At 33.9% G+C, this 57,325-nt stretch overlaps 1 protein-coding gene across 1 annotated transcript; it reads left to right on the top strand.

Moving 5' to 3' along the window:
* The first annotated feature begins 25,012 nt into the window (after positions 1-25,012).
* LOC110452409 (homeobox protein CDX-1-like) lies at positions 25,013-32,516 on the top strand. The gene is made up of 2 exons (XM_021500911.1): positions 25,013-25,793; positions 31,476-32,516. Exons 1-2 carry the CDS (start codon positions 25,289-25,291, stop codon positions 31,949-31,951), a joined length of 981 nt encoding a protein of 326 aa, XP_021356586.1. The 5' UTR covers positions 25,013-25,288; the 3' UTR covers positions 31,952-32,516.
* Positions 32,517-57,325: the final 24,809 nt, after the last annotated feature.

Raw genomic sequence — 57,325 nt, 5'->3', positions numbered from 1 at the left:
GATGATGATGATGATGATGATGATGATGATGATGATGATGATGATGATGATGATGATGATGATGATGTATTAAATGGTAGAATAACAGAAGAAGAAATTAAAAAAGCATTAAAACAGCTTAAAAATGGTAAGGCTCCTGGAATGGACAAAATATTAAATGAATATTTAAAATATTCTCCACCAGAGATGATAACTATTTATTGTACCTTGTTTAATGTTATATTAGATACTGGTATTATACCAGAAAACTGGACTATTGTTTTAATTAAAACCGATGTACAAAAATAAAGGAAATCCAGAAGATCCTGACAATTATAGGGCCATCACGCTCATAAGTTGTTTGGGTAAGTTATTTACATCTATGATAAACAATCGCTTGAACCACTTTGAAAAACAGAAGAACTTGATATCTAGGAATCAAGCGGGGTTCCGAAAGGGACACTCGACTGCTGATAATGTTTTTATTTTACTTATATTAATTTCACTCTATCTTAATAGTGGTAAAAAAACTTTACTGTACTTTTATCGATTTTCGCAAAGCGTTTGACACCGTGTGGAGAGCTGGGTTGTGGCAAAATCTTTCACCGTTCCCTTTCTCTTTGTTCCTAAACGATTTAGAAACGTTTTTTTAGTCCCTTGAATGTGTTCCGCTAGAAATGGCGAAAGAAAAAATATCTGATGAATTGCATATTTTAATTAAATTTTTTGTCTTGCTATATGCAGACGATACACTTCTTTTTTCGGAAACTCCAGAAGGATTACAAAATGCATTGAATATTTTTCAAGAATATTGCGATATATGGAAATTGAAAGTAAATACTGATAAAACTAAAATTCTGATATTCTGCAAGCGGAAAAGTAACGTAAATCATGTCTTCTTTCTCGGAGACGTAATACTTGAGACTGTTGAATGTTTTACATACTTAGGTATTATATTTAACTATAATGGAAATTTCGCTAAAGCGCGAAAAAAACTGATTGATCAAGCTCAAAAATCATTATTTGCACTTTACAAAAAAAATCGGAATCATGCGCTTCCGATGGACATGCAAATTAAGCTTTTTGATTCTGTTGTAGAGCCAATATTACTTTACGGCTCAGAAGTGTGGGGTTTTGAAAACTAAAAAAACACTAGAGCAGACGCACCTGAAATTCTGTAAGAGAATTTTAAAAATCAGATCTAGCACTCCTACTTTTATGGTATATGGAGAAATCGGTCGGTTCCCAATGGAAATAAATATTAAACTTAGAATGGCACGTTTCTGGAATAATTTAATCGATACGCGTAATGAAAGTAAACTCAGCAGTATATTGTTGAGATTGGCACTTAATTTACACGACACTGAATCATATTCTTTTAAATGGGTTAGTAAAGTTAAAAGTATTTTTGATGAATCAGGTTTTTCATACATTTTTGAAAATAAGATATGTATGAATAATATGTTCTTTAAAAATCACCTTAAACAAAGACTTCGAGATCAATTTATACAAAACTGGTTTTCCGAAGTTCATAATTCGTCGAGAGGAGAATTCTACTCAATGTTCAAGTGTGAATTCGGTTTTGAAAAATATTTGATAAAATTGTCAGAAAATAATAGATTACCTATTACCAAACTACGTACGTGTAATTTGAAATTTCCCATTGAAACTGGGAGGTGGCAGAATATTCCAAAAGTAGATAGGATATGTAACCTTTGCCTTGAAAATATTGGAAATGAATTTCATTATCTTTTTACTTGTAGTAATGTGGAAGTGAAAAATTTACAAAGAAAATACGTTCCAAATTACTATCGTACAAATCCAAATGAAAATAAAATGAAAGGTCTTTTGTCAATATGTCACGAACAAATTCTGAAAGGATTATCAATTTTCCTAAAGAAATTGATTCCTTTACTTTAAGCTAAAACATAAACATTATACATATTCTATTACTTGTTGCTTCTATAGGTCCATATATATTGAAGCACATTATGGGTCTATATCACCGATATGTACAAATCAATATGTAAAGTAGGTGACTATGTGAGTATTTTGGATACGGAAATGTATGCATATGTGCGTGTGTGTGTATACGTATCTGGGATGTAGTCATATGTTTGTGAAGATATGTGTGTATGCGCGTATATACGTAGGCGTCTGTTTGTTGGTATGCATTGTATGTGTATGGATGTGCATATATATGTATATGCAAAGGTCTGGATATATGCGTGGCTATCTACATATATGTATGCATTGCTGTGTCTAATTACGAAATAGTTCATTCGTACAACATGTTATCATGCATATATATATATATATATATCAGTATCTTCATATACATGCATGCACCTGTCCATCCTGTCATAATTTAAATATATGAATTCATGTACATGTACCTCATGTTACACATTTGCATGTGTCTGAGTGTTGGAAATAAAATCTGAAATCTGAAAAAAAAAATCAAAATGTTTACTATACCTTCATGTTCGATGTCCGAAATATTGTTTCTTTCTAGTGTTTTTTTGAAGATGCGTATGTCTCAGTAAAGCAGATGAAATATATTTGAATCAAATATCTTCTTCTAATTTTTATTCAGACCTATTCATTGATTGCAAAATATTGAAACGAAAAAAATCACCGGTTTATTCAAGAGACAATATTGATCTTTTATAACATGATATTACAGTATAGTGCGCGCAATGTTTAATATAATCTAATTCCGTGGTTAATGCTACTTAAATAAAAACTTTTTGTGAATGCAAATACATGTATGATATTAAGACAGATTTATAGGTAAAACTATAGATACAAAGAAGAAATGGAGATTTAGTGTATACATATTACATCAGATAATATCAGACAAAGCTAACATCACGGACTTATCTTATTCCGTGCTAACATTAACATTGTCATATAAAATAGTTTGTTTCCATGTACCAAAATCCTGTCGATTTTATTCCAGCATTTATAAACATAAAGAATAAAAATCTGAATTAAATTGAATTATGTCCATTATAAGATCCATTATTACTGCCGGATTAAAAAAAAAATATCTAAATTGAATTAGGCCCATTCTTATTGCAGCATCTAAAGGAAATAAAAAAAAATCGTAAATCAAACCAAATCAGGAAGGTATTCTACTCGTAATTTTTTGATACGTCACTGCCCAATCCGTTATGAACTTGTTTGCAAATATATTCAGATTATTGTGAAACAATTGTATGCAGCGCTACACTTCCTTGTTTGAGTTTTTGGTTACCAATCACTGATTTAGGGCATACTTGATATTGTAAACAAATATGTACATAAATTCATTAATCCAGTATGGACCTGTAGCTGTCTTTTAACATTTTCAAATACACTTTGCGCTTGGACCTTGGGATATCAATTGTTCATATATAACGTATAAATTAAGTAAAACATAACTGATATATTATTTCTTTGTATTGTGTCATTTATTGTTATTATAAGTCCGAACGACAAATAATCTGCTGAAAATTTCTGACTCACACGCGTCACAACTCGGAGGATTCCATACCGATGAAAGGTACCGGAATAAGCCGAGGCTACTCGACTGTATCCCACTCCAATCGCAACCTCTCGGCCAATTCCGGAATTGGCCGAGAAGTTGCGATTGTATCCCGTCACAACTCGGCAGATTCCGTACCAATGTTAGGTACCGGAATAAACCGAGGTTAGTCGACTGTATCCCACAGTAGACAAAACACGGGATAATATCGAATATAGAAGAATCTTCCCTTATTATCGTTTCATACCTGTAGAGCAATATCATCGTCCAGGCAGCTCAATTGGTCAGAGCGACGGTATATTGATCGGATGCTTTTAGGGTTCGAATCCAAGTTCTCTGGTATTTTCACCCAAATTCAATGCTGTTGAATTTTTTTTCAGCGTTTAAGATTTTTCTTCAAAAATTCCACAAAGTATACATTGTTATGTTCATTCCTCTTAAATTTGTATTTTCGCATCGTTCCCGTTTACTGATATGTCGCGTGAAAATATCAGTAAACGGGAGCAATGCGAAGGTATGATTTTAATTAGATTGGGTGCTAATTATACAGCTACGTGATGCAATATATAGGCATAAATTTATGTAAGAGTTACCTCCCATATATATATTTTTTATGAAAATAACATAATATTTAATAATTTTCAAAGCGTTATCATATTAATTTTGTGTACCTTTCGCTTTTTTTTCTTTGATAAATTTCAAGGAAGATAATGTCTATTGTTATAATTTGTACGTGAGGAAGATAATGTCTATTGTTATAATTTGTACGTGAACGTCTCTTTGGAGGAAACGCATATCAAATAATTTCCAAATAATTATCCAGTGCTATTGGCAGGGAGGGAACAAAACTATTGACAATGAAGCTGCGATATTATCATTTAGGGTTTAGTTACAGAGAGAAATACTGTACGCGATATCACACACATAATTTCCTTAAGAATATATGACAATAAAGTGCCTATGGAATTGGCGCCAGATGAATGTAAGAGATCGCTGCTAGAAATATAGTGATATAAGCAAGTTGCCGACGCAATATTATTAAGTGGCGGCTGCCAGATATAATAAACACCTGCAGACTTCCCTATGTTAGGGAGTGGGCATTTTGGTGCATTTTTATTTATCATCAAGGTAAAATTATACCCCTTGGTGGGAAATATAAAAATGATGTTTAATGTATCGTGTATATGATCGGGGTGTAATATATGAGGGGAGGGGGTGTAATAAATGTCATGACTAATTAACACTTCAACAGGTAAGTGAGGCCCCTTATGTCTAATTTAGGGGCTGTCACCTGTTGTCTTCTTCCTGGGGTTACTGATGACAGGTAAGGCTCATTTACATAACGGTAGCTAATATACAGGCTAAACAACAGGCACGGGTTAATGACAACTTGTCACCATAGTTTCGTAGAAAGGGACGTCAATATTTCAATAATCATCAACCTCATTCACAAGTACCCAATATGTTCTCTCAAAAGATATCCTCTGATGCGCATGTATGTCTGTTAGTTTCTAATAATTCGGGAACAGAATGCACACTCAAAAACAAAGTCTTATCGGCTACTTTTCTTCAAGGGACACAACTCTCGCATACACAGTCGAACCCGGTTATATTGAAATGAGTAGAACATTTTTTCAGTATAACCGGTATGCTTTAAGTATAGTGACCCAGAAATATACCCGTAAATCTATAGGACAAAATATATAGTAAATTCTGATTTAACATATTTATTGCCCCCAAATTTGAGCAGAGGATTAGGCACAAGTTATATCAACTTATCAACGCCTTTCCCTCTAATACAGTACATATTGGTATTTACATGATAGCATTTAACAAGGCACACAAACTATATTATACAATTATTATATATTTAATTAAGCTTAATACAAATAATAGGAAAATCATGTGTAAATTTCGTTCTTCCAATATGCCCGTAGAAAAAAGGAAGATAGTTAGGTATTCCTCGTCAAGAAAGAATCTGTACATTATGTAATTCCGACATTGGAGATGAATTTCATTCCTTATTTAAATGTGAAAGTGATTATCCAAGTCAAACAAAAATGCAAGGATTGTTTAATATATTTAATGTAAAAATTTACACAAAAAGTTTGTAGACGATTCCTAGTAAAGCTTGACAAAATATTAACTTAATTTCTGTGCAAGGTTGTCCTCCTTCTCTATGTAACTGTGCTTTAGTCAATTATCATTATTTGCAGGAAATGTTGTCTAAGGTCCGTGGCTTGGAGTTGTTTTTTGTAAATTGGAAAAGGGAACTTAATCGCCCTCCGGGAGCCAAAAATTGTATTCTGGAGGTAACAAACTATGTACGTACAGATTATTTAAGTTTAATTATGAGGTAGAAATTTATAATATGTTAGTAATGCCTACATCACATCGTGGTGCGCTAGCTAAGTTTAGGTGTGGGGTTGCACCGATACGCATCGAAACAGGTCGGTATGAGAGAATATCTTTGAGTGAAAGATAGTGTTTCGCGTGTAAAAGCGTGGTAGAAACAGAGAGTCATGTTTTAATAGAATGTAACTTGTATGATGATCTCCGATAGGGTCTATTACAGGAAGCTGGTAAAATCACAAGTGATTTTTACAATATGAGTAAAGAGGAAAAGTTAGTTGTATTTCTAAGCAACCCTTACTTGGCGAGCTCCTGTGACAAAACCTGTGTTAATATTCTTAATCGACGTCGCAACTTGATCTACAATTAAGCAGTAATGTGTCTGTTAATGTCAATTATTTTTATAGTTTTATATTGGCATTTTTTTAAATTCATAATTATGAACATATATGTAATACTTTTACAGTCTTACTCTAGAATGATAGGGGAAGAGTGAGTGTCTCGTAAGTCTAATATAGACTGGATGTAAGGATGGGTGAGTAGACATATTTTAGATATTGTAATACTTGTACCTTTTACATATGACACTATAATAAACTAATTTGAATTGAATTGAATTTGTAATTTTGTACTAATCATCACACGCCATGTATCATATTTACTATATGTATGTGACCTTTTGTTGAGTGAATGAATAAAACTTGAAAAAAACCTTGAAAACTTGTATTGGTGTCTACGGACAGATTTTCATTCCCAAATAAAAATGAGCCTAAATTTACTGGATATAATTATATTCAACGAGTTTATGTTTTAAAAAATAGCGTAATTCGTGCTGTATCAAAAATTTACATTCTAAGAAAAAATGACCAACATCACAGGAATGTCCACAAGCGCATGATGGATTATCAAGAATCTGACACGGAACAAATCATTTTTCAAAGATGCGTATGTAATATATTTAAATTGTGTCCGCTGAAATTGCACCACTAGATATAGCAGATTTAAAAGTAGTCAAAGATGGTAATGTTCTTATTGTATTGTCTAACGAATTCCAAAGACGTAAACTCGATGGTAGAAAAGAAGAGTTGCTTGAGGCGAGTCTGAAAGAAGGAATATTGTAATCATATTTATTCCGTAAATTGTACCGATTGTTGTTACCCACTGTGTTTGGCAAAAGGGCCGATAAATAGCTGGGGGTTAAATAGTTATTGATTTGATATCAAATATTCAATTTTCGCCTTTTTCTCCTCTCTGATAATGTTTCTAAACCCGTTTCAAAATATAATGAATCATTACTTGTTTAAGAAGGCAGACCTGTTTTAACTCGAGCCAGCTCTCTTTGTGCTTTCTCTAATTTCTCGGATTCAAAAGCAGTGCAACCATCCCATAATTCACAGGCATATTCAAAAACTGGTAAAATTAAAGATTTATATAATTTTAAAAATGAATCTCTTTTCAACAAGTATTTGAGTTTTCGTAAAACCTTAATCTTTTTCATAACCGAAATATAAACTGCCTCAACATGACTCCCCCATTTGCCATTTGAATTGAAAATTACTCCAATCGTCAATATCGTTTGTATTTGAAATAAAACGAACGTCCGTTTGTTTGAGGATTAAAAGAAACCAACCAACGTTAAGCCCACGTTAAGCGTTTTACTGTAAGATTCTAGGTCCTTGTTGGGAACAGTCTGTATTTCATAGCATGAAAAAGCCGAATAAAGTAAGAATGCATCAGAAAGTGACATGTTAAAAAGGATTTCAAGTGGTTTGCAGATAGAGTTAGCTGTGATGACTAATGATTAGTTATAGCACAGAAAGTTTATTAGACACACAGAAGTTATCTATAAATCCTTTTTAATATTCTAGACTAATATATTTTACAAACAGGTATCATCACCAAAATTGACCTATTTTATAGGTCTCTGCTACAACAAATGACCATACAAATTTTCTTTGGGACAATATTGAACGCTAGCCCTTGACAAATTATCCGTCATTCTGGACTGTATATATGGCTGCTTTGGTCAATACGTTTACAGGCTTTGTTGATAGGCGGATATGAATACAAATGATTTTCTGTTTAAACATTTATCAAATTGTCTTATTTAACTGTTAAATTAACAACATGGAATCAGCAGTACTGTTGTCTTTGCATAAATACATCGTTTTTATTTTTCATAACCTGTATATATTTTTCATTTTGTTTTCATGCCAGTGTGTCATTTTGTGAAAATTAGCATCAGATGCTTGAAAAAATATGAAATACTTCACGTATTATTAAAATATTACAACGACAAAAATGTAGTTTCTCCTCTTGGCAGAAAATGAAAATATGGCAATTTAATGTGCAGATATTTATAAGAAGTTGTACATTTCGTACATGAAGTCAGAGATGTATATACTACATATTTATATGACTCTGATGAAGTGAATTGAATGTATATTGAACGAAGTCGAGTTAAGAAAAAGGCCTCAAAATATCCGAGCTGATAATTGATTAAATGATTGATTGATTGGTTTCACGTCCGCTTTACTACCGAGCTGATCAGACTCAGTACTCTAATATATCCAGGTGTGTATTTGGCTGTGGACATGCTGATAGGGATGTAACACCCGCTACTATCAGCGACAGCCCCTTCACCTGACATCTTTTGTATTTTACTTACCTGTGACGCTACCTTAATTAACTCACCTGTGAGAACGGTATCAAATATACGCTTGCTACCTGCCGTACCTGTGAGTTCGTTTGAAACTTGTTAAGTGTCAGGGATGTCAGCATCTTCTCGGTAAACAATCAATACCTGACATAATTACTTCTGGGTTTTGTTTTTATGTTAAAGGTTATATTTTACTTGACTTTAAATTGAAAATATTTTGTAAAAATCACTTAATTTTAGTAACATCTGACACAGGGATATAGTCTGTACTTCAAGGAACCTATTTTTGAAATTTTACGGTTCATTTTATTTCAATGAATCGTAATTTGTAAATTTGACTTTTGCATTGATATGTGACACTCTTATAATTTGAATAAATTTCATCGTTTGAAAATGTGAAAATTTCGCAGAATTATCCAATCAGTTTCCGATGAGCAAGTCTCTGCTAATTAAACTGCATAGCAATGCAATCAAATACCAATTTGTTTTTGTTTTTCTTTGATCATTTGGTTGCGTAACTTCTAAATTACTACTCTTATGAAAGATGTACATTTAAACGTTTTCTTATCAGGTCTTTCCGTCATAAAACTTAGTAATTAGGACCAATGAAGTCGTGACGTCAGATACAAAACTTTGACGGAAGTTCCCGAATGGTTTTTTGACCGATGTTTGTCGTCGGATGTGCTGTAATAAGGAAATTCACGAAAAACAGAGTTTCTGTTTCCGAGAAAATGGTCGTTTCGCCAATTGACGAAACAATCTATTTAGCACGAACCAAAAGAAATAATACAAAAAGATAAAATAGAACTGTATTTGTTGTTTACAATAAAAATACATAAAAATTGAAAAGCATTTGTTTTTGAATTCTTATGATGATACAGAACACCGTTACAATTGGAACATGTTTACATGTAAACAAAACTATATGCTTTATGTTATCATAAATAACAAAAGAAAATCTATAAATCCATCAGAAGATAGAAAATGTTTATAATTCTCAAAAGGTCAGAAAAATCACTGGAATTACATTATGAAACATATTCAAGAATGTCCAAATATCACATGAAATATTTCCCGAGGATTATCGAATTGAATGCTTACGGATTATCAATAATCTATGCATGTAGCAGTATGTACCGTTCAGCAGAGATCACAGAAGCCCGCCCCCTCGGGACGGTAGATCCCGGGGGTCGGGATCAGTATGGGTTATATCTCCACGATCTAATCACTACATGCGTTTTACTGTTAGTTTTCCAATTTACATGTCTGGTGACGGGTCAGGTTTATCATAGTATAACCATTCTTGCTGATAAATTAAGCTTAATTTTGTTCTTAAATACACATCCATAATATATAAAACAGCTGTATTTAAAAATATAAATATATCTATTTATAACGTAGACATACAATACAATACTTGTATAGGTTTCTGATATAGGAATTACATGGAGAAAACAAAATGTGATTTATCAATGTCCGGTGGCAGGCGAGGCTACGCATTTTATTAGTCTTCCCTGTCACAAAGCTATAGGGTAAAATATGACCCTTAAAAGCACATTTAGATAAAGCATTCCCCTTAAACTTAAAAATGGATAAGCAGTATTTTGACAAGGTGAATGTTGAAAATAAGGAAGGAAAATGAGGAAACGAAGAAAACTCACGGATGAAAACAAATTATGTTTTATATATGATTTTTAGATATGATATATAGTTTTAGTTACTAGATGATCATGTTTGATAACGGTCGACCCTGTGAGGTGGGATGAAGGGTTGAGGGGTGAGGGGGGTCAATTAATGTCAACATCCTATCATCAATAGTTGACAGGCACCGTTGGCTTATTTTGAAATATACATCGTGAATATTTGATATAATATTTAATTGTTTATCATTTTATTTGTCGTTTACTTCAATAATATACGATTGAACGGGATATGACATATATTCGTTTAAAATCTTGCTTAATAATAAATAAAATGCTACACATAAAAACTTTTTTTATTACATTTAAGAATTTGATAAATGATTCAAGAGTTGTTTCATTGATATTTGCCGACACAAATTATCAAGATATATACAATTGATTATATTAATCACAGCTAAGATTTTCCATCAGTGTTTTGTATCAAAACTTTATCCGAGGAATATCGAATTGAAAGCATACGGATTATCGATAATCGATGACTATAGACATATGTACCGTGATACACAGATCACAGAGGCCCGCCCCCCCCCGGCGGGAGAGCCCGGGGGGGGGGGGGGGGGGGGGGGGTCGGAATCAGTATGGGTTATATCTCCACGATCTCATCACTACACGCGTATTACTGTTCTACACTAATTTACAAAAAGAAATCAAAAAGAATATCACATCAAACATCTAGCAAGAAAGAAAAATGATTAAAACACAAATCAACAGAACAAAGGCAATACGTGTAGAAAGAAATATAATAGACTTTGTTTTTCATCAATACCCTAGTCGGGTGACGGGTGAGATTCGGTATTTTATTGACCTCCTCTTTGACAAGTTTAGGTGAAATATGACCACTATAAACAAATATAAGAACGAAACGTAAATAAAAGCATTGCCTGCGTGCAAAAAAAAAACAACAGAAAAAAGGAAATTATATTGAAAATGAAATTTTCCTAGGCATATAGTATACGTGTTTGAGGTCAACTTTACGTGTCAAGTGACGTCATCTTGATAAAAACATGTAAGGTACGCTTAATATGAACTTTATTTCATTCCACATTAAGTTGCATGACACCACATAACATACAAAGTATACAGAGGAATGGGATCCGGAAACAAGTTGAAACGAAAATAATGAGTTTGAAATATGTAGCATAAATTACAGTTTGGTTTCAAATTGTAAATACCCTGCAAAAACGACAACAAATAACAAAAATTAAATTAAATTTTATTGCTAAAAATATTTACGACAATGAAAAAATATGTAAAACTTCTATTTTTGATATTAACAAGCTGCTATATTTTCGAAAGAAATATGGAAACAGTCAGCACTAAAAATATTATTTGTAGATTTGTTTAACACATATATGTCCAGTTAAGGTTTTATGTTTTATTGCCGTCTTCTGTGACAAAGTAAATATGATCTTAACAAAAATCAGAATGAACGGCTGATGAAGAATTCCCCCCGGAACACAAAAATGCCAAGATGGTATTGAAAATAGAATGTCCTTGTGGTAAATTTCACATGTGACGTCACTTTAATTAACTCACCTGTGAGATAACTTGATACCTGTCGTACCTACGAGTTTGTATGATAAGTAAGAGAGGCAAGCAAAGTGTCAGAGATGTCAGCATCACACCGTCTAGTAGTTGACAGGAAAAAATAAAAAATCTAGACTGATTTTTTTATTTTTCTTTATAATTTTCATTTCCCCATTATCTATAGTTTAGTCTTGATTTTAATTTTATTCAGAACCGAAAACCAAATTATAGAGCATTGTTTTATTTTTACAATCCCTTGTTTCTGGCCGTTACCAATTTTTCTAACTTGCCTTCCATGACAATTCAACCTTTCGCAAAATCTCGTATAAAATACATAAGGAGACTTTTTTCATTTTCATCGCAAATCAATTCTTTTATTTTGGAAAGTTGTTTCTTTGTTTTTTGCCGACACAAAATATCAATAAATATGGGTAATTATATTAATTACAAATAAGATTTTCCATCATTGTTTTGAATGATAAAATATATCCACGGATTATCGATTTGAAAGCATACGGATTATCGATAATCGATGACTATAGACATATGTACCGTGATACACAGATCACAGAGGCCCGCCCCCTCGGGACGGTAGATCCCGGGGGGTCGGAATCAGTATGGGTTATATCTCCACGATCTCATCACTACACGCGTATTACTGTTCTTCACTAATTTACATGTCTGGTGACGGGCGAGTTGTTCTTTCTTCATGTTCAATAAAGTTCTTTTCTCTTCTCTTTTTTCTTCGTGAAAATTCTTAATAATTTTGCCTCTAAAAATGAGAAATCAAACAGAATATCACATCAAACATCTAGCAAGAAAGAAAAATGATTAAAAAACAAATCAACAGAACAAAGGCAAAACGTGTAAAAAGAAATATAATATACTTATTTTAATAATCAATACCCTAGTCGGGTGACGGGTGAGATTCGGTATTTTATTGACCTCCTCTTTGACAAGTTTAGGTGAAATATGACCACTATAAACAAATATAAGAACGAAACGTAAATAAAAGCATTGCCTGCGTGCAAAAAAAAAACAGAAAAAAGGAAATTATATTGAAAATGAAATTTTCCTAGGCATATAGTATACGTGTTTGAGGTCAACTTTACGTGTCAAGTGACGTCATCTTGATTAAAACATGTAAGGTACGCTTAATATGAACTTTATTTCATTCCACATTAAGTTGCATGACACCACATAACATACAAAGTATACAGAGGAATGGGATCCGGAAACAAGTTGAAACGAAAATAATGAGTTTGAAATATGTAGCATAAATTACAGTTTGGTTTCAAATTGTAAATACCCTGCAAAAACGACAACAAATAACAAAAATTAAATTAAATTTTATTGCTAAAAATATTTACGACAATGAAAAAATATGTAAAACTTCTATTTTTGATATTAACAAGCTGCTATATTTTCGAAAGAAATATGGAAACAGTCAGCACTAAAAATATTATTTGTAGATTTGTTTAACACATATATGTCCAGTTAAGGTTTTATGTTTTATTGCCGTCTTCTGTGACAAAGTAAATATGATCTTAACAAAAATCAGAATGAACGGCTGATGAAGAATTCCCCCCGGAACACAAAAATGCCAAGATGGTATTGAAAATAGAATGTCCTTGTGGTAAATTTCACATGTGACGTCACTATAATTAACTCACCTGTGAGATAACTTGATACCTGTCGTACCTACGAGTTTGTATGATAAGTAAGAGAGGCAAGCAAAGTGTCAGAGATGTCAGCATCATACCGTCTAATAGTTGACAGGAAAAAATCTAGACTGATTTTTTTATTTTTCTTAATAATTTTCATTTCCACATTATCTATAGTTTAGTCTTGATTTTAATTTTATTCAGAACCGAAAACCAAATTATAGAGCATTGTTTTATTTTTACAATCCCTTGTTTCTGGCCGTTACCAATTTTTCTAACTTGCCTTCCATGACAATTCAACCTTTCGCAAAATCTCGTATAAAATACATAAGGAGACTTTTTTCATTTTCATTGCAAATCAATTCTTTTATTTTGGAAAGTTGTTTCTTTGTTTTTTGCCGACACAAAATATCAATAAATATGGGTAATTATATTAATTACAAATAAGATTTTCCATCAGTGTTTTGAATGATAAAATATATCCACGGATTATCGAATTGAAAGCATATGGATTATCGATAATCGATGACTGCGGACATATGTACCGTGATACACAGATCACAGAGGCCCGCCCCCTCGGGACGGTAGATCCCGGGGGTCGGGATCAGTATGGGTTATATCTCCACGATCTAAGCACTACACGCGTTTTACTGTTTTTTGGCTAATTTACATGTCTGGTGACGAGTCAGTATTTCTTATGATATAGCCATTCCTGCTGAAAAATCAAATAGTTTTTATCTTAAAAACAAAATGATATGTTAATACACATTTATAATATATAAAATCGCTGTATTTTGAAGGAAAATAAATCAAATATTTTCAACATGCATTGACATGCATTACAATACACATTTTTCATATGTTTCTGGTATAGGAGTTAGATGAAGAAAACTATAGTTTTATTATTTGTTATAACAGTGATAAAATGTTCGGTGACAGGCTAGGTTCTGTATTTTATTGGTCTTCTCAGTGACGAAACTATAGCGTAAAATATGACTCTTAAAAACAAATTTAGATAAAGGATTCCACTCGAATATAAAATTGAAAGACGGTATTTTGACAGAGTGGATATTGGAAATATGGAAGGAAAAGAGGAAACGGAGAAAAATAACGAATGAAAACAAATTATGTTTTACATGTAAATTATTGTTTGTCTTTGTGGTAAATTTTACACGTGACGTTACTTTATTAGCTCACTTGTGAGATACCCTTGATACCTGTCTTACCTGTGAGTTGGGAGGAGGGTTACAGCGACAGGTAAAGTGTCAAAGATGTCAGCATCATACCGTCAAACAGCTGACAGGTAAATTTAAAGGTATCTTTTCTTTTTTCTGCATTATTTTTCTTTTTCTTTTATATTTATTTTAGTAAATGATTTGACTTTTTTTTCTGAAACGGAACCAAATTTTAGAGTACTGTTGTACTTCTACAACCCCTTGTTCAGCTCCGTTACAAATTTTCTAACTCGAATACATGAACATTCAATCTTTCGTAAAATCTCGTATAAAATACGTAAGGAAACTTTTTCATTTAAATTGAAAATCAAGATTTGTTTTTGAAAAGTTGTTTCTTTTGTTATTGCCGACACAAAACATCTGTATATACGGGTAATTAAACTAATTACATCTTAGTTCTTCCATCAGTGTTTTGTATAATAATTTTTTTTCGAGGATTATCGATTTGAAGGCATATGGATTATCGATAATCGATGACTTCGAACAGATGTAAAATTACATATAGATCACAGAAACCCGCTCCCTCGGGACAGTAGATCCCGGGGGTCGGGATCAGTATGGGTTATATCTCCACGATCTAATCACTACACGCGTTTTACTGTTGTGGACTAATTTACATGTCTGGTGACGGGTCAGGGTTTTTATGACCCAATTTTGCATGAAAATTTAATTCAATTTTACCGTTAAAACATTTTCGCAATGGATAACAGATACGTTTTAAACCTCGATACAAGATACACGATACAAGAAACTTTATTTAAAGACACAAAATACAAGACATTATATTTAACGTTGCATACGGGTAAACAAGGAACATTAGCTCTTGAGAGCTATTATTGCGACGAAAACTTAAAATAAAACACCGAAATACTCTTTAGCAATACACGGTGAATAAATACATTTTAAGATCAGTTTACTTCCATGTCCATTTCAGATTACACTTGGGGTTATGTATTATATTGCCCACTTATCTGAAAAGTAAAATATAATCGTTATAAACAAATATCAGAATGAAATGTCAATGAAGAATTCCCGTAGGTACGAAAAAATAGTGGTATTGAAAAGAGATTTTCTTTTCGTCATTTCTGATGTGGTAATGTCGTTTACGTCTTGTAGTAAAATTAACACGTGATGTAATCTTAATTAATTTACCTGTATAATATACTTGGTGCTTACCTGTACCTGTGAGTTGGAATGTATACAGACAGGTAAATATTTAGAGATGTCGGTATTATAGTAACAAGTAGGCAACAGGCAAAATAAAGGTGTTTTTGTTCTTAAAAATGTGATTGATTTTTAATTCACTATTATAATTTTTCTTATTTCTGATATTTACATCTTGGAATCTAGATAAATCTTGTGTTCATGTATCACTGTAGGCTGTAGTTTTGTTTATATTATGTAATGAAATCATATCAACGAGCGTTTTTCTACAGTCTTTTTCTTCTGTTTTGTCATCAATAAGTTGTAATCGCAGCCATATACGTCAGTCAAACTTTAAAACAAATCTCACTTACAATAAAATTAAAATCTATAAATTTATATATTTTTTTAAATTGAAAGTTATTAAATCTTAAAATAATGGGTTCGTTTGATTTAATGCCGAAACAATTATAAAGATATACGAGTAATTATATTAATTACAAAGAAGATTTTCCATCAGTGATTCGTATGTAAAATACATCCGAGGATTATCGATTTGAAAGCATATGGATTATCGAAAATCGATGACTGAGGACACATGTACCATTCTACAGAGATCACAGAGGCCCGCCCCCTCGGGACGGTAGATCCCGGGGGTCGGGATCAGTATGGGCTATATCTCTACGATCTAAGCACTACACGCGTTTTACTGTTTTTGGCTAATTTACATGTCTGGTGACGGGTCAGGATTTCTTATGGTATAGCTTTTCCTGCTGGAAAATCAAATCTAGTTTTTCTCTTAAAAACAGAGCGAGATGTAAATACACATTTGTAATATATGAAATCGCTGTATTTTGAAGGGAAAACAAATCAAATATTTTTAACATAGACATGCAATGCAATACACATTTTTCATAGGTTTATGGCATAGGAGTTAGATGAAGAAAACTATAGTTTTGTCATTTGTTATAACATTGATAAAATGTTCGGTGACAGGCTAGGTTCTGTATTTTATCTGTCCTCTCAGTGACGAAACTATAGCATAAAAATTACCCTTAAAACGAATTAAGATAAAGGATTCCATTCGAATATAAAATTGAAAGACGGTATTTTGACAGTGTAAATATTGAAAAAAGGGAAGGAAAAGAGGAAACGAAACAAAATACGAATGAAAACAAATAATGTTTTAAATGATTCTTTGTCTTTATGGTAAATTTTACACGTGATGTCACTTTATTAGCTCACTTGTGAGATACCCTTGATACCTGTCTTACCTTTGAGTTGGGAGGAGGGTTACAGCGACAGGTAATGTGTCAGAGATGTCAGCTTCATATCGACAAACAGCTGACAGGTAAATTTAAAGGTATAACTTCCTTTTTCTGAATAACTTTTTATTCTTCTTTTAAAATGATTAAGTCGGTGATTTTTTTTCCGAACCGAAACCAAATTTTGAAGCATTGTTGTATTTCTACAATCCCTTGCTCTGCTCCGTTACAGATTTTTCTAACTTGTCGTATATACATGAACATTCAATCTTTCGTAAAATCTCGTATAAAATACGCAAGGAAACCTCTTCATTTGTATTGAAAATCAAGATTTTTTGTTTTGAAAAGTTGTTTCTTATGATTATTGCCGAAACAAAACATCTGTATACACGGTTAATTCAATTAATTACATCTTAGCTCTTCCATCAGTGTTTTGTATGGTAAAATTTATCCGAGGATTATCGAAATGAAAGCATATGGATTATCGATAATCGATGACTGCGGACATATGTACCGTGATACACAGATCACAGAGGCCCGGCCCCTCGGGACGGTAGATCCCGGGGGGTCGGGATCAACATGGGTTATATCTCCACGATCTTAGCACTACATGCGTTTAACTGTTTTTGGCTAATTTACATGTCTGGTGACGGGTCAGGATTTCTAATGATATAGCCATTCCTGCTGGAAAATCAAATCTAGTTTTCTCTTAAAAATAGAATGATATGTTAATACAAATTGATAATATATGAAATCGCTGTATTTTGAAGGGAAACAAATAAAATATTTATAACATAGACATGCAATACAATACACATTTTTCATAGGTTTCTGGTATAGGAGTTAGATGAAGAAAACTATAGTTTTATTATTTGTTATAACAGTGATAAAATGTTCGGTGACAGGCTAGGTTCTGTATTTTATTGGTCTTCTCAGTGACGAAACTATAGCGTAAAATATGACTCTTAAAAACAAATTTAGATAAAGGATTCCACTCGAATATAAAATTGAAAGACGGTATTTTGACAGAGTGGATATTGGAAATATGGAAGGAAAAGAGGAAACGGAGAAAAATAACGAATGAAAACAAATTATGTTTTACATGTAAATTATTGTTTGTCTTTGTGGTAAATTTTACACGTGACGTTACTTTATTAGCTCACTTGTGAGATACCCTTGATACCTGTCTTACCTGTGAGTTGGGAGGAGGGTTACAGCGACAGGTAAAGTGTCAAAGATGTCAGCATCATACCGTCAAACAGCTGACAGGTAAATTTAAAGGTATCTTTTCTTTTTTCTGCATTATTTTTCTTTTTCTTTTATATTTATTTTAGTAAATGATTTGACTTTTTTTTCTGAAACGGAACCAAATTTTAGAGTACTGTTGTACTTCTACAACCCCTTGTTCAGCTCCGTTACAAATTTTCTAACTCGAATAAATGAACATTCAATCTTTCGTAAAATCTCGTATAAAATACGTAAGGAAACTTTTTCATTTGAATTGAAAATCAAGATTTGTTTTTGAAAAGTTGTTTCTTTTGATTATTGCCGACACAAAACACCTGTATATACGGGTAATTAAATTAATTACATCTTAGTTCTTCCATCAGTGTTTTGTATGATATTTTTTTTCGAGGATTATCGATTTGAAAGCATATGGATTATCGATATTCGGTGACTGCTAACATATTTAAAATTACATATAGATCACAGAAGCCCGCCCCCTCGGGACGGTAGATCCCGGGGGTCGGGATCAGTATGGGTTATATCTCCACGATCTAATCACTACACGCGTTTTACTGTTGTGGACTAATTTACATGTCTGGTGACGGGTCGGGGTTTTTATGACCCAATTTTGCATGAAAATTTAATTCAATTATACCGTTAAAACATTTTCGCAATGGATAACAGATACGTTTTAAACCTCGATACAAGATACACGATACAAGAAACTTTATTTAAAGATACAAAATACAAGACATTATATTTAACGTTGCATACAGGTAAACAAGGAACATTAGTTCTTGAGAGCTATTATTGCGACGAAAACTTAAAATAAAAAATCGAAATACTCTTTAGCAATACACGGTGAATAAATACATTTTAAGATCAGTTTACTTCCATGTCCATTTCAGATTACACTTGGGGTTCTGTATTATATTGCCCACTTATCTGAAAAGTAAAATATAATCGTTATAAACAAATATCAGAATGAAATGTCAATGAAGAATTCCCCTAGGTACGAAAAATTAGTGGTATTGGAAACAGATTTTCTTTTTGTCCTTTCTGATGTGGTAATGTCATTTACGTCTTGTGGTAAAAATTAACATGTGATGTCATCTTAATTAACTTACCTGTATACTATACTTGGTGCTTACCGTACCTGTCAGTTGGAATGTATAGAGACAGGTAAATATTTAGAGATGTCGGTATTATAGTAACAAGTAGGCAACATGCAAAGTAAAGGGATTATTTTTCTTAAAAATGTGAATTTTAATTCACTATTATAATTTTTTCTTATTTCTGATATTTACATCTTGGAATCTAGATAAATCTTGTGTACATGTATCACTGAAGGCTGTAATTTTGTTGATATTATGTAATAAAATCATATCATGTCTTTTTCTTCTGTCTTGTCATCAATAAGTTGTAAGTTGCCATATACAATTGTCAAACTTTAAAACAAATCTCGTTTACAATAAATGAAAATTTATAAATTTATATACTTTTTAAAATTGAAAGTTATTAAATCTTGAAATAATGGGTTCGTTTGATATGATGCCGACACAATTATAAAGACATACGAGTCATTATTTTAAATACAAAGAAGATTTTCCATCAGTGATTCGTACGTAAAATCATCCGAGGATTATCGAATTGAAAGCATATGGATTATCGATAATCGATGACTGAGGACATATGTACCGTTCTACAGAGATCACAGAGGCCCGCCCCCTCGGGACGGTAGATCCCGGGGGGTCGGGACAGTATTGGTTATATCTCCACGATCTAATCACCACACGCGTTTTACATTTTTTTTTACTAATTTACATGTCTGGTGACGGGCGAAATTATTGATGGTAAAGTTTTTCTACTCGAAAAATATATTTCTAGGGTTGTTAAAAAAATATCACAATACACATGTACGACAACTCGCATAAAGAGTTATAATAATTTTGAAAAGAAAGAACGAAATAAATGATTGGAAAGAAATGCATCACAATCTGTTTTGCCCTCCAATGTCACAATGCTAGTGTAAATATGATACTAAAAATATCGGAATGAAAAACAGAAAAAAGCACATTCCCCTCGAACATGAAAATAGATAAGTCGCGATAAATAACAAAATACTATCAAACCCATGATATATATATATAAATAATCATATATATACAGAAATGTTAACGCATGTTTTATACGTCTTTGGGGGTAAATTTAACATGTGACGTCACTGTAATTAACTCACCTGTGAGATACCTGTCGCATCTGTTAGTTGGGAAGATAAGTAGGAGAGACGGGTAAAGTGTCAGAGATGTCAGCATCCTAATAAATAGGTGATATAAGCATTCTAGGGTTCTTTAGTATCTTCACAATAGGATATAAGTAATAAAAGTTCTGAAACGTGCATCATAGAATTTCGTTTGCTTGTGTTAAGTTTCATATAAGTGTATGTTCTGTTAAGAAAAAAAGAAAAAAAAGGTTTACAAACCTTTGTTTAGTAAGTCACTAATAAAATTATGATCACGTTAATTTATTATAAGGCAATTGGTAAAATCTTGCTTAAAATAATTATACAAAAAAACTATATATTAGACATTTGAATTCGAATTTAAAATTGCATCAATCTTGGAAGAATTCATTCTTTTGATCTGATGCCGACACAAATTAAGAATATATACGGGTAATTATATTAATTAATCTAAGCTTTTCCATCAGTGATTCGTATGAAAATTTTATCAGAGGATTATCGAATTGAAAGCATATGGATTATCGATAATTGATGACTACGGACATATGTACCGTGATACACAGATCACAGAGGCCCGCCCCCTCGGGACGGGAGATCCCGGGGGTCGGGATCAGTATTGGTTATATCTCAACGATCTAATCACTACACGCGTTTTACTGTTTTTGGCTAATTTACATGTCTGGTGACGGGCGAACTTTTTAAAAAATAGTTGAAGCTATTTTTCCTTCAATAAAACAAAAGTTTTACTAAATATTTGTATTTATGATAACATGGAATAACATGTTATAAATGAGGAAAACCTCTCCGCCAGGAAGATATTTAATAATTTCGTACATTAGCAATTTTTTAACGAAGAAAGATGCATTGTCGATTTATGAATTTATATAATTGTTTGATGTAATTTATATATTTTAGAAATTGATGATGATGATTAGGAATCAAATCACACAACTTCACTTATAAGCTAATTCATATAGATGTATCTACATTTAGATATTGTACTTATAGTTGCCCTAATAAAGAATACGGTAGAGAATGTTTCCGAGATGTATTGTTTTAGGATAATACTAATGTTTTCAATCTCTAGTATTCCCGTTAATACCAATACAAAAAAAATAAATTTCGCAATTATTACAACAATTTTATTGTCAGCCGCTGTTTATATTTCTACTACATTCCACCATCAAGTCTATGTATTTATGATCACATTTTATACTTTCAAATTATATTGAATTGTTTCATAAAAATATGCACATTTGTATTTCGAAGTTAATGTAATACATAATAAAGTCATATGTTCTGCCTGTGCGCTGCCGATTTTCAAAGTACTTATTGCTTTCTTAACCATTTTTTTTCATAAAATCTCATTGCTCGAATTTAAAATAAAATAACATTTTATTTAAATTCCGTTCTGTTTTATGAAATTGAATTTGCAGTCCATAATGCACTAACAAAACACCATTATCATTTTTAATGATGATACAAAAATATCATTTGATAAAGTTAAATGTCCGAATAATAATAATTGAAGGTTAAAGTTCCAATGTATAACAAACATTTAAAAACCATTATACTGATTTAAATTACTGCCTCCTTAAAAATACAGACAATATCACAATAACGTAGATCGTCTGGCCTTGAAGTATCTCTTTAGAATTTACTCATACCGGATTTATATCTCCTTAACATTCTCTACTTATCACCATTTTTCGGTTCCCGACTGTTGTTTTGGAGTTGAAACAATTCACTTGTACACTTACATCGCGCAAAATATACAGATCCTTGATCAATTTCCCGTCAAAAGAGATCATAAAATTTCCGTAAACGGTTGACCGAATCCTTGTTTCTTCTTGTTGACCTCATAAAGTATCCTTTTTTTTAATTACCGCGCATTCATTGAATTATAAACCACACACGTGTAAACAAAAACACTATATTTTTTTTGTTAACTCTGTGTAAATGGTCTTAAACACTTCACTGACGGTATAGGGGCCTGGATTTTTGTATAGGAATTTCCACAAGTGCCCTCTCCTTCCAGAAATCCTAGACCACCACTAACTTAAACCTTTTTATTTCGAAGACTTGATATTTGGTATTAGCTTCTGAAGGTTTAAGCAACAAACGTTAAAGTTCAAATACATTATACTCTTTCTAGTAGTTCCCGATTGAACGAAAAGCGTAAAATTAAACAATCCTTCATTTCTATATTGAAACTGAAATTATTTGATGTTCCCACATCAAAAGTCAGTCCGACCATGTGTCATACCAACTTGTAGGGAAAACAAAGGGCTTTTTCTGGAGACCTGTAATTATTATCTTATTTATGGGGAATTTTTATTGAACTTTCAAAGTGCTTGTCGGTGTAGGTATCAGATGTCCCTATCTACAAGGAGGGGCATGTATCGATATCTCCAGGGAGGGGCGGGCACATGTGAGAACAACGTTGTTTGAAAAGTAACGAAAGTAAAATGGAGATTATCTGCACATTTTGTTTCCAAGCGCCTTATCTACACTGAAGTAAGGTTACCTGACATGGATCATACGGAACGTTTGATCTGAATGACGAATCATTGCTAAATTAAATATAGGTTTGTTTCATCTTCGTCTCTATTAGAATGAAAAGTCAGTAAATATTTGAGTTCAAATCAATAATAAATTGACTTGAAAAAATGATGACGTAATTTAATTTTAATCATTTATATCATTTCTAAGATGTATTAGAGTCAACTTCCTGCTTCTTAATGTTTCAAGACATATCCCCATATTTATTTAAATCTAACACACAAGCAAGCGATAACTCGCTAACCACAAAGTCCCGAAAAAGGGAACTGGACCATCTATTCCCAAAACAATATACCAAAGAACTTGAACAGTAAAGCGTTGTCTCTTCAGACTAGGTTTGGAATTTGATGCTCCTGAAATAAAATAAAATATATCAATTTTCCCCCTTAATCTCTATATATAGTCTTCCCGGCAATAACGTTATATCACTGTTGATACAGTTTCAACTGTTTTAGAGGATTTAATTAATATTCAGCTTTCTTTTCGATAGAATAGTCGGAGATAGTCTTTATGTTTTGCTAAATGGGTTGTACCCACTTACGATATAGTAATATTATTAAAAGTATTAGTTTTGCAATGGAACAATGACATCAGTACACACAAAGACCAACTTTTTATTAAGCTGCAGTATTGTGCTGAAAACCAGGGCCCGTATTCATGAAACTGTTATTATTCCACAAGCATTGGATTCTGTGCTCAAACCGACTTTTTTTGTAACTCACTTCAATCATGGAAAACAATCAAAAAGTCAAATGTAAACATCGAAAACAGACTTCGGCTTTAAGTATCTTCATATTTTACCAAAACACTAACAAGATTGTTTTTATTAGTTTATAGCCGGAACAAGAAATTAGGATTGAGCACAAAATCCATGCTTGAGCATAAGTACGAGCCCAGCTTACCCTTGCAGTAGAAACAAGTTTATCATAGTTGTTTGATTTTTTGTTGGGGAAAATTTGAGCAAGTAATTAATCATATAAGTACAAGTTTACTTAAAGATGCGTTACATTTTCCCAAGTTTAGCCTGACCTCCTGTATCAGGTCTTGGGTAGTTCAGCCTCCATAACGACCTCATCAGAGGTAATTAACTGTATAAGGTCGGCCAATGCTACAAACGAGCAATTGTCATGATATACACATCAGACGGTATACGGGGATGGTCGACGTGTTACTTACGTATCTGACGTGGGGTTGGGGGAGGAAAAGAGGGGGAGTGGGGAGGTTCTCCCCAGACATCAAAGCCGCACCATGGACATTTCATATTTACATAGATAGTTGTGAAGCAAACACACTGGGCTATCATTGCTTATAAGTTAACGCCAATAAAATATCCGTTTACTGTCATTTAAAAGCGATCCGTACTCGCTTAGTGCAGAGCACCCTATTTAGGGACTACATGCTCATATTTATGGACTTTCTCCGGTTCATATTCATGTTTATTTATTTCGCTGGGTTGTGAGTGTTGTAAAGTGTTTTTTCTATCGAATAACTTTTTTTTATGTAAGGTACTTTTAAGAATGTTTAACAAGTACAGGAATAAGAATATTTTCTTTCAAGTATACAGAAATCCAATTTTCTTTGATTTACGTTCAGAAAATAATATAGTGATATAAAATGAAATGCTTTTGAATAATCCACAGGTAAACAGATTGTTTTACGAGCTAATCTGTTCCTTTTCAACGTAAAGCTATATGTTCTCGTTCACTTGTACCTGGCCAGGGGCGGAGCCTAATCTCATTAAGCGCGACTACAAAGGCGCCGCGTGTTGACCTTTCCCAAGGATACCTGCTGTCGCGTCCAATCAGAACGCGCGAATTGGTGTGCCAGTAGGTGGAGGCGGGGCTTTACCAAATATGGAACACAACTTACCATAAAGCACATGCGAGCTTATAAATAGTCAGACACTAACAGGTGTATAACAAACACAGACATAAACTGATATAAATAACAGTGGTCAAATTAACAGCTAGTAAATCAATATTTAAGCCAAAAAGTGGGACTATTTGGATACATTTCTTCGGAATTATATTGCCTCTGAAAAATCCGGTTACCTGAACGACAACATTTATTGTTGTCAGGATTTCTAGATATTAGAACCAGGACATCATTTCCGTGTGTATTTCTATTCGGACTTTTGTGGTACAATCTATACGTGATAAAGCCAGGTTGTTGGAGTTTGACGTTTGGACTTTCGTGTAACGATGCCTGTACTTTGTCAGGAGAATAATATGTTTCCCACCGGTCGTCATCCCTCCCCTGTCACCAACTACACTTACGGACATTTCCCCGGGTACCAGGGCACACAGTACACGCCCCAGGCCCAGGACTTCTCTCAGTATGTCGACCCTAACACAGCCTTCCAGCAGCAGTACATGTACGGGGGCACGGGAACCAGCCCGTCCGTAGCCCGACCCCAGGGGATGGATGACTGGATGAATTACTCTGGGATGCCCACCACCTCCTCCCACAGCCCGCAGTCAATGCACTATTCGTACCGCCCCGGGGGTATGGAGTACAACCAACATCAGACTTCCCTGCCCCAGGGAAACCAGACACTTACCATCCTAGGGAGTTCCCCTCCGTCCGAGGGGTCCCCCACCTCTACCACCTCCTCCGGTAGTTCGGAATCACCCTCCAACAAGCAGCTACGACCCCCCTTTGACTGGATGAAGAAAGCGTCCTACACAACAAGCATACCTACTGCAGGTAAGGCATAGATTCTCATTTTACTTTGTAAATAGTGTTTACCTCTTAAAAGTCTTCTTTGATATTTTTTGTTGATACAAACAGGAATATTATGAGGTTCAGGAATAAAAAAAAAATTTAAAAGAATATTTATAGGATAACAATTATAATTAACATATTTTTCGTTCGAAAATGTTTTTACCTGATGAAGTTTTTATTATATGCATAAAGTTGATTGCTATATTTACAAAGTATCTATATGCGTTGCTGTGGCTGAAATTGGAAACAATGCTTATCTCCAAGATAATGGACGGTAATTATATCTGTCTATCTATTTTTGATAAATCAATAACGATTTATAGTTTTAATCGGATCACAAGAGGCATTAAACCATACAAACTTGTGACAATATTTCTGTTGTTTTAGATGAAATTTCTTTAAAAAATATTTATGCTTCCTAAAAGGAACTATTTTGAAATTCAATTTTGAGAGTTTAAATTGTAAAATCCATTTTTTCTTAATGTAATATTAATTTTCTAAAATATTTTAAAATATCTATCATCAATCGCTGTACTTTCAAAATACATCAGTACTTTCCTTAATCATAGTAGATTGATATATGGTATCTTAGAAAGATGGAGTATAATGTGTCTAGGGGCATTTTATTAACATCAAAAATAATACACGGGGATGTGATTTTCCAATCTTCGGTGTGATCTTTGAACGGTCACTTGTGATTTCTTGTGGTCAGTCCCGGTAATTCCGGATAATCTAACACTGACCATTGACCACCCTCGACCACCCGTTACCTGTAATACAGGTGAGACATACTCTTAATTGGTTTTGACAACGATGGTTTTGTTATAACAATTGAATCCTGGAATATAACAAATACGTGTAGATAATACCTAGTCTTTTTCGTACCCTAACAAAAGTGACATAACGGCCGTGTTTGAGATCTTCGTACCTATTCAAGAAGGATTGATTTCCAATCTAGTTTTGTCGCTCCGGCCATTGGTCACAATAGATTGACCAGAGATCACAGACACCTACACCCAGACGTTAATTTGTTAGGCTAATTCACACTGACCATCACAGCCATTGTCAAATCAACACCGATTTCGGGTAAATCTCCCCAAAATCCTATTACCTATACATTGAGTAATTGAATTCAAATACACAAGAATTTTCTCCCGAAAACACGCTAGAGAGAATACGTCTATAATTTCTCTTGAACTAACATGTTGGAACTAAACAGAAATTCTGTGTTTATTAATGATGAAGACCAAGTCAACAAAAATGTCTTTGAAATCTATTAATATACATTTCTTTAATACATAAATAAATAGAAAAATAAATAAATAAATATTTTACCTACTTTCATGAAAGTGACATTACATGTTCATTGCAAACGTTATAATATGGATTGGGCTAAAGTTTTTCTAACTTATAATGTCTATGATTCCTTCGTATATAAATAAATCAACTTAATTTGGTTAAGGACTTTTTATGGATAGAAATAATTACAATGATTGTAGAGGACTATAGTTGGTGGTTGTAAATTTTAAGAGCCAGTACAGCGCCGGGATAATAAACCGTAACGGTTTTACAACGCCGGTGATAGATTTATAAACAAACACATCCTTGATAAAGTAACAAGCAATTATCATAGCACTTAACTGTGCATAAAAATCCCAACATTATCTGATTTTATTTTGAAGTAAATTCAACAGTTTCACATGCATGTATAATGTATATAACGTCTAATGATGGTGTTACGAGATTTTGAGTTACAGCACGCTACGTGGATGACGAAGCGCAAAACAAGTTTAAATTAATCATTGTATATACACAACAATAGACAGGCTTTCTAAAAGTTAATTAATACATTATTCAGGCAAAAAAAATATGATATAAATCATGTATAATTATTAGTTTGAACCATATTTTATTTTAGAATGATATATGCAAACTCGCATACATACATATAAAAAATTGATACAGGATTCAGGAAAATACAGTATAATTAGTATGTGGACTTTAACAAGTTATAAATAGTTTGTTTTATTCCGTTGGTATCGGCGTATTAACTAGACTTAAGCGCAAACACATACATCTTGTTGCAGTATTTAAATAAATACAAATTCAATCTTTCTAACGTGAAAAATCAGCAATAATTAGTAGAAAAAGGGATACAGGACGTGTTAGAAAGTACAGTTACCGGAGGGTCACCTAGTAATAAATTAGGCTAAGCTTTAATTAATTGGTCACTTTATCTATCGAAATTGAATTCCAATTCTACACGAATGTGCGAAGTATCAATATCTGGGAGTTATTAAACACCAGCCTTGACAAAGACAGCTGCGGACGGTATCAGAATATAGCTTTTCAAATATCGGCTGTGTTTTCAATGGGGATCTAATCGAGATAACAGGGCTCTCATACTCGTGAACTCGACAAAATAAATCAAAGCGAGGATTTAACAGAAATGTGGAATCGCCGTTTAACGGCTATTTTCGTTTCGTCGCTGATGAATAGCCGAGACCCATCAATCTCGCTCCCGGATTAGTACTCGTGATAGGGGATGCGATTTATCCGCGGCTGTTGAAATAATAGTAGGAAAAACTCCCCGTTTAAAATCCTCAGATTGTGCACTAGGTACATTGGTATAGAAATTGTCTTTTGACGTATCTTTAAAACTTCTCTGATCTGTCTGGGCGTATTCATGACAAAGATTATACAGATGTATGTTATGGGTTTGGTTCTTATCTGGGTAGAACAATGCTCAGATCCGACTGAGAATGCTACGGTGGGGGTGTCGGATCTAATGTTATCCCCCGGATTGGGAGGGGGGACTAGAGGTGTCGGAACTTCAATAGGAACGCGATATATATAGCTATTCAGATGAAAAAAGAGAAACTTGATGAAAGTTAAGAATACATATCTAGACAAAGCTGTTAGGAATATTGCTTACATTTCTTTTTCTGTTTTATCAGCAGTAATCTTATAAGTAAACGGTTACTGTCACGTGTTTTTGAAATAAAATTTAATTCACAGTTTAAATATTTTATTACCATTGCGCATTACTGTAATGACGTCAATGAATCGCATTTGAATTCAGGCTTTCCTCAAATTTAAGTCAAAACAGTTCATTGAACATTTTAGAAGTACTTTCTATGCGTGCCAGTTCGATTATCCAAACGTGATACATACACACATACGAATGTGCTATGACTGATCGTATAGGCGTTGTAATACCGTAACATATGGTATTGTTGACCGCCATCCAGGTCTAGCGAGATTCAGGGCTTTTGTAAACCAATGGCTTCCATTTTGTGTGTATTATGGAATACAGATACGATGTAAATCCCTTTAAGAACTTGAAATTTGCTGTGTAATAAATAAAACAAAAATATGACAAACATCTTTATTGATAATTTCCTATTCAATGTGTAGATCCATTCGACATATTACTTATATTCCGGAAACGCGTATTATGCAAAAACCGGTTCCGGATTAGAGCCCTTCCGGAGTCGGTTTAGACAACTATACACCTACGATGGGAAAACCACAAGACATCAAATTCCACCGAGTAATCAAAGAGGATCGTTTCCCACCGCTGCCACCTACCGCGAAGTCCGTTTAATTAGGATTTACCGCTGATCGTCCACTGAAGTTAGACAGCGGTGCAAATTGTCCGTGCCAAATTTCGGCCATTTTTACGTAAGAAGTAACTCTAAATACCGTGGGATGAGCAAGGAACCACACATATCGAGTTTTCAACAAATCTTTAAATAATTGAAGTCGGTGTTTCAAACGATGATGTAGATCTCCCTTGTCTGTAAAATGCGTTTGAGCTTAATCAATAAAGTTTAAATAATAAAGGGAGAAAATGGTATTTTGTGGTCACAAAGGAAATTCGTAAATCTTCGAAACAAATTTCTTGAACTCAAATCGTGCAAACGTCATAACAACATTGTGTCAGTGTAAATAAATGTTTAATGGGTAAAGTATGTCGTTTTAACACTTCCACTGATATAAAACTATTATATGTGATAATAGGACAACGTTTAGAATCGTTCGCCCAGTTTACACCTGACTCTCACCTGTATCCGCGACTCACGAGCGATCAGACAGGCGATAAGAACACACTACAGGTTGTATATCGGTAATTGCATTTAGTTCAGACCAATTTACACAATCGGTATCAATGGTCAGTTGATTATTCGGCCAATGTCCAGTGTTAATATTTTAAGGTTTTAATGTGAAGAACGGGCCGCGATCTTTATCGCTAACAAGTCTCGTGTCCCAATGGGACCCTAACACCAATTCTGCCGTAACTGGTCAGTTCACGAATGTCCGAGAAGACGCTCTCACCTGCTTGACCAGGTAGAAGCCAGTCTCGCAGGTCCGTACTTTTAATTAAAGCTTGCCCAAGGCACCGGAATATCGGAGATGGATCGCAGAATTGTCTATCACAGAACGGACAGAACACGCGTGGTAGACTTTCCGATCTTGCGCAATTGATGTCCACGTTTTAATCTCTAATATAGGGAGATAGGGTCAAGGCATTGTCTAGAAGTAATTACTTAGAGACGACTGGGCAACCGTTGTCTGGGTCAATCCGCGGTTCCAGTCTGTTAATATGAAGTCTCCCTATAATCTATTACATGATTAAACCAAATAAACACGAACTTAACATTTCTTATAAATACTACAAATCTACCACATGTAATTCTTCTTAGTTGAAGAGAATTATATAAATAAAAGAACAACAAACCCATGATAACGCTTCTTTTTCAACTAGTTTACAATACTGTTAAATATTCTTTGCACGGTATGTTATCTCTTAAACAGCTTTCATTATGTACATTATTTATCATTTGTATCATTTGGAGGAGACATTGATAAATTTGAAAATCATGAGCCAATTCTATATTGTAAAGTCTGATTACGCACCAAAACATGTAAAACTAAGAAAACTTTCGACAGATAAAAAGGAACGTATGTATATAGTTATGACCGTTCATCTAGAAAACAACACCATAATTGTTCTGTGTTACAAACGATTTCAGCATACCAGACAACTGAAAAAGCGTATGCGAACCTTGTACAAATTCAAATAGATAAAGTCTGATTACGCACCAAAACATGTAAAACTAAGAAAACTTTCGACAGATAAAAAGGAACGTATGTATATAGTTATGACCGTTCATCTAGAAAACAACACCATAATTGTTCTGTGTTACAAACGATTTCAGCATACCAGACAACTGAAAAAGCGTATGCGAACCTTGTACAAATTCAAATAGATAAAGTCTGATTACGCACCAAAACATGTAAAACTAAGAAAACTTTCGACAGATAAAAAGGAACGTATGTATATAGTTATGACCGTTCATCTAGAAAACAACACCATAATTGTTCTGTGTTACAAACGATTTCAGCATACCAGACAACTGAAAAAGCGTATGCGAACCTTGTACAAATTCAAATAGAATTCAACAAATGTGTATTTTTAGGAAAACACCCATTTATTCTGAAGGGGAATGCGACGGAGTGGTGATTTGAAGAGGGCAGCTGGTATTTTTTTTTTTTTTTATACCAAGCAGGCTGGGTTATTAGTTTACTAAAACATATATAAAAACGTTTTTACTATTTGACAGACCTTTATGCTTATGAGCCTCGTTTTATGTTTTTCAGGCAAGACACGAACCAAGGACAAATACCGCGTGGTGTACAGTGACCACCAGCGCCTGGAGCTGGAGAAAGAGTTCCACTACAGTCGGTACATCACCATCCGCCGGAAGTCCGAACTAGCCCAGACCCTGTCCCTTTCCGAACGCCAGGTCAAGATATGGTTCCAAAACCGTCGCGCAAAGGAGAGGAAGCAAAACAAGAAACGTGATGATGGCGGGAAAAATTCAACGGAAGTAGGTCTCCACAACGAGGCCATGGGTGACGTCCAAGGCATGTCACTTCCTCTGAATAGTATGCACATCAAGTCTGACCCCAGCGACGACTACTGCCAGACAACCACACACATACAAGACCAAGGTCAAGGTCACATGGTACACCCCACCTCGCCACTGCACGTGACAACCACAAGAGATACGTCACCATTGCACGTGCCCACAATAAAAATTGACCCCAGTGAACTTGTGACGCAGCATGCGTGATGACAACAGACTAATTATCAATCGTGCAATTTGTCTTTATTGACCCTTAGGATGAGCTAGTGAGGTAGACAATCACAAGTGAGCTAGACATTCACTAGTGAGCTAGATAGTCATACGTGAACTAGGCAACCGTATGTGAGCTAGACATTCACTAGTGAAAGAGACAATACTTAGTGAACTGACAGTGGTATGACACTTTGATTACGTCAGGGGTGAACCTGTACGGCGAGGGTTAATGGTGAATGCAGAATACTCGGTGTACATAAAGTTATAGCTAGGAATAATAATATATTACCGAACATATTATTTGTATATGACGTGAACCGTACGTGCTATGCACGCTATTTCGGTGACCTCAAACACCCACGGGACCTTGAACATGTGAATAAAGTACTATGTTATCAAACCGGAAGTGAAAAATGTGAATAAAGTACTATGTTATCAAAACCGGAAGTGATAGTTGTCATAAGAAGACACGCAAACATTTTCACGAATAATTGTAAATGATTGGGTGGTATTTACAGTAATATGTTTTTTTTTCTTAATTTGTTGATTATACAATAAACTCAATTATATGTGAAATATACTTTGATTCTGAGTCATCATTTATTTTTTAAAGAACCTATGTGAACTGAAGAAAACCTATAGTTAAGATATCGACAGTTTATTTTTAGTGAAGGTTGGAAGTTTAACCCTTTCACCCCTATGTAACTTAGTAGACTCTACCATGCATTGATCTGGATGAGTCCATTATGGTCTACAGTGGTGAAAGGGTTAACACTTGACTCTGTAATACGAATTGTATTTCGAATAAAACGCTATGAGATCATGTGGTATGTGCTCTAGGATACAGCTGACGGGTCAGAATTCCGATAAGAGTCTAAAGACATTGAAATACGATATATCAAAATCGCCGTTTCATGCTCTCAATCTTACATTTAAAAGTTAAAAAAACCCGCAACACAAGATAGACACATAAGGACAGTTTAACTTCTTGACTCCTGAACTTTCATAATAAACTATTCCAACCTTTAAGCTGGACGAGTTCAAATGTGTCTTCAGGGATGAATTAGTTAAAAAGCGAATATGAATATGTAAGAAATCTTAAGTTCGTCCCGCGGGAGTGTACATACGTTTTGTATGTAATTGATCATACACATTGGCTTGTACATTTGTATGTTGGTGTGAAGAACGAACTTCAACTAAATCGTTATCCTATTGCCCTCAATTTTATTTATATCGCTCAGAAAAAAGAAAAAAAAATGCAACCACAACAATTCAGTATATGGAAAAAAATGCCGAGAACTCAATTATTAGCAAGCGCTCTACAAAACTAGCCGATAGTTCAAAATTTTGATTTAAACGAGACCGGATCTATGTATGGAGTGTAATATTAATTGAGATAAAGACACAATCCAAGGGCGTGTATAGGATAACTGTCCACATTGTTTGCCAAGTTAAAAGGACTGGAGATTATTTTGGTGGTTATTTCCGATCAAACTCAATATAAACCATTGCAACTATGCAACACGTAATTGTTTTCAGTAATCAAATCTACATAACTCACGTTATGTACATAATACAATAGACGTGAACGCCTCTTTGAAGTTTTACGGTACATAAGAATAGGTGTTCAACATTACGGATATTGACAACTATAATCTGACGTTAAAGGGACTAAGGCCCAATTGTTTTAATTTTCCATTCATTTTTTATCATACATTTTCTCTCTCCAAAACCAAAAGGAATATACTTTCAGTATCACTATTAGAGTCAATTAAGGGAAAGAGTACCATTACATCATTAATAAACGCAAAGAAGAGTTCCACTCGGAGGTTTTTCGACATAGAGTATTCTCCCGTCTATATAGAAGATGGAGCAACATAAAAGCAGTTTTTCTGGCTTAGAAAAAGTTTTGCAGCCCATTAATTTGACACGTGGGCCCGTATTCTTGAAACTGTTCTCATGCTCAATCATGGATTCTGTGCTCAAACCTAATTCCTTGTAACTCACTTAAATCATGTCAAACGATCAAAATGTCAAACGTAAACATTGAAAACAGTATTTGGCTTTAAGCCTTTTCCATTTATTTTTTTTCCAAATTATTTACAAAATACGATTATATTATTAAATTTATTAAAGAAATTCGACTTGAGCACAAAATCCATGCTTGAGCATGAGAACGGTTTCATGAATACGGTCCCAGTTTTGATGTTATGCGGTTATAATTCCTAGAATTGATCAAGCGTAGAGTTTGTAATGTTATGGTCCCGAGGTCGACCCTTTGTGCTTTTGTGTTTTCTTTCTTATTTCTAATTTGAAAAATTCTTTTGAACAATTATATTTTTGTAAATATGTTAATTTTAGGGAACATTTCTTATCAAAAAGTCCCCATTAATAAATATCACAGTCGTGACAATGGTATAGTATATATAGTATAGTATAGTTTAACCTAATGGGTCCGTTTACCTCATTGTTATTTCGAAACCAAATATGAGTTTTAAAGATATTCTTCTTCTTCCTTTATATCACAGAACGCCATCAGGCGTATTATCGTACTTAATTCGGAATGTTTCCAAAATCACCGACTGAAAATGACCTGGTTCCAGTTTCTAATACATTTTTTAACTTATCATCACCATCATCATCATCATCATCATCATCATCACCACCTCATCACCCCATCACCACCTCATCACATCACAACCTCATCACATCTTCCATCACCTCATATCATCATTACCTCATATCATCATCATCATCATCATCATCATCACCATCATCATCATCATCGGAACATAGCCCTCTTAGCTGTAATAAAAACAAGGTGGGCGGAGGCTCACATAGATATGTCCCTATCCCCCGCGATACCCGTGACCGTTGACCATTTGACCTTGACTGATGACGAACAAAATCTAATCATCTATAGAACTCAAAGTTACCGTAGTGTGGTGTAAATAGGAACTAAATTTGTTCAGGGGTTCATGAGATGTCTTGTGCACAAGGTTTTTGCTATGGACGGTAACACGGGACGCTGTGAATATTAATTTTGTCCTAGTGTTTGACGCTAGCTTTAAGTGAATATAAATAATAATTTAACCTAGTGTGTTGACGCCAGGGTTTATTCACTATGATAAATACTTTTATTCTAGTGTATTGACACTAACTCATTAGGAAAAATACTTTTGTCCTAGTGTATTGTCATAAGGGTTAAGTCACTACAATAGATAATATAAATAATAATTTTATCCTAGTGTTTGACGCTAGCGCTAAGTCACTATAAATAATAATTTTATCCTAGTGTATTGACACTAGGGTTAACTCGATATGTATAATTATTTTGTCCTTGTGTATTTACACTAACTCACTATGAATAATAATTGTTTCCTGGCGTGTTGCAGCTAGGACAAACGTACTATGATTTATAGAATTGCCACTGTGTGTTAACGCTAGTGTAAACTGAACATAAATAATAGTTTTGCATAATTTACTCCGAAATATAAATTGTTCTTTGGAAGTTGAAGTTATGGTAAACATCTAGTTTAATATTTTGACGAAACATATTAATATTCACTCTAACAGTAAAACAAACGGATCAGTTTTATTTCTCTCTCGTCATTTCAAAAATAACCAGCATCGTGCTATTTCGGTTTTTAGTAACTTACCGGATATGCACTTTCAGAATGGTTCAAACAGTCACCTCATATCGCGCAGAGGGGTTAAATTTCAACACAGACAGGGTTAATATACGTTATATGTACCTATGAAAATAATGACTCCATATGCGCCATCTGAATATATTTATAAACGTTTATATTGAACTTGTGTTAAATGATATAGCAGATATAAAAATGAATACAACAGCCAAATGGGGATTAAAATACGTTAATATATCGCATGCAAAGCGTTGGTTTTAATGGTTATATGCCTCAAATGCTATTATAATCCTTAAATTTATTTCTAAAATTTTCTTAAATTGGCGTTTAGCATAACGCGGGAATGCTTGTTATGCTTATAACTTAATATTGTAAACACAAGTTTTCCCAATAATATTTGTTGATATCCAAATAGTATAAAGATAATTATATTGGACTAGATTTAACGAACATGCATTTGAAAGATATCGGAACAAAACGTCATTTTGTTCTGTTCATTACTTTCATATTGTTTTTTTTTTATTTAAAAGTTGCTATGAGCATGAATGGTCAATGATTTTCTGCAGATTTCATCCCCAAGGCTACATTCGTAACATTGGTAAACAATGCTTCTTTGTATCTGCAATTATAAAGACAAACAAACATTTAAGTGATGGAAGTCCCAACCGCTCAATCACTATGTGTGAATATACTGTCCTCACCGTACAATTTTACAACTTTGCATCCAATGTCACAACCGTACACAGTCGTAAGTTACGGAGTGTCCGAACCGCACAAATATAAACTAGGTCACCTCTCTAAAATGCATACTTCTACTTGTTTATGGGATATTTTGCAACCAGTTTAGATTATTATTAATCTTTGAAGGCTTCTTAACCTAAATCATTGGTCTATAAATAATCAGAATTAATTTTTGAATTCGTTTTTTGAGTAAATTCAAACTCGTCGTCGACTGAACATCCCGATTGCCGGCTCCCGTTACCTTGCATTTCTGGAGTGGAATTTTAGCATAAGCATTTTATAACACTCTGATCTATTATCTATGGCTTCAGTGCATCCGTTGATCGTTAAAAAGTTTTCAAGTAGAAGAAATCGAACATGTTCTGAGAAATCACCTTCTTGTTTTGGAAGCCGCCATCTTTCAAACAGTCCAATTTTTTTTCAACCTACAGTCTACACTACAGTGTATGTACAATAATATGAAATAATAGAAAATTTCCATCATTCATTAGGTGTAACATTTTTTCTATTGTTGTCATAAAACATGAACAATGTTTTTAAATATACATGATGGCAAAATGATTATTGATGTTGGAGAAAGATTTGGAGCGCTAGGAATGAGAGAGCGTGAAACAGCGAGAGGGAGAAGTGCCAAGGCAAGATGGATACAAGGTCCTTTGTTTATAATACATATAAAGACTAAACAAAAATGAGATCGTGTGAGCGTCCTTTCCGTGAACAGAAATCCTCGAGGTCACAGGGGTTACGCCCACTTATTAATAATGTACTGTGCAGAAATTTCGAGGATGCAAAACGGACGGCACACGTCATAGCTGTTTACCGTTTCAAAATATCATTTGTGCAATTTACTGTTTATCACTTATGGTAAAACTTCTGTTGTACTATAACTTGTTAGGCGGAATGGTATGTCTATATTGGGTTTTTTTTCTATGAAGAACAAATATAGATATAACAAATTCCACGAGCTCTTATAATTCATACAATTTATGAAGTAAACATATATAAACTACATGTATCTGTTTGTCTTTTAGGTTGTCACCTTTTAGACACGAAAAAGTCACATATTTTAAAATTCAGTTCACACGTTTATTTATTTAAACAGTGGTATTCGGGGCAGCCAAAAATATGACAAGAGACATTTATAAGATATAACCATACTGATTTACAAAACTTGAGACGGTTTTATTGTAAGATAATTTTTAGGCCCACCCCTAACTATTGACCGATCGCTGTTTTCTCAACATTTTTATTTCATGTTCATGTTGATCTGATAGTTGGCACACATCTCGATGAATACTTTTTTGTATTTGAATAATAAAAATATACCGTAAAATCGCCATGAATGTGGCTAGGGACATGTTGATATGTTTGCCGTATGTTGTAACGAGCCGTTCAGTGTTTGGGTACGGGTTCCCTCGCCAAAGATTGACGACCGGGAATTTATTGTTTTATGATCTTTGCATGACACACCTGACTTCATGAATATCCAATTTATGGTGGGTTCGAGAGGACTGATAAGTCTAGGATTAAATCTGTAAGTGCTGGACTAACATGGTCAGGACCGGCACCCAACTGTTTCCCCGCCGGTTTGCAGCCTGCATCGCCCTAGCGGTGTTGGTACGGAGTCTTTGTGGGGACCAGGGTACCACCATAAAACTTACGTCATCTCTTAACCCATATACAGCCGTATCGAAAATTGTAAACACTGCAAGACACACAGACGAGTACCAGCGAGAGATAGCACGAGCTTTGATGTCATAGCGGTCAAGATTTCATATTGTTCTTATGAACATACGTAAATGTTATTCTGTATTTAATAACTTGATATATGCTCAGGCATGAATCTTGTGTCGCATGTTTGGGAATCTTGGGAAAAAGACACACTAGAAAAATTACATTGTAGTTTAAAATACATAAGACATAGCCATACCTATTTCATCTTAACGCAGGATTTCTCGAAATACTGAAAATCTGTTTATTTTTATTTTTCAGTCCTTCTAATTGCCCCTTCGTTTCATCTTGTAACTAGTACTAATATTAATACATGGAACCGTATTCATGAAACAGTTTTGATGCTCAAGCATCGATTCTGCGCTCAAACCAACTTTCTTGTTACTCGCTGAAATCATTTCAAACAATCAAAAAGTCAAATGTAAGCATGGAAACAGTATTTGACTTTAAGTCTCTACCAGTTTCTTTCAAATCATTAACAAAATAAGATTTGTCGATTAATTTATAACCAGAACAAGAAATTAGGCTAGAGCATAAAATCTTGGCCTGAGCATGGGAACGGTTTCATGAATACGGGCCCTGGCCTCCTGTGACGCAATATATAAAAACGATCTCTCGACGTCAGATGCTACGATATCGCATCTATCTTGTAATATGCCATTTATAGTATAAATAATATAGATTTATCCAATTTAGGAATTTATTTCAAGAGGTGTTAATTATAGGTTTAATGTATTGTAGTGTTTCATAACGGTAATGTGATAATTAAGTATTGTTATACGTACATTATTGAACGGTGTTTTATGTATACTGAGATGTCACTCTCCTATCCATTTGAACTATGTTTTGAGAGAATGTTATTATATGTATATATATGTACCTAAAAGCCTAAGGGCTTCTTGTTAATAAGTTATCCGAATTTGTTTGTATTTTTTTATGCATATTTGTATCTCTGATACCAACCATCTCATTGTAATGTTTATAATTCTATATTTTATTTTTATTTGATGTTTAACCGATTAATATCACATCTTCGCCTGAACATTTTCTAACGTAGGAATTTAAGGCACGAATCAGATGCATAATTCAGTAAAACTCTCAAATTAATTCTATTTTGAAATCATTGGTCGAAAACAGGAATATCTCTGTGTATATTATCTCTGTGTATATCATCTGACAATTATCATTTTCTATCCCTTTCTATCCCAGGCAAAGCGCGAATAATTATAAATTTATTTTGTTCATTCATATATTATTGAGCTTGTGAATGCAACAGCAGGAACTGAGCGAACGACAAATTGAAAACAAATATACCAAATGAAACTAGACACCACACAGAAAACAGCAGGAATGGAGAAGACACCAACACATAGAGGAAGAACACTTAAAATGATATATCAAACCAAAAATTAAAACAACAACAGGAGCTAAAAAGACACCGAAACAAAGGAAAGTGAACAACAGGAACTAAGAGATTCCAAAGCAAAGGGAACTGGGATGACACCAAAAGAACAGGAAGTCAAGAGATACAAAAGCAGAAGGAAAAACAACAGCCATAACTGAGGAATTATCTAACAAAGGGATAAACAACGGCTATAACTGAGGAAATATCTAACAAAGGGATAAACAGCAGCCACAACTGAGGAAGTATCTAACAGAAGGATAGACAAAAAGAGGATTTGACGACAACATGAACGTGACAAATTCAACAAATCGCGCTGCTAACTGGAAAACTGAGGAATTATCTAACAAAGGGATAAACAACGGCTATAACTGAGGAAATATCTAACAAAGGGATGAACAACAGCCATAACTGAGGGAATATCTAACAAAGGAAAAAACAACAGCCATAACTGAGGAAATATCAAACAAAGGGATAAACACCAGCCATAACTGAGGAAATATCTAACAAAGGGTTAAACAACAGCCACAACTGAGGAAGTACCTAACAGAAGGATAGACAAAAAGAGGATTTGACGACAACATGAACGTGACAAATTCAACAAATCGCGCTGCTAACTGGAAAACTGAGGAATTATCTAACAAAGGGATAACAAACAGCCACAACTGAGGAATTATCTAAAAAAGGGATAAACAACAGCCACAACTGAGGAAATATTTAACAAAGGGATAAACAACAGCCACAACTGAGGAGTTATCTAACAAAGGGATAAACAACAGCCATAAATGAGGAAATATCTAACAAAGGGATAACCAACAGCCACAACTGAGGAATTATCTAAAAAAGGGATAAACAACAGCCACAACTGAGGGAATTATCCAACAAAGGGATAAACAACAGCCATAACTGAGAGAATATCTAACAAAGGGATAAACAACATCCACAACTGAGGAAATATCTAACAAAGGGATAAACAACAGCGATAACTGAGGGAATATCTAACAAAGGGATAACCAACAGCCATAACTGAGGAAATATCTAACAAAAGGATAAACAACAGCCATAACTGAGGGAATAGCTAACAAAGGGATAAACAACAGCCACAATTGAGGAAATATCTAACAAAAGGGATAAACAACAGCCACAACGGAGAAAATATCTAACAAAAGGGATAAACAACAGCCACAACTGAGGAGTTATCTAACAAAGGGATAAACAACAGCCACAACTGAGGAGTTATCTAACAAAGGGATAAACAACAGCCACAATTGAGGAAATATCTAACAAAAGGGATAAACAACAGCCACAACGGAGAAAATATCTAACAAAAGGGATAAACAACAGCCACAACGGAGAAAATATCTAACAAAAGGGATAAACAACAGCCACAACTGAGGGAATTATCCAACAAAGGGATAAACAACAGCCACAACTGAGGGAATTATCCAACAAAGGGATAAACAACAGCCATAACGGAGGAAATATCTAACCAAAAGAACAGGAAGTCAAGAGATACAAGAGCAGAAGGAAAAACAACAGCCATAACTGGGGAATTATCTAACAAAGGGATAAACAACGGCTATAACTGAGGAAATATCTAACAAAGGGTTAAACAACAGCCACAACTGAGGAAGTACCTAACAGAAGGATAGACAAAAAGAGGATTTGACGACAACATGAACGTGACAAATTCAACAAATCGCGCTGCTAACTGGAAAACTGAGGAATTATCTAACAAAGGGATAAACAACAGCTATAACTGAGGAAATATCTAACAAAGGGATAAACAACAGCGATAACTGAGGGAATATCTAACAAAGGGATAACCAACAGCCACAACTGAGGAATTATCTAAAAAAGGGATAAACAACAGCCACAACTGAGGGAATGTCTAACAAAGGGATAAACAACAGCCACACCTGAGGAAATATCTAACAAAAGGGATAAACACCAGCCACAACTGAGGAAATATCTAACAAAAGGGAAAAACAACAGCCACAACTGAGAAATTATCAAACAAAGCGATAAACAACAGCCACAACTGAGGAAATATCAAACAAAGGGAAAAACAACAGCCATAACTGAGAAAATATCTAACAAAGGGATAAACAACAGCCATAACTGAGGGAATATCTAACAAAGGAAAAAACAACAGCCATAACTGAGGGAATAACTAACAAAGGGATAAACAACAGCCATAACGGAGGAAATATCTAACCAAAAGAACAGGAAGTCAAGAGATACAAGAGCAGAAGGAAAAACAACAGCCATAACTGAGGAATTATCAAACAAAGGGATAAACAACAGCCACAACTGGGGAATTATCTAACAAAGGGATAAACAACGGCTATAACTGAGGAAATATCTAACAAAGGGATAAACAGCAGCCACAACTGAGGAAGTATCTAACAGAAGGATAGACAAAAAGAGGATTTGACGACAACATGAACGTGACAAATTCAACAAATCGCGCTGCTAACTGGAAAACTGAGGAATTATCTAACAAAGGGATAACCAACAGCCATAACTGAGGAAATATCTAACAAAAGGATAAACAACAGCCATAACTGAGGGAATAGCTAACAAAGGGATAAACAACAGCCATAATTGAGGGAATATCTAACAAAGTGATAAACAACAGCCACAACGGAGGAAATATCTAACAAAAGGGATAAACAACAGCCACAACGGAGAAAATATCTAACAAAAGGGATAAACAACAGCCACAACTGAGGGAATATCTAACAAAGGGATAACCAACAGCCACAACTGAGGAATTATCTAACAAAGGAATAAACAACAGCCACAACTGAGGGAATGTCTAACAAAGGGATAAACAACAGCCACACCTGAGGAAATATCTAACAAAAGGGATAAACAACAGCCACAACTGAGGGAATTATCCAACAAAGGGATAAACAACAGCCACAACTGGGGAATTATCTAACAAAGGGATAAACAACGGCTATAACTGAGGAAATATCTAACAAAGGGATGAACAACAGCCATAACTGAGGGAATATCTAACAAAGGGATAAACAGCAGCCACAACTGAGGAAGTATCTAACAGAAGGATAGACAAAAAGAGGATTTGACGACAACATGAACGTGACAAATTCAACAAATCGCGCTGCTAACTGGAAAACTGAGGAATTATCTAACAAAGGGATAACCAACAGCCATAACTGAGGAAATATCTAACAAAGGGATAACCAACAGCCACAACTGAGGAAATATCTAACAAAGGGATAAACAACAGCCACAACTGAGGAAGTATCTAACAGAAGGATAGACAAAAAGAGGATTTGACGACAACATGAACGTGACAAATTCAACAAATCGCGCTGCTAACTGGAACGGAACAAGTTCATCATGAAGAGCTAGCGCTATGAATGCCAAAGCCATGATTAGCACGCTTTATAGAATTTGGCATGTTCCAGTTTGCATTCATATTAATAATAATAAATTAACAAATTAGATATGAAGCGTGTGGGCGCTAAATAGAATTTAACATTTTTCAGTTGGCACTCATTTTGACTATGAATGCAAACTGTAAGTATTTCATTTAATGGCCCTTAGATGTTACATAATCGGTCCTTCGATTTTTGTCTATAACTGGCCCATATATATTGGTGTAAAAACCAGAATATTCACCAACACCTGCCTTAGAATACATCCTTCAATGTTTGTGATGGTCTTTGGCCCCCCATGACTAGGGTATCTGTCTGCAGCCCCTGAGGTTATCTGGTCCTGGTTTCGAAAGTGAATGTTCGTCTTCTTGAAAATTACCAGTCACGTGTTTATCATAATTCATCATCTCGGCCGTTACCTCGCAGACTGATGTCAGTTAATCTCGATTCCAATCCAACATTGTAATGTCATTATCACAGCCTCGTTAAATATGAGTCGATAATATTTTTCATAATTATTTACACTGTAAACAAATTCCACTTGTCACATTGATTATCACAATCGCACAAAAATAATTTATCTTGATCCGTCCAAAATGTGATTACGTGTGTAATTTATCTTGTAAATCTGTATATACAGGGTCCCGCAAACAGTTGTTTCGTCTGCTAATACACGCATTTGATCTAATTGGATGTTTTTTTTGTACGGAAAATGTGTTTGATGTTAAATGTTTATGGGAATGCAAACAGCATGTCTAAAATTAACATCATACAATATTATTAACGTCGGTTTTGTTGTTGTAGCATAATGATAAATCAGTTTTACTCAAAGTGGTTAAAACTAGTACCATTATCCTATTTCACTCTCTGTTAAATCACCGTACAGGTAAAATAACAAATCAATAGCGGTCCTAGACATTACAAAAATCTATATTTATTATTGTATGAATTACGACATATGAAACACCATTTTCCCGATTAAATATCCAAATCTGTGTGAAAAAGCTACATACACACATTATAAATCCACATTACAAAAAAAGAGAATTATGCGATTTTATGAATGTCGATCTTCAAAAGAACAGAAAATGGATTCCTTCAAATTTATTTCCTAAATTACCTGTAGTAATTCATTTTCACCAAAGAATATATGGCTATAAAGTATTGGGCTTAATCATGTTTGAATTGCAGCTGCAAACAATACTAAGCACAAGAAAATCCCTTCATGCCTATGAATGTGTGCTTTTTACAATGTACATGTACCATAAAGTGCCGTAAAGCTATAGATGAAATGGATTTATGTTCGGACATCATAGGACTAGCATGGGGCTATAGTTCCATAATAACCGACCGAGAAATATGGTCATTAGGCTCTATAAAACTATACAGTACATATATATAACAGCCAGGGATAGGGTTTGTCAAAGCTGCCCAAAACTCTTCTCACAAAACATGGTACATTTCAATGGTACCACAGTTACTCGGAGTTTGAAAGTGCCTTGTTTCTGGAATTTTTGAGTGGTTATTTTTTTTCAAAAACTGGAAAGTTTTATCAGAGAAGTGTGTTCCGAGCAGAGAAAATGTGATTTTTTTCCTGAAGGATTATTTTTGTGATAAAATTCATGTCTGGATAAATATATCAGCATGAACACTATTGTCAGCAGTGACTTGTTCCCCTGTCGTCTTTCCTAAGGAATACGTTTAAAGGGTCATCATTTCTTGTCAATATAGGAGTGGAGCAATTACTATCTTTTACAATCGATGTTGACGACGTTTGAACGATCTGGAATTACCGCAATAGGATGCGAATATCTTTCCCGGCTTTACGTTCGTTTTTCAGACACTATTCGTAATTGCAAAATATGGTTTCATATACTAAATAATATATAAAAATGCGAGGTATGTTTTTGAACGCAGAATCACAAGATATCGATATGCACCACGCAATACAACAAATGCCTATTTGGTTGGCAGATGCAAAGCTCTAAGAGAAAAGTCTATAATTGCATATTTAAATGTTAAGTTTGTTTCAAACACAAACAAGAATTGAAAACTTATTTTGCAAGCTTTCGAAAATGTCTGTTTTCTTTGTAAAGCAAAGAGTGTAAATGAACGGCGTGTTGACTCTAAACCGCTCTAAATCCTACTCCGAATATACATATCTGTTATACATTGCTGCCAGCTGAATGGCTGGATTGTAAAACGGTTCTATCTGCAAAACATTTCCTTGATTATTTGGAAAATCGGGTTTTTGTTGGCTAGATTTTAAAGAACCTCTTTAATGACTGTATTTAATTTGTATGAATCAATTTATATAACAATGCAATTTTTTTCATCAAATTGTCCATATGCATTAACGATAATAGAATGCTGACGTCATTGGCACCAACAGTTCCGGATTTTTGTCCCCGTTTGTTTTGTTTATTTCGATAAGGTTAGTGATAACACTAATTAAGAATGTATATGGCCTGGTGCTTATCTAGTCGTTGCTGGTTTTAAATTGAAATAATATTAATTTGAAAAGTAAACTAATTGTGTTTAAACATAACAAGAGAAACTCAACATTAAATATGTTTTGTATTGTCATTAAAATCTTATTTCTAGCACATATACTTATACTGCAAACGTAATCCAATGATGAATGCTTACGATTATTTTTAATTATCACAATCTGAAAAAACCCAACAATTGACATTGACAGTTGCCTGAGCTTGCAATTTGTTTTGAGCAAAGAATGGGATGAACTGTATTTCATGGCGGTCTTTCGGTCCCTTCCTTTTCTATTTACATATTTGATATGAAATTGTGAAAATTAGTAGAATGGTGATAAGGGTAACTTAATTCATATAACGTTTATATGTACAGACATTATATAAAGTATCAAATCAACAACATGACACGTTTTAAAAGGAAATTCTAAAAATAGACAGGAACAAAATTATGTCGTTATTGCCGTTTTCGAATCATTGACTCTTCATCATTTTGTTTTACATATTGGAAACAGGTTTTTTTTTTTTTTTTTTTTTTTTTTTTTTTTTTTTACGAGGTAAGACATTGGTATGCATGTTATTTGGAAATTGCTTGGTCAGGATAGGTTTGGAACAGTGCATTTTCTGTACCCGATGAGACACGATTTTAATTTTCAAACTGTCGCCATACGTATTTAGATGGTACTTGACACTTGACAGAACGGCGAGTTTTCCCAAGACGTCGTCGGACTGAAGGATGTCGAAGGGAGGTCGCCGGCATGCGATGTTTCCCTATTCGTCACAGAAGTAAATAAGGGCGAGGGACGAACGTCCTGTGCCCATAACTCACCAACCACTCAAAGTCCATGTCGAGGAGATGTGCTAACATACTAAATAATTTACGATACACATAAAATTCTCTTAGTTTACATTGGCAGTTTTATATGGTTCACGATCTGGCAGGTTTGGGTTGTTCCAACTATTGATCTCACCTGCAGTTGTTTAAGTTCCACATGTTCCATCTCCACTTCCTCATTTAGGTTCTTGTATGTCACAAGTTCTGTACTCCCACTCCAGGCGTTTAGCTCCTAAATCCCTTTCAAGTTCTACAAACAATGGTTAAGCTTAGTTGAGTTTATTTTTGTATACTTATTTTAACAAAAGTAATGGCAAATTCTTTAATACAGTATATCATGTACATGATATGTACATTCTATCCTCTTAACAAATGTGCATAGGGTAATATTTACATTTGCTCTGCATCGTTCCATTGCAATGCATTGAGAAGGAAAATGTTGTTGTGAGACTATAACAACATTTGCTATTGTAACGTCAATCTCTATTGTGACATCATCAATTTCATTGTTGTCAAGACTTAATTTGCTGTTCAAAGAACTGTTCGAAATAAATTAATCAAGCGTAACTACTCTATCAAAATGTAAATATAAATAATGAATATTTTATCAAATATTGTTATGGTCCTATAACACAAATTTCTATTGCTGACACACTTACATAAACCCCTGCTTGGCTTAATTGAGCTTGTCATCAATAGTAATATGTGTTATTGGACAATAACATCATTTTCTAAAACATTCATTGCTGAAATAGTATCAGAAGTGATATTGTTTTCGATATTAAAAGATTTACTTACTTAACTCCCGTTCACTAGAATTGTTTGGCAGGAAATGTTTGGCAGGAAACATGAAATACAGCATTGTTTCTTGTTCCGTCTAACATTATTTTGACGTAGGATATTTGTTCTACCCGATACTGTTTTGTTTTATTTCTCTGTAGCGCAGATTCTCCGACAGAGATAGGTGAAAATCCGTTGGTCCTAGCAATGCTTTTGGTACGGGTTTTTGACAAAACAAAGGACAACAGTGTGAATTCCAGTAGAGCTTCATTGTGAGATAGGTGTAACCAAGTTGTGGGCTCTTTTTATACACAATGGTTTTATGTATTAGCGAACGCACGATAATTAATTGTTTTTACAAATCATTGTTTGTCCTCCAAAGCGAAACTGCTTAGTTTCCAATGATTGGACAGCTTGTATTGGTCCTAATTAATATGTAGTGACAATGACAATTAAGTGTATAAGAGAATAGTCGTCATTTACGTATAATGATGCAAAATATACACCGACCCTATTAAAACGTATTATTTCATACTAAATGACTTCAATAGACTTTATTAGAATATTTTATTCGATAGAGTTTTGAAAATATATTTTATTTAATAAAGTGTTAAAATCATATTTTATTCAATAGAGTTTATAAAAATATTCATTCAATAGAGTTTATACAATTAATATTTTATTCAATAGTTTATACAAAATCTTTTATTCAAAAGAGTTCATAAAAATATTTTATTCAGTAGAGTTTTAAAAAGATATTCGTTTAATAGAGTTTATAAAATTAATATTCAATACAAAAGAGATTATACAAAATATTTTATTCAATAGAATTTAATTGAAAATGTATTCAATAGTCGTACTTGTTATAAGTATACAATAATAATTGCAAATGGTCCGAGACAGGTGTAAAACTTTTATACATTGCCGACGGATACAAAATCAGGGGAAACTGAAGTATTGTTAATACAATATAAACAAGAAGCATACCACTTCTGCATCCATCTTTACAATGACAATGTAGATACTATTGGAAGACAATGTCATTTTCGTGTGATAATCAGTGTAGATGGTCTGTACATATTTAAGAAATTCGCAAAACATGCCTGAAAAAAATCAGTACTACGAAAGTTTTCTTTCAAGTAAAGAGATACTTTGTTAGGGATATAATGTGTTTGTGTTGTCTGCATTTGAGTATGAGTGTCTGCATCTGAGTATGAGTGTGTAATGTTTGCTCCATGGTAGACTTTACTGCTCTTCAACAAGATCAGCTTGAAGTAGGAAGAACTGTTTCCGGCTTGCCTTCCTTTTCCAGTCAACAATCTTGAAATAAAAAAGTAATCTTGAACATATTTTAGAAAAAGAGAAAGCTTTTTAAAACCTTAACTATATATAGATATTAATACAAATCCACCATAACCGAACCCCTTCTTATTAATCTTCTTTCTCCTGCAGCAAGTGAACGCAGCAACTACAGTATAAAGAACTAAAGTAAGCTTCATTGTTCCTTCTTTTCTAGTTTGTTTTGATTTACCAAACAATGTAAAAGATGAGCCATCGATCAACCGTTTTAAATCACCAATTGAGCCGAAACCATAGTTATTTGTTACGTCGATTTTTGCATTAATGTTTTTCTAGAATCGTTGGAGTGAAATTTAATGAAACATTTTATGACGAAAAAGCAACTGTTAATTGCGAGAGCACTTGTTGTTATCCAATAACATAAATAGAATATAAGAAAAAATCTTAATTGCCTGTTTTCAACATTGTTGGATTAGTGATATTGCTGGCGTGTTTGTGAACAGATTGGATATCTTGGACTTGATTTGCTAATGTATATGTTGTTTTACTACATCTCAAGAAATAGTGATACAGCATGTTTTATGCCATTTTATCTTATCTTCTAAAAGCATTTAAAAAATGTTTTGACCAATCTACTATGTTTGGGATCACATTGGATTTCAGGAAAAAGGTTGAGTCCAAGAACTAAATAATTATCGATCCTGAGAAACATTTGTTTGATTTCGCTTGTTTTTGTTATCATGTTGGATTTTGGAAACAGACCCGGTCCAAAAACTAGATTATTTTCGATCCCGAGAACGTTTGTTTGATTCAGCTGGTGTTTTGGTCCATAAACCTGGTAGGTTGTATTACGGCTTTATTTCAAATATTACACACAGCCAATATGGCTAATATGGAACCTTTCGGGCCTTTCTCTCACATCTGACGGAGAGGACCAAACGATCAAACCACGGACTCGGGCCTTTCCCCATGTAAAAGCCAAAAGAGGCTGTCCGATTGGCGATATTTTCAGTTCCTGTTGGAAAGGTCCGCAATGAATACTGTCTGCTGATTCACCGTACCAGGTCTGTGGTTGACACACAAGCAGGGCAATGGGTAAAGTATTCTACAGAATACCTGTTGATTAGATTACAGGTAATAGGAACATGCATGATTTACGACGTGAGAGCCGCCAGTTTTACCGTTAGTGGTATAATTAGTTTATGAACCAGGACATGATACACCGCCATTCAGACTTGGCATAATAATCCAATCAACGGAATGAGCGTGGTACAGAAAACAAGTATGTGTTTGTAATTGATGACGTCATGTATATAGCAATTGTACCTAAATCATTGTGAGATGTCGTGGAACGATTTTATAGTTAAATACGAGTTCTTACAACTACATGGCTACATTTCTCGAGAAAAATGACCCAGTTGTGTTTTATTAATTCAATATGATCTGTGGGAGGTTTTGAACTGCCTGTACAATGGTATTTAAATGTTCTTGTTGTGAAAATAGAATTGTTGATGATTTAAGGGCTCCGACATTTCGCTTTATCTTCTTATTTGAGGAATTTTAGGAAGTTGCCTCTTCCAGAAAACAACGGGACGAATATATTTGTACCTATGTAGTTTGTCACTGTTTTTGTTTGATTTGATGGGCAGTCAATTGCCACTGAAAGGAATTTAGATAAGAACAATTCAAACCATCATATTTCAATCTAAGAGCATGCCGTGATGCTTTATTAACCTTTCGTTATGTGTGAGAAAGTCAACAAATCAAAACCTGTGGCAAAAAGTCATATTCTGAGAAAGCTAGTGTCCTTAATTTATTGAATAAATCTATGTAATATATGTCGGAAGTGTGGACACTTCTCTAGCGATTTGTAAAACTACGATTCAATTGTTTGAAAGTGTATACATTACAAAGGTACAACGTACATGTCTATTGGAAATAAACTTGAGTAGCGTGAAACATATTTCAAACGAAAACAAAACCCGATGCCAATCAAAACGCTGCAATTTAACATTTTTAAATATGATTGGGACAGGTGATGCTTATGTTTATTGTGATGAATGCTTCGTGTGTTTATATAAAAATATGTTTGTTTCACTTAAAGACCATTCTCTGGCATACCTTGTATACGTGAAAGGTGTTACCTGATGCCATTGGATAATATATCATATTATGCAAGAATTGGTCTTTATTATGATTACGCAAACTCGCCTAAAGATCAATTTATATACTCATTAACTGACATGTACGCGTTTATGTTGTTATTGTGTTGTGGTAAGCGGTCAGTAAGTGTTGCCTTATTGATGTTATTCGTGTTTCCAATTGAATCGCCGAGGTTGATTTTGAAAAAACTCAGCTGTAAATGTTTGGTGTCTGTATGCCTCTTTTAATCGTAACTGGAATGTTATTATTATGTTTTTCAGTTTTTCCACTTCTAACTATCAGGCTGGGGATATTGAAAAAACATATCCAGGTCCTTCCACCTCCAGTCTATCCCTTGAATCCTCTAACACCACCAATACTGTCCAATCTAATGTCAGATAAACTGATTTGAACAAGCTATCATTCGTTGACTTAAATGTACAAAGCATTCTACCAAAGTTAGATCTACTGCATAGCGAACTTAGTAATCATAGCATTTTAGCTTTCACAACTTGGTTATCTGTAAACAACATACATACCGATATAGAACCTCCCGGCTATCAATCCCCTTTTTCATACTGAAGGAAGGGCCAAATGGGTGGAGGGGTATTAGTATACGTTTCCAACGATATAAATGCTAAGAGAAGAAATGACTTAGAGGTAGACAGTGTAGAGAGTATTTGGATAGAAATTAGGACGAAAGGTTCGACCATTCTTTTTGTACGCTATACAGACAAACCAAACGCAGAAGTATCTTCATGACAAAATATTGAACATTCAATAAATCTCGCCTATAACACAGGGTTAGACAATATAGTAATTACAGGTGATTTTAATGCAAATAATATTTTAACCAATCCGCCATTCAAATATTTAGATAGCATTATCCGTCTATATAATATGATACAGCTGATCAATGAACCAACGTATTACACTGAAAATTATTCATCTTTCTTAGACGTCATTATATCTTGCAATGATAATATAATTTCTCGAACTTATGTAGGAGAGCATTTTCTAGAACAAAATATGCGATATCACTGCCCGATATATGGAATACTTAATGGGTCAAAGTGTCAATCAAAAACTTTTCAACGAAAACTGTGGTTATTTAAACATGTTGATTACAATAAATATAGAAATATCCTATCTGAAATAAATTGGGAGGCCAAATTAGATACTGATGATGTCAACAGCATGTGCCAAGTAGTCACTGATGAAATTATTGAAACTGCACATATTAGCATTCCCTATAAAAACGCTTCTATCCGTAAAAATGATACACCTAGGATGTGCAGCGACGTAAGGAAACTGATTAGGAAAAGAAAACGAATTCACGGAACTGCTAACAAATCTGGAAAAGATACTGACTGGTTAAAATTCCGACATGTAGTAATACCATTAGAAAAGCTAAACTCAGTTACATCAATAAAACAAATATTCTAGTGAGCTGTCATCTATTGAAGACAGTGCTGCAGTCCCTCCTCCTCCTCCTCCTCCTCCTCCTCCTCCACCTCCACCTCCTCCTCCTCCTCTCTTTCTTCCTTTTTATCATACAGACCTCAACAAATCATCAATCAATATTCAATTCAGGATTATTGTTGTGATCATAATCAAATTGTCGTCATCATCATCATGAATATAAAACCTTTAGATATCCCAGGTAACATTCACTTGAATCAAGGCTTGCTGCATTGAGAAATGACTTACTGTATATTAGCTAAGTGATTGATGGTATAATTTAGCTTTACTTAACTCATTCACCCCTGAACTTTCACAATGAACTATTCCAACCTTTGAATTGGAAGAGTTCAAATGTGTCTTCAGGGGTGAATGAGTTAATAGCTCTCTGTATAACAAATAACACTGACATACACTCCTAATAAACGTGACAAAACATCAAAGCAGGAAAAAACATCTAGGTGCAGTTTTTGCTTTCAGTAACAAACTTATTGTCACCAAGGTGCTAGTTATTTGATTTGTCGATGCATTTTGTAAATATTTAGAATTCCTTGTGTGATTGTGTTTGGGGAGTGCGGAACTGACACCCANCTCCTCCTCCTCCTTCTTCTTCTCCATTACCGACGTCTATTCTTAATACCATCCATATGAGTAGAAATATTATAACAGATATAATACTATCTCTTGACGTCTATAAAGCAGTGGGGCCAGATATAATAAACCCTCGTCTATTGAAAGAAGCTGGTAATGAACTGTGCCATCCATTTCATATTTAATTTAACAAATCTATAGAATATTCAGTTTTCCCTGAATCGTGGAAACTTGCTAATGTAATTCCTATACATAAAAAGAATGCCCGCAGTGTTGTAACCAACTATCGAACTATACCATTACTTAGCATAATTGTCAAAGTAATGGAAAGGTGCAATTTAAAATATTTATTCAATTTTTTATTTACAAATAAGCTTATAACTTCTTGTCAATCCGGCTTCACCCCTGGCGATTCCTGTATAAAACAACTTTTAAGTATTCCTAACGACTTTGACAAAGCACTTGATTCGGGAAAAGAAATTAGGGCTGATTTTTTGTGACATTAGTAAAGCTTTCGATAGGGTTTGGCATTTAGGCATATTTTTCAAATTGAATAGGCTAGGTATACAGTGTAGTCTACTGAAATGGTTTGAGAACTACGTAACAAATAGGAAACAAAGGACTGTAATTCAGAATCGCAGATATAAAAGCCGGAGTTCCCAAATGATCAATTTTAGGACCATTGCTGTTTCTTATATATATTAACGATTTTGTAAACGATATTCAATCAATAATAAAACTATTTGCTGACGATGCTATCCTTTACTTAACTAGTGAAAATCCTCTTACCTGTGCAATACTCTTAAACAACGATCTTGAAAAAATCAATATATGGTCCAAACAATGGCTTGTAAATTTTAATCCCCCAAAAAAACTGAATGTATGACTATGAGCAGAAAACGTAATATCCCTGATCAACCCTCCCTTTATATGAACAATGCTCAAATAGAATCTATTTCTTTGCATAAACACCTGGGTGTTCATTTTGCAGTAGATGGAAGTTGGACCGAACAAATTTTCTATATATTAAATAAAGCTTGAGCCAAACTAAACATGATACGATCATTGAAATTTACTGTTGATCGACTCTCGCTACAAACTATGTATTTCGCCTTTGTACGACAGTGTTAGAATATGTAGACCTTATATGGGATAATATTTCAGTTGATTATTTAAAGAAACAATTAGAACAAATTAATACAGAAGCTGCCAGAATTGTAATTGGGACTACTAAATTGACCAGTATAAACAAACTTTAAATTGAAGTAGGATGGAATACACTAACTAAAAGACGTTTTAAAGTATAGACCAATCTCAATAACCCCATGTTTCAGTTAAATAATGGAAAACATTGTCTTCAAAAATGTTTACAATTATCTAATTGAAAATTCTATCTTAACTAAGCACCAGTCTGGCTTTATACCAGGTGATTCTACTGTTAATCAACTACTATTTATTTATAATGAAATTGTTAGCAATATGGACCAGGGGAAGGAGCTCAGATTTTTTGTGAGTGATATTAGCAAAGCTTTTGATAGGGTGTGGCATAAAGGTCTCTTACATAAACTTAAAACGTATGGAATTGATGGAAATTTACTTTTATGGTTTGAAAATGATCTCTCTGATAGATTGCAAAGAGTCACCACTGAAGGTTACCACTCACAGTTTAAGGGTATAAATGCAAGGGTACCTCAGGGATCTGTTCTGGGACCTTTACTATTTCTCCTTTATATTAATGACATCACTGACAATGTTTCAACTAATATTAAACTTTTTGCATATGACACCTCCTTGTATGTAATTATAGATGAAAACCCAGCACATGCAGCACAAGTTCTGACAAATGATCTCTCTTACATTGGTGAATGGGCAGGTATATGGGACATCAAATTCAACCCTAAATTAAATCTGTAATATTTTTCTAGAAAACATAACAAACATCACCCTCCAATAACTTTCCAAAACAGCCAAATCACTGACTCAACAGCACATACACACTTAGGACTGACTTTAAAAAATGATGCATCTTGGAAACAACACATTCTGAATATATATGAAAAAGCCTATAGCAGATTAAATATTCTTCGTTACATTAAAACTAAAGTCAATCGTAAATCATTAATTAGAATTTATATAGCATTTATTAGGCCAATTTTGGAATATGCAGACATAGTATGGGATAATTGCACTCAACAATCTAAAGAATTTCTAGCATCTATTCAATTAGAAGCAGCCGGAATCATTACTGGACTTCGATCTGGAACATCTCATAATAAACTTTATAATGAACTTGGTTGGGAAACTCTGTCAACAAGAAGAAATAAACACAAACACATAATGATGTGTAAAATAATGCATGGGCTGTCACCTCAATACTTACAAGATGTCTTAAATCCTTTCATTAACAATCAAAACAATAATCCCTTTTCCCTCAGACAAACAAGACTGTTTAATCCACCAATATGCAGAACTAAAAATAATTTTGACAGTTTCCCCCCTCTAATGTGCCGCACAACTAACACTACTGATAATGATCTCTTAAACTCCCCAACTCTTGCAACCTTTAAACACAAAATGATTAAAGATATTATTATCGATAATGAATCAACCTTAATTTTTAAAACTGAAGGTGATAGACAGGCAAATATTATTCTTTGTCAACTTAGAAACTTCTGTAGCAATTTAAATTTTGATTTATTCAATGACCATTTAACTGACTGTCCCTCTTGTGCTTGCTCTTTTGAACATGAAACAGTATTCCATTATTTTCTTGAATGTCCATTGTATAATGATCTCAGACTTACCTTATTTACTTCTGTTGATAATTATGGAAATTATAACCATATTGATACAAACATTTTTCTACAAGGCTGTCCTGATTGTGATGGACTAACAAACAGACAGTTACTTAATGATATACAGTTATTTATTGGTAAATCAATGCGTTTTAATCTCTATACGATCTAACCAGCCATGATCTTATACTTTATACTTTAATACTTAACTATTCCTATTTCAATTATACTCCACAAATAAGTAACTTTACCTACTTTTCTATAAATGGTATTCTTCTACGGACATAGGAGTTTTAAGTTGAGCATGTTTGTTTGTTGTTGTTTGTTGTAAGATTTGTTCAATCTGTCTTGTTTTACAGTTTCCATCTTATACATTGAATTACATATAGACTAGCTATCTATTATAAAATTATAATAACTTAACAATTTTGGCGACTGTGACCTGTGCATATATTTGCACATGAACTTTTGGTCAATGTATGCCAATATCTGTGTGATTTGATAGCTATATAGCTTATATACATTGTAAAATGTTATAAAAATAAATAATACCTGTGGAAGTGTTTTGTGTGTGATGTGAGAAGTGTGAATGTATTTGTATTTCAGTTATGTTAATTAAGAAGGAGTTACATCCCTTTAATTTTTTTGTGTTTACAATTTTCATTTCAAAATTGATGTATTTATTAAATCAAATAAAAATAACAGAATCCGTTAATTTAGCCACCGCTGGAGAGAATTTATATAGGCTTTGCCTGTTATTCCATCCAATTGACTTGTATCAACTTTGTCAATAAAATTTGTTGAAATGAAATAAAAGACGCTAAAAAGCATACATATATTCAATTTTATAAAATGGTACACAATATAACTCCTGAATATCTATCCATCCTTATCCCACCGCAAATAGCAGATACCCATAGGCATAGTACTCGACAATCAAATAATCTTTCATCTCTCCATTGCAAAACTAGTTGCTATATGTCATCCTCTTTACCTTCCACTATATCATCTTGGAATAAGATGCCAGTTGATAATAGAACAAATCCCTCTTTATCACACCTCAAGAAATACCTCGAAAAAGATGCACGACCGTCCCCTCCTTCTTACTACTGTTGTGGAAAAAGAATTGCCCAAATCTACCACACCAGACTAAGACTATCATGCAGCACTCTAAATGACCACCTATTTAAAAGACAACTTGCAGAAAGTCCACTATTTACATGCGGGGAAATAGAGGATAATACCCATTACTTACTCATATGCCCGAACTATAATGTTTTACGGCAAACTTACTTATTATCACTACTCCACAACACCACAACTAATTTGTTATTATATGGTGATATACATTTACCGGAAGCAGTTAATCTCGATATTTTTACATCTGTTCAGAATTATATCATGCAAAGCAAGCGTTTTAACTGAAAATATATGATAATCAACGTTTATGTACTTATCATAAATTATTTTCTATGTAACAGATGTGTTAACAGTGTGAGTAAGCGCAATAGGTATGAAACCCATATTATGAACAAGTTTCTCATTTTGTTTGTGTTTAGGCGTACATCACTTCGAGGCGTCTTTTCCTACTTGAGTATCACTGCTATTCACATTCATCGAAAATTGTTACATTGTTTACATGTCCCCTTTAGATTTCTGCCATTCTACGAAATTAATGCATGTATATGCATTAGAACTTAATCATTTCAATATGATTTAATGTTTACTATATCTGCTGTCAGTATCGTATATCTAACGTAACGAAACGGACATTGTATAAGTACTTAGTACCTGTTTCCGAATCGTTGTTGATTATATATTGAAAATATTATGTATTGTATATTACCAGAAATAAATACAGTTTAAACTAAAACGCTACAAGAGTTTCTGTTAAACATTTTACCCGAAAACTTATGAATACAATGTGAAGTGTTACACTGCCTAAACTATTATAGTAACAAATGAAATAGGGATACTAGATGCATAGCCTGACTTTTGACTATGTGTATGCAAAGTTAATCATGCATCTAGCCATCCTATCC

The sequence above is a fragment of the Mizuhopecten yessoensis genome, unplaced genomic scaffold, assembly GCF_002113885.1.
Source record: "Mizuhopecten yessoensis strain PY_sf001 unplaced genomic scaffold, ASM211388v2 scaffold6683, whole genome shotgun sequence".
Taxonomy (NCBI): domain Eukaryota; kingdom Metazoa; phylum Mollusca; class Bivalvia; order Pectinida; family Pectinidae; genus Mizuhopecten; species Mizuhopecten yessoensis.
Note: the sequence above shows the minus strand (reverse complement) of the source record. Positions and strands in the feature narration are given on the sequence as shown.

Coding starts and splice junctions, on each gene's coding strand:
- LOC110452409 (XM_021500911.1), top strand. CDS start 25,289: ATGCCTGTACTTTGTCAGGAGAATAATATGTTTCCCACCGGTCGTCAT. Junction 25,794..31,475: donor AACAAGCATACCTACTGCAG/GTAAGGCATAGA, acceptor TATGTTTTTCAG/GCAAGACACGAACCAAGGAC.